The sequence below is a fragment of the Strongylocentrotus purpuratus genome, unplaced genomic scaffold (genome assembly GCF_000002235.5).
Source record: "Strongylocentrotus purpuratus isolate Spur 01 unplaced genomic scaffold, Spur_5.0 spur5_scaffold_13, whole genome shotgun sequence".
NCBI lineage: Eukaryota > Metazoa > Echinodermata > Echinoidea > Camarodonta > Strongylocentrotidae > Strongylocentrotus > Strongylocentrotus purpuratus.
This window is the reverse complement of record NW_022145598.1, coordinates 36,445,207-36,517,295: the sequence shown is the minus strand read 5'-3', so window position 1 is coordinate 36,517,295 and position 72,089 is coordinate 36,445,207. Positions and strand designations below refer to the sequence as shown.

The following is a 72,089-nucleotide window of genomic DNA, read 5'->3' as shown; positions in this document are numbered from 1 at the left end:
AATATGAGCAAAACTGAATATATGCTTATTGGATCCCATAAACGAGTAAAGCAGTTTCATAATGTAAATATTAATATACACATCGGTAACAATGCACTGAAAGAAGTATATAGTTGTAAATATCTTGGCGTAATTCTTGATCCTAGTTTGAATTGGAAACTGCACATAGACCATGTACGCAAAAAAGTTGTCCGAGGCTTATTTCTCTTTCGTAAAGTCAGACCTATTGTTGACTTGTGTACTGCTAGAATGCTATACTTTAGTATTATTCAAACACACTTTGATTACTGCTCTATAATTTGGAATAATGCTACTCAAGTCGTATTAAATAAGCTACGTGTTCTACAGAATAGAGCTGTACGGATTATGGTTAAGGCACCTTTTGAGCAAAGAACTCGAGAAATCTACCAACAAGCAAAGATAATCCCAATCGTTGATAGATGGACAAGAGGAAATTTAATCATGCTATTCAAGATAATGCATGACTTAACTCCAACGTACTTATCTTCACGAGTTGAATTACGACATAATCCACACAATTTAAGAAATAGCGATCATAAAATTCAGCTTCCAAAGCCTAAGACCGAGTTTTTGAGAAGAAGTTTCTTTTATCATAGCTCCAAATTATTCAATTGCCTCTCTTTTGAAACGCGAACCTTAGACACACTGGCTACCTTTGTTCGCACCATTGATTTGAATGAACTCATGTAGACTGAACATTATCTTGCCCTTTTTACAATTTTTACCTTCAATTTAATATTCTATTGGTTATGTTTTAAATAGATATATATATATATATTTATTTATTTTTGATAAAATATTTTTTTATAGTTTTTTTTATTGTTTTTTTTTTAAATAGTTTTTTAAACACGATAAATATTATACCCATCCTCTTACTTCTGTCTTGTGTTTTTTTTTCTTCTTATGTTTACCTTGATGATTTTTGTGTTATGTTATCGGTTTTACAGTTTTACTCGTATGCTTGTTGTCGTCCTAGTTGAATATCTGCAATCAACTGTCTTATTGCTTGTTTGTTTTGTACTTTAATCTGTTAGATATTTATTTGTTTGACTATACATGTACATATTCATTGCCTTACTTCTTGCATTTGCAACGTTTTACATATAATTGTATAATTCACTGTATATTTATTGTTATTTTTATGTTTGTGGACCCCTTTGAAAATCAGCTGTGCTGAAAGGGCCATCCACCCTATGAGAGGAAATGAATAAATAAATAAATAAATACTACATAATCACACACGTTTGATTCAGTCAATCTGGAGAAAAGACTGTAATATGTTTATCCTAGTAGTATAATTAAAGTATGTTTATACACAATATCTTCTATTCTACTTTAATATAGAAGCATTGCATCAAGTACAATATCAAGACATCAAAAATATAAGTTTATAAGTAAACCACTGAGTTATTTTCTTGTTAACAGTATATATACATTAATATCAAAATAAAGTTCTAAACTAATGCTCCACTTCCACTGGTTTCATTCACTTACTCTCAGGGGCGGCCGAGCGACTTCCAAAGTGGGGGGTCACCAACAAAAAAGGGCACTTTCTGAAAAAAAAGGGCACCTACAGTGGGAAATCTCAAAGCGAAAATATACAATTTTTTTAGACATTGGTATATACCCCTACATTGTAATTACATTATCAGGGATGATTTCAATATTTGTTTCTCTTCATACATCATACAAGATATCGCTTAAGCATCATACTTTACAGTTGGGTGTGATGTCTGAATATGCCTTTACGAGCGAGCGAAGTGAGCGAGAAAAATTTAAAGATCTGTGAGGTCGCAGTGCGAAAAATTACATCTTATAAAGAGGAAAAAACCCAATCGTGATGGGGTTATAAGCACATTCTCATAATGGAAGGCTGAAAAGACCTTTGATAAGTAACATAATTATATCCTCTTTAAATGCGAGCGAGCGCAGCGAGCGAACTTTGGGGAAAATTGCTTTTAGTCGCTTTAAATAAGGGGCGCGTTTTAAAAATGATTACATGAAAAGGGGAAAATTATCGAAAGGGATATAATAGAAAAGGAGCACGTGTCAAAGTACAAAGGATAATTATATGAGGTAAAAATGAGGCATTTTTTCACCTGAAAAGAGGCACTCACTTGAAAAAGAGACGTTTAAGAAAATGGGAAATAGGCATTTGTTGACGGAAAAGGGGCACCCATCAGATTTTGATAGGGGCATTTATAAGAGGTGAAAAGGGGATAGGTCCCCTATTAGAAAGGAAAAGGGGCACGTATCATTATTAAAAGGGGCACTAACCAGATATGAAAAGAGGCACTTATGAAAATATAAAAGGGGCACTTATAATAAAGGAAAATATGCATTTGTTGAAGGAAAGGGGTACTTATTAGAAAGGGAAAGGGTTAGTTATGAGAAGGGGAAGGAGCTCTCTCTTTTTAATGGGGGCACTTATTAGAAAATAAAAGGGGCACATGTTAAAATGAAAGGTGTGCTCATCCGAGTTTAAAAAAGGGGTAGTTATTAAAAGGAGAAGGGGCACTTCTTACAAAGGAAAACATGGACAGTTGTCAAAGTAAAAGGAGCACCTCTCAGTTTTGAATAGGGCAATTATCAAAGGTGAAAAGGGGCACTTCTCGTACCTGAAAAGAGGCACTTACTAGAGATTAAAAAGGGCACTTATTCAAGATAATTTCAAGATTTATGAGAATGGAAATTGGACACTTATTGCAAAGGCATATGGGAACATGTCAAAGGAAAAGGGTCACGTGTCAAAAATAAAAAGGGCACTTGTCAGAGGTGAAAAGGGGGAAGGGGCACTTTTACTAAGTAATAGGGGCACTTGTCAAAGTAAAAGGGGCACTTTTCCTATGTAAAAGGAGCACTTCTTAAAAAATAAAAGGGGCACTTTCCCTATGTAAAAGTTGCACTTTTGGGGTATCTGAAAAAGTGGGGGCACTGTGCTCCCCCCCCCCCCTGCCCCCCGGGAGGGCCGCCTCTGCTTACTCTTCCTTTGTTTCTGAAAAAAGGCAAACATATAGCGTTTGTTTATTCGTCTTTATTCAAGAAACCACATATAACATAGTAATAAAGATGTTACATAAAACCCAGGACCGAGATTTGAATAGCATTGGATGCATCTCATGCAGGTTTAAGCAATTACAATACATAATAACAAAACGGAAAAGAGAACATCATAACGCCAGTTTTTTTAAAATGAAAACATTTAATAATTCCTAACAAAAAAAAACAAAAAAAAAATAAATTATTTTCTCACTACCTCACTTTACATTTATATACCGTGGTCATATCGATCAATCTCTTCTTAATGAGTGATCGACCACGGGAACCTATCTCCAGAGAGAGAGAGAGAGAGAGAGAGAGCGAAATAGAGAAAGAAAGAGAGAGAGAGAGAGAGAGAGAGTGTGAGACAGAGACACACAGAGTGACAAAAACACACAGAGTGACAGAGACACACAGAGTGAGAGAGAGAGTGAGAGCGAGAGAGTGAGACAGAGAACTGAGAGAGCGAGAGACAGAGTAAGAGATACACACAGTGAGAGTTAGAGAGAAATAGAGAAAGAAAGAGACAGAGAGAAAGAGAAAGAAAGAGAGACAGACACAGAGAGAGTGAGACAGAGAAACTGAGAGAGAGAGAGAGAGAGAGACACACACACACACACACACACACACACACACACACAGAGGCAGAGAGAGTGAGAGAGAAAGAGAAAGAAAGAGAGAGAGAGAGAGAGAGAGAGAGATGGGGTTTGTCCCAAACATGCAATCTTACAACTTGGATGCAGCCTGTCCTGTAGCCCTGAGGCCTAGAGCACTGTGTTAGAAATAGAGGTTTGGTTCTAGACTGTAGGCATGAAGTTCTCTTGTCCTTCTTGAAAGAAGATGAAAGCCAGATCTCATAGGCTGATGCTGTAATCCAATATCAAGAAGAGGTTTATTTTAACAAACCTTAATTGCATTAATACCAATAAACAACAAACAGGAATACCCAAGATATTCATTAAGTTCTGTGTCCCGTATATGCACTTTTGTGAAACTGTGCCATGTGTATCCATATTTTCTATGTAATAGATTATTTGCCAACATCATTGTACTAATTATATTATTAAGGGAAACTAATGACTAAAATATGAAATTAGTGTTGAATTGATTGTAACCGATCCATTTCAGGTTGGAATGATACTTAGACAAGATTTTGTTTCTTTATTTCAAGTCGTAGGTGTGCAGATAAAGCACCCCCTTACACACACACGCACACACACGCACACACACACACACACGCGCACACGCACACACACACACCCATCCTGTGGCTGAAGAATCAAGGATTTAAGATTATTTAACCGTTTCCAGTGGATCTATGCCAATGTTAAAAGGGTTGTAGAGGTGTTGAAGTCCAGTGGATGAGTCACTGGACTGTGAACCACAAGGTACGGGGTTCAAATCCCGATCCACGTCTCAGCATTAATGTCTTTTGGCTCTCTCTTTCTTTTCGCTCTTCTCTCTCTCTCTCTCTCCCTCTCTCTCTCTTTCTCTCAATATCTAACTTGACAAACAAAGTGATGAGAAACGTTGGAGGCAGTTCATAGAATCCAAGATAAATTAATAGGCAAAATAAGTAAGGATCAGTATATCACGGAGACGAAGAAAGAGAAGGAGGAAAAGATAGAATGGACAAAGTAAGAAGGAACCAGTATACCACGGAGACGAAGAAAGAGAAGGAGAAAAGATAGAATAGACAAAGTAAGTAAGAACCCGTACACCACGGAGACGAAGAAAGAGAAGTAGGAAAATATAGAATGGACAAAGTAAATAAGAACCCGTACACCACGGAGACGAAGAAAGATAAGGAGGAAAAGATAGAATGGACAAAGTAAATAAGAACCCGTACACCACGGAGACGAAGAAAGAGAAGGAGGAAAAGATAGAATGGACAAAGTAAGTAAGAACCAGTATACCACGGAGACGAAGAAAGAGAAGGAGAAAAGATAGAATGGACAAAGTAAATAAGAACCCGTACACCACGGAGACGAAGAAAGAGAAAGAGGAAAATATAGAATGGACAAAGTAAATAAGAACCCGTACACCACGGAGACGAAGAAAGATAAGGAGGAAAAGATAGAATGGACAAAGTAAATAAGAACCAGTACACCACGGAGACGAAGAAAGAGAAGGAGGAAAAGATAGAATGGACAAAATAAGTAAGAACCAGTATACCACGGAGACGAAGAAAGAGAAGGAGAAAAAGATAGAATGGACAAAGTAAGTAAGAACCAGTATACCACGGAGACGAAGAAAGAGAAGGAGAAAAAGATAGAATGGACAAAATAAGTAAGAATCAGTACACCACGGAGACGAAGAAAGATAGAATGAACAAAGTAAGTAAGAACCAGTACACCACGGAGACGAAGAAAGATAGAATGAACAAAGTAAGTAAGAACCAGTACACCACGGAGACGAAGAAAGATAGAATGGACAAAGTAAGTAAGAACCAGTACACCACGGAGACGAAGAAAGATAGAATGGACAAAGTAAGTAAGAACCAGTACACCACGGAGACGAAGAAAGATAGAATGAACAAAGTAAGTAAGAACCAGCACACCACGGAGACGAAGAAAGAGAAGGAGAAAAAGATAGAATGGACAAAATAAGTAAGAATCAGTACACCACGGAGACGAAGAAAGAGAAGGAGAAAAAGATAGAATGGACAAAATAAGTAAGAATCAGTATACCACGGAGACGAAGAAAGATAGAATGAACAAAGTAAGTAAGAACCAGTACACCACGGAGACGAAGAAAGATAGAATGGACAAAGTAAGTAAGAACAAGTATACCACGGAGACGAAGAAAGATAGAATGAACAAAGTAAGTAAGAACCAGTACACCACGGAGACGAAGAAAGATAGAATGGACAAAATAAGTAAGAATCAGTACACCACGGAGACGAAGAAAGAGAAGGAGAAAAGATAGAATGGACAAAATAAGTAAGAACCAGCACACCACGGAGACGAAGAAAGATAGAATGGACAAAGTAAGTAAGAACCAGTACACCACGGAGACGAAGAAAGATAGAATGGACAAAATAAGTAAGAATCAGTATACCACGGAGACGAAGAAAGATAGAATGGACAAAGTAAGTAAGAACCAGTACACCACGGAGACGAAGAAAGATAGAATGGACAAAATAAGTAAGAATCAGTATACCACGGAGACGAAGAAAGATAGAATGAACAAAGTAAGTAAGAACCAGTACACCACGGAGACGAAGAAAGATAGAATGGACAAAATAAGTAAGAATCAGTACACCACGGAGACGAAGAAAGAGAAGGAGAAAAGATAGAATGGACAAAATAAGTAAGAACCAGCACACCACGGAGACGAAGAAAGATAGAATGGACAAAGTAAGTAAGAACCAGTACACCACGGAGACGAAGAAAGATAGAATGGACAAAATAAGTAAGAATCAGTATACCACGGAGACGAAGAAAGATAGAATGGACAAAGTAAGTAAGAACCAGTACACCACGGAGACGAAGAAAGATAGAATGGACAAAATAAGTAAGAATCAGTACACCACGGAGACGAAGAAAGATAGAATGAACAAAATAAGTAAGAATCAGTACACCACGGAGACGAAGAAAGATAGAATGAACAAAGTAAGTAAGAACCAGTACACCACGGAGACGAAGAAAGATAGAATGGACAAAATAAGTAAGAACCAGTACACCACGGAGACGAAGAAAGATAGAATGAACAAAATAAGTAAGAATCAGTACACCACGGAGACGAAGAAAGATAGAATGGACAAAGTAAGTAAGAACCAGTACACCACGGAGACGAAGAAAGATAGAATGGACAAAATAAGTAAGAATCAGTACACCACGGAGACGAAGAAAGATAGAATGGACAAAGTAAGTAAGAACCAGTACACCACGGAGACGAAGAAAGATAGAATGAACAAAGTAAGTAAGAACCAGTATACCACGGAGACGAAGAAAGATAGAATGAACAAAGTAAGTAAGAACCAGTACACCACGGAGACGAAGAAAGATAGAATGGACAAAGTAAGTAAGAACCAGTACACCACGGAGACGAAGAAAGATAGAATGAACAAAGTAAGTAAGAACCAGTACACCACGGAGACGAAGAAAGATAGAATGGACAAAATAAGTAAGAATCAGTACACCACGGAGACGAAGAAAGATAGAATGGACAAAATAAGTAAGAATCAGTACACCACGGAGACGAAGAAAGAGAAGGAGAAAAAGATAGAATGGACAAAATAAGTAAGAATCAGTACACCACGGAGACGAAGAAAGAGAAGGAGAAAAAGATAGAATGGACAAAATAAGTAAGAATCAGTACACCACGGAGACGAAGAAAGATAGAATGGACAAAGTAAGTAAGAACCAGTACACCACGGAGACGAAGAAAGATAGAATGAACAAAGTAAGTAAGAACCAGTACACCACGGAGACGAAGAAAGATAGAATGGACAAAATAAGTAAGAATCAGTACACCACGGAGACGAAGAAAGATAGAATGGACAAAATAAGTAAGAATCAGTACACCACGGAGACGAAGAAAGAGAAGGAGAAAAAGATAGAATGGACAAAATAAGTAAGAATCAGTACACCACGGAGACGAAGAAAGAGAAGGAGAAAAAGATAGAATGGACAAAATAAGTAAGAATCAGTACACCACGGAGACGAAGAAAGAGAAGGAGAAAAAGATAGAATGGACAAAATAAGTAAGAATCAGTATACCACGGAGACGAAGAAAGATAGAATGGACAAAATAAGTAAGAATCAGTACACCACGGAGACGAAGAAAGAGAAGGAGAAAAAGATAGAATGGACAAAATAAGTAAGAATCAGTACACCACGGAGACGAAGAAAGAGAAGGAGAAAAAGATAGAATGGACAAAATAAGTAAGAATCAGTACACCACGGAGACGAAGAAAGAGAAGGAGGAAAAGATAGAATGGACAAAATAAGTAAGAACCAGTACACCACGGAGACGAAGAAAGATAGAATGGACAAAATAAGTAAGAATCAGTACACCACGGAGACGAAGAAAGATAGAATGGACAAAGTAAGTAAGAACCAGTACACCACGGAGACGAAGAAAGATAGAATGAACAAAGTAAGTAAGAACCAGTACACCACGGAGACGAAGAAAGATAGAATGGACAAAGTAAGTAAGAACCAGTACACCACGGAGACGAAGAAAGATAGAATGAACAAAGTAAGTAAGAACCAGTACACCACGGAGACGAAGAAAGATAGAATGAACAAAGTAAGTAAGAACCAGTACACCACGGAGACGAAGAAAGATAGAATGAACAAAGTAAGTAAGAACCAGTATACCACGGAGACGAAGAAAGAGAAGGAGAAAAGATAGAATGGACAAAATAAGTAAGAATCAGTACACCACGGAGACGAAGAAAGAGAAGGAGAAAAAGATAGAATGGACAAAATAAGTAAGAATCAGTACACCACGGAGACGAAGAAAGAGAAGGAGAAAAAGATAGAATGGACAAAATAAGTAAGAATCAGTACACCACGGAGACGAAGAAAGAGAAGGAGAAAAAGATAGAATGGACAAAATAAGTAAGAATCAGTATACCACGGAGACGAAGAAAGATAGAATGGACAAAATAAGTAAGAATCAGTACACCACGGAGACGAAGAAAGAGAAGGAGAAAAGATAGAATGGACAAAATAAGTAAGAACCAGCACACCACGGAGACGAAGAAAGATAGAATGGACAAAGTAAGTAAGAACCAGCACACCACGGAGACGAAGAAAGAGAAGGAGAAAAGATAGAATGGACAAAGTAAGTAAGAACCAGCACACCACGGAGACGAAGAAAGATAGAATGAACAAAGTAAGTAAGAACCAGTACACCACGGAGACGAAGAAAGAGAAGGAGAAAAGATAGAATGGACAAAGTAAGTAAGAACCCGTACACCACGGAGACGAAGAAAGATAGAATGGACAAAGTAAGTAAGAACCAGTACACCACGGAGACGAAGAAAGATAGAATGGACAAAGTAAGTAAGAACAAGTACACCACGGCGACGAAGAAAGAGAAGGAGAAAAGATAGAATGGACAAAGTAAGAAGGAACCAGTATACCACGGAGACGAAGAAAGAGAAGGAGAAAAGATAGAATGGACAAAGTAAGTAAGAACCAGTACACCACGGAGACGAAGAAAGATAGAATGGACAAAGTAAGTAAGAACCAGTACACCACGGAGACGAAGAAAGAGAAGGAGAAAAGATAGAATGAACAAAGTAAGTAAGAACCAGTACACCACGGAGACGAAGAAAGATAGAATGGACAAAGTAAGTAAGAACCAGTACACCACGGAGACGAAGAAAGAGAAGTAGGAAAAGATAGAATGGACAAAGTAAGTAAGAACCAGTACACCACGGAGACGAAGAAAGAGAAGGAGAAAAGATAGAATGGACAAAGTAAGTTAGAACCAGTACACCACGGAGACGAAGAAAGAGAAGGAGAAAAGATAGAATGAACAAAGTAAGTAAGAACCAGTATACCACGGAGACGAAGAAAGATAGAATGGACAAAGTAAGTAAGAACCAGTACACCACGGAGACGAAGAAAGATAGAATGAACAAAGTAAGTAAGAACCAGTATACCACGGAGACGAAGAAAGATAGAATGAACAAAGTAAGTAAGAACCAGTATACCACGGAGACGAAGAAAGATAGAATGAACAAAGTAAGTAAGAACCAGTATACCACGGAGACGAAGAAAGATAGAATGAACAAAGTAAGTAAGAACCAGTATACCACGGAGACGAAGAAAGATAGAATGAACAAAGTAAGTAAGAATCAGTACACCACGGAGACGAAGAAAGATAGAATGGACAAAGTAAGTAAGAACCAGTACACCACGGAGACGAAGAAAGATAGAATGAACAAAGTAAGTAAGAACCAGTACACCACGGAGACGAAGAAAGATAGAATGAACAAAGTAAGTAAGAACCAGTATACCACGGAGACGAAGAAAGATAGAATGAACAAAGTAAGTAAGAACCAGTACACCACGGAGACGAAGAAAGATAGAATGGACAAAGTAAGTAAGAACCAGTATACCACGGAGACGAAGAAAGAGAAGGAGAAAAGATAGAATGGACAAAGTAAGTAAGAACCAGTACACCACGGAGACGAAGAAAGATAGAATGAACAAAGTAAGTAAGAACCAGTATACCACGGAGACGAAGAAAGAGAAGGAGAAAAGATAAAATGGACAAAGTAAGTAAGAACCAGTACACCACGGAGACGAAGAAAGATAGAATGGACAAAGTAAGTAAGAACCAGTATACCACGGAGACGAAGAAAGAGAAGGAGAAAAGATAGAATGGACAAAGTAAGTAAGAACCAGTATACCACGGAGACGAAGAAAGAGAAGGAGGAAAATATAGAATGGACAAAGTAAGTAAGAATCAGTACACCACGGAGACGAAGAAAGAGAAGGAGGAAAATATAGAATGAACAAAGTAAGTAAGAACCAGCACACCACGGAGACGAAGAAAGAGAAGGAGAAAAGATAGAATGGACAAAGTAAGTAAGAACCAGTATACCACGGAGACGAAGAAAGAGAAGGAGAAAAGATAGAATGGACAAAGTAAGTAAGAACCAGTACACCACGGAGACGAAGAAAGAGAAGTAGGAAAAGATAGAATGGACAAAGTAAGTAAGAACCAGTACACCACGGAGACGAAGAAAGAGAAGGAGAAAAGATAGAATGGACAAAGTAAGTAAGAACCAGTATACCACGGAGACGAAGAAAGAGAAGGAGAAAAGATAGAATGGACAAAGTAAGTAAGAACCAGTATACCACGGAGACGAAGAAAGAGAAGGAGAAAAGATAGAATGGACAAAGTAAGTAAGAACCAGTACACCACGGAGACGAAGAAAGAGAAGTAGGAAAAGATAGAATGGACAAAGTAAGTAAGAACCAGTACACCACGGAGACGAAGAAAGAGAAGGAGAAAAGATAGAATGGACAAAGTAAGTAAGAACCAGTATACCACGGAGACGAAGAAAGAGAAGGAGAAAAGATAGAATGAACAAAGTAAATAAGAACCAGTACACCACGGAGACGAAGAAAGAGAAGGAGAAAAGATAGAATGAACAAAGTAAGTAAGAATCAGTACACCACGGAGACGAAGAAAGAGAAGGAGAAAAGATAGAATGGACAAAGTAAGTAAGAACCAGTACACCACGGAGACGAAGAAAGATAGAATGAACAAAGTAATTAAGAACCAGTACACCACGGAGACGAAGAAAGAGAAGGAGAAAAGATAGAATGAACAAAGTAAGTAAGAACCAGTACACCACGGAGACGAAGAAAGATAGAATGAACAAAGTAAGTAAGAACCAGTACACCACGGAGACGAAGAAAGATAGAATGAACAAAGTAAGTAAGAACCAGTACACCACGGAGACGAAGAAAGATAGAATGAACAAAGTAAGTAAGAATCAGTACACCACGGAGACGAAGAAAGAGAAGGAGAAAAGATAGAATGAACAAAGTAAGTAAGAACCAGTACACCACGGAGACGAAGAAAGATAGAATGAACAAAGTAAGTAAGAACCAGTACACCACGGAGACGAAGAAAGATAGAATGAACAAAGTAAGTAAGAACCAGTACACCACGGAGACGAAGAAAGAGAAGGAGAAAAGATAGAATGAACAAAGTAAGTAAGAACCAGTACACCACGGAGACGAAGAAAGAGAAGTAGGAAAAGATAGAATGGACAAAGTAAGTAAGAACCAGCACACCACGGAGACGAAGAAAGATAGAATGAACAAAGTAAGTAAGAACCAGTACACCACGGAGACGAAGAAAGATAGAATGGACAAAGTAAGTAAGAACCAGTACACCACGGAGACGAAGAAAGAGAAGGAGAAAAGATAGAATGAACAAAGTAAGTAAGAACCAGTACACCACGGAGACGAAGAAAGAGAAGTAGGAAAAGATAGAATGGACAAAGTAAGTAAGAACCAGCACACCACGGAGACGAAGAAAGATAGAATGAACAAAGTAAGTAAGAACCAGTACACCACGGAGACGAAGAAAGAGAAGGAGAAAAGATAGAATGGACAAAGTAAGTAAGAACCCGTACACCACGGAGACGAAGAAAGATAGAATGGACAAAGTAAGTAAGAACCAGTACACCACGGAGACGAAGAAAGATAGAATGGACAAAGTAAGTAAGAACAAGTACACCACGGCGACGAAGAAAGAGAAGGAGAAAAGATAGAATGGACAAAGTAAGAAGGAACCAGTATACCACGGAGACGAAGAAAGAGAAGGAGAAAAGATAGAATGGACAAAGTAAGTAAGAACCAGTACACCACGGAGACGAAGAAAGATAGAATGGACAAAGTAAGTAAGAACCAGTACACCACGGAGACGAAGAAAGATAGAATGGACAAAATAAGTAAGAATCAGTACACCACGGAGACGAAGAAAGAGAAGGAGAAAAAGATAGAATGGACAAAATAAGTAAGAATCAGTACACCACGGAGACGAAGAAAGAGAAGGAGAAAAAGATAGAATGGACAAAATAAGTAAGAATCAGTATACCACGGAGACGAAGAAAGATAGAATGGACAAAATAAGTAAGAATCAGTACACCACGGAGACGAAGAAAGAGAAGGAGAAAAGATAGAATGGACAAAATAAGTAAGAACCAGCACACCACGGAGACGAAGAAAGATAGAATGGACAAAGTAAGTAAGAACCAGCACACCACGGAGACGAAGAAAGAGAAGGAGAAAAGATAGAATGGACAAAGTAAGTAAGAACCAGCACACCACGGAGACGAAGAAAGATAGAATGAACAAAGTAAGTAAGAACCAGTACACCACGGAGACGAAGAAAGAGAAGGAGAAAAGATAGAATGGACAAAGTAAGTAAGAACCCGTACACCACGGAGACGAAGAAAGATAGAATGGACAAAGTAAGTAAGAACCAGTACACCACGGAGACGAAGAAAGATAGAATGGACAAAGTAAGTAAGAACAAGTACACCACGGCGACGAAGAAAGAGAAGGAGAAAAGATAGAATGGACAAAGTAAGAAGGAACCAGTATACCACGGAGACGAAGAAAGAGAAGTAGGAAAAGATAGAATGGACAAAGTAAGTAAGAACCAGCACACCACGGAGACGAAGAAAGATAGAATGAACAAAGTAAGTAAGAACCAGTATACCACGGAGACGAAGAAAGAAAAGGAGAAAAGATAGAATGGACAAAGTAAGTAAGAACCAGTACACCACGGAGACGAAGAAAGATAGAATGGACAAAGTAAGTAAGAACCAGTACACCACGGAGACGAAGAAAGAGAAGGAGAAAAGATAGAATGAACAAAGTAAGTAAGAACCAGTACACCACGGAGACGAAGAAAGATAGAATGGACAAAGTAAGTAAGAACCAGTACACCACGGAGACGAAGAAAGAGAAGTAGGAAAAGATAGAATGGACAAAGTAAGTAAGAACCAGTACACCACGGAGACGAAGAAAGAGAAGGAGAAAAGATAGAATGGACAAAGTAAGTAAGAACCAGTACACCACGGAGACGAAGAAAGAGAAGGAGAAAAGATAGAATGAACAAAGTAAGTAAGAACCAGTATACCACGGAGACGAAGAAAGATAGAATGGACAAAGTAAGTAAGAACCAGTACACCACGGAGACGAAGAAAGATAGAATGAACAAAGTAAGTAAGAACCAGTATACCACGGAGACGAAGAAAGATAGAATGAACAAAGTAAGTAAGAATCAGTACACCACGGAGACGAAGAAAGATAGAATGAACAAAGTAAGTAAGAATCAGTATACCACGGAGACGAAGAAAGATAGAATGGACAAAGTAAGTAAGAACCAGTATACCACGGAGACGAAGAAAGAGAAGGAGAAAAGATAGAATGGACAAAGTAAGTAAGAACCAGTACACCACGGAGACGAAGAAAGATAGAATGAACAAAGTAAGTAAGAACCAGTATACCACGGAGACGAAGAAAGAGAAGGAGAAAAGATAAAATGGACAAAGTAAGTAAGAACCAGTACACCACGGAGACGAAGAAAGATAGAATGGACAAAGTAAGTAAGAACCAGTATACCACGGAGACGAAGAAAGAGAAGGAGAAAAGATAGAATGGACAAAGTAAGTAAGAACCAGTACACCACGGAGACGAAGAAAGATAGAATGAACAAAGTAAGTAAGAACCAGTACACCACGGAGACGAAGAAAGATAGAATGGACAAAGTAAGTAAGAACCAGTACACCACGGAGACGAAGAAAGAGAAGGAGGAAAATATAGAATGGACAAAGTAAGTAAGAATCAGTACACCACGGAGACGAAGAAAGAGAAGGAGGAAAATATAGAATGAACAAAGTAAGTAAGAACCAGCACACCACGGAGACGAAGAAAGAGAAGGAGAAAAGATAGAATGGACAAAGTAAGTAAGAACCAGTATACCACGGAGACGAAGAAAGAGAAGGAGAAAAGATAGAATGGACAAAGTAAGTAAGAACCAGTACACCACGGAGACGAAGAAAGAGAAGTAGGAAAAGATAGAATGGACAAAGTAAGTAAGAACCAGTACACCACGGAGACGAAGAAAGAGAAGGAGAAAAGATAGAATGGACAAAGTAAGTAAGAACCAGTATACCACGGAGACGAAGAAAGAGAAGGAGAAAAGATAGAATGGACAAAGTAAGTAAGAACCAGTATACCACGGAGACGAAGAAAGAGAAGGAGAAAAGATAGAATGGACAAAGTAAGTAAGAACCAGTACACCACGGAGACGAAGAAAGAGAAGTAGGAAAAGATAGAATGGACAAAGTAAGTAAGAACCAGTACACCACGGAGACGAAGAAAGAGAAGGAGAAAAGATAGAATGGACAAAGTAAGTAAGAACCAGTATACCACGGAGACGAAGAAAGAGAAGGAGAAAAGATAGAATGAACAAAGTAAATAAGAACCAGTACACCACGGAGACGAAGAAAGAGAAGGAGAAAAGATAGAATGAACAAAGTAAGTAAGAATCAGTACACCACGGAGACGAAGAAAGAGAAGGAGAAAAGATAGAATGGACAAAGTAAGTAAGAACCAGTACACCACGGAGACGAAGAAAGATAGAATGAACAAAGTAATTAAGAACCAGTACACCACGGAGACGAAGAAAGAGAAGGAGAAAAGATAGAATGAACAAAGTAAGTAAGAACCAGTACACCACGGAGACGAAGAAAGATAGAATGAACAAAGTAAGTAAGAACCAGTACACCACGGAGACGAAGAAAGATAGAATGAACAAAGTAAGTAAGAACCAGTACACCACGGAGACGAAGAAAGATAGAATGAACAAAGTAAGTAAGAATCAGTACACCACGGAGACGAAGAAAGAGAAGGAGAAAAGATAGAATGAACAAAGTAAGTAAGAACCAGTACACCACGGAGACGAAGAAAGATAGAATGAACAAAGTAAGTAAGAACCAGTACACCACGGAGACGAAGAAAGATAGAATGAACAAAGTAAGTAAGAACCAGTACACCACGGAGACGAAGAAAGAGAAGGAGAAAAGATAGAATGAACAAAGTAAGTAAGAACCAGTACACCACGGAGACGAAGAAAGAGAAGTAGGAAAAGATAGAATGGACAAAGTAAGTAAGAACCAGCACACCACGGAGACGAAGAAAGATAGAATGAACAAAGTAAGTAAGAACCAGTACACCACGGAGACGAAGAAAGATAGAATGGACAAAGTAAGTAAGAACCAGTACACCACGGAGACGAAGAAAGAGAAGGAGAAAAGATAGAATGAACAAAGTAAGTAAGAACCAGTACACCACGGAGACGAAGAAAGAGAAGTAGGAAAAGATAGAATGGACAAAGTAAGTAAGAACCAGCACACCACGGAGACGAAGAAAGATAGAATGAACAAAGTAAGTAAGAACCAGTACACCACGGAGACGAAGAAAGAGAAGGAGAAAAGATAGAATGGACAAAGTAAGTAAGAACCCGTACACCACGGAGACGAAGAAAGATAGAATGGACAAAGTAAGTAAGAACCAGTACACCACGGAGACGAAGAAAGATAGAATGGACAAAGTAAGTAAGAACAAGTACACCACGGCGACGAAGAAAGAGAAGGAGAAAAGATAGAATGGACAAAGTAAGAAGGAACCAGTATACCACGGAGACGAAGAAAGAGAAGGAGAAAAGATAGAATGGACAAAGTAAGTAAGAACCAGCACACCACGGAGACGAAGAAAGATAGAATGGACAAAGTAAGTAAGAACCAGTACACCACGGAGACGAAGAAAGATAGAATGGACAAAATAAGTAAGAATCAGTACACCACGGAGACGAAGAAAGAGAAGGAGAAAAAGATAGAATGGACAAAATAAGTAAGAATCAGTACACCACGGAGACGAAGAAAGAGAAGGAGAAAAAGATAGAATGGACAAAATAAGTAAGAATCAGTATACCACGGAGACGAAGAAAGATAGAATGGACAAAATAAGTAAGAATCAGTACACCACGGAGACGAAGAAAGAGAAGGAGAAAAGATAGAATGGACAAAATAAGTAAGAACCAGCACACCACGGAGACGAAGAAAGATAGAATGGACAAAGTAAGTAAGAACCAGCACACCACGGAGACGAAGAAAGAGAAGGAGAAAAGATAGAATGGACAAAGTAAGTAAGAACCAGCACACCACGGAGACGAAGAAAGATAGAATGAACAAAATAAGTAAGAACCAGTACACCACGGAGACGAAGAAAGAGAAGGAGAAAAGATAGAATGGACAAAGTAAGTAAGAACCCGTACACCACGGAGACGAAGAAAGATAGAATGGACAAAGTAAGTAAGAACCAGTACACCACGGAGACGAAGAAAGATAGAATGGACAAAGTAAGTAAGAACAAGTACACCACGGCGACGAAGAAAGAGAAGGAGAAAAGATAGAATGGACAAAGTAAGAAGGAACCAGTATACCACGGAGACGAAGAAAGAGAAGTAGGAAAAGATAGAATGGACAAAGTAAGTAAGAACCAGCACACCACGGAGACGAAGAAAGATAGAATGAACAAAGTAAGTAAGAACCAGTATACCACGGAGACGAAGAAAGAAAAGGAGAAAAGATAGAATGGACAAAGTAAGTAAGAACCAGTACACCACGGAGACGAAGAAAGATAGAATGGACAAAGTAAGTAAGAACCAGTACACCACGGAGACGAAGAAAGAGAAGGAGAAAAGATAGAATGAACAAAGTAAGTAAGAACCAGTACACCACGGAGACGAAGAAAGATAGAATGGACAAAGTAAGTAAGAACCAGTACACCACGGAGACGAAGAAAGAGAAGTAGGAAAAGATAGAATGGACAAAGTAAGTAAGAACCAGTACACCACGGAGACGAAGAAAGAGAAGGAGAAAAGATAGAATGGACAAAGTAAGTAAGAACCAGTACACCACGGAGACGAAGAAAGAGAAGGAGAAAAGATAGAATGAACAAAGTAAGTAAGAACCAGTATACCACGGAGACGAAGAAAGATAGAATGGACAAAGTAAGTAAGAACCAGTACACCACGGAGACGAAGAAAGATAGAATGAACAAAGTAAGTAAGAACCAGTATACCACGGAGACGAAGAAAGATAGAATGAACAAAGTAAGTAAGAATCAGTACACCACGGAGACGAAGAAAGATAGAATGAACAAAGTAAGTAAGAATCAGTATACCACGGAGACGAAGAAAGATAGAATGGACAAAGTAAGTAAGAACCAGTACACCACGGAGACGAAGAAAGATAGAATGAACAAAGTAAGTAAGAATCAGTATACCACGGAGACGAAGAAAGATAGAATGGACAAAGTAAGTAAGAACCAGTACACCACGGAGACGAAGAAAGATAGAATGAACAAAGTAAGTAAGAACCAGCACACCACGGAGACGAAGAAAGATAGAATGGACAAAGTAAGTAAGAACCAGTACACCACGGAGACGAAGAAAGATAGAATGAACAAAGTAAGTAAGAACCAGTACACCACGGAGACGAAGAAAGATAGAATGAACAAAGTAAGTAAGAACCAGTATACCACGGAGACGAAGAAAGATAGAATGAACAAAGTAAGTAAGAACCAGTACACCACGGAGACGAAGAAAGATAGAATGGACAAAGTAAGTAAGAACCAGTATACCACGGAGACGAAGAAAGAGAAGGAGAAAAGATAGAATGGACAAAGTAAGTAAGAACCAGTACACCACGGAGACGAAGAAAGATAGAATGAACAAAGTAAGTAAGAACCAGTACACCACGGAGACGAAGAAAGATAGAATGAACAAAGTAAGTAAGAATCAGTACACCACGGAGACGAAGAAAGATAGAATGAACAAAGTAAGTAAGAACCAGTACACCACGGAGACGAAGAAAGATAGAATGAACAAAGTAAGTAAGAATCAGTACACCACGGAGACGAAGAAAGATAGAATGAACAAAGTAAGTAAGAATCAGTACACCACGGAGACGAAGAAAGATAGAATGGACAAAGTAAGTAAGAACCAGTACACCACGGAGACGAAGAAAGATAGAATGAACAAAGTAAGTAAGAACCAGTATACCACGGAGACGAAGAAAGATAGAATGAACAAAGTAAGTAAGAACCAGCACACCACGGAGACGAAGAAAGATAGAATGGACAAAGTAAGTAAGAACCAGTACACCACGGAGACGAAGAAAGATAGAATGAACAAAGTAAGTAAGAACCAGCACACCACGGAGACGAAGAAAGATAGAATGGACAAAGTAAGTAAGAACCAGTACACCACGGAGACGAAGAAAGATAGAATGAACAAAGTAAGTAAGAACCAGTATACCACGGAGACGAAGAAAGATAGAATGAACAAAGTAAGTAAGAACCAGTACACCACGGAGACGAAGAAAGATAGAATGGACAAAGTAAGTAAGAACCAGTATACCACGGAGACGAAGAAAGAGAAGGAGAAAAGATAGAATGGACAAAGTAAGTAAGAACCAGTACACCACGGAGACGAAGAAAGATAGAATGAACAAAGTAAGTAAGAACCAGTATACCACGGAGACGAAGAAAGAGAAGGAGAAAAGATAAAATGGACAAAGTAAGTAAGAACCAGTACACCACGGAGACGAAGAAAGATAGAATGGACAAAGTAAGTAAGAACCAGTACACCACGGAGACGAAGAAAGAGAAGGAGGAAAATATAGAATGGACAAAGTAAGTAAGAACCAGTACACCACGGAGACGAAGAAAGAGAAGGAGGAAAGATAGAATGGACAAAGTAAGTAAGAACCAGCACACCACGGAGACGAAGAAAGATAGAATGGACAAAGTAAGTAAGAACCAGTATACCACGGAGACGAAGAAAGAGAAGGAGGAAAATATAGAATGGACAAAGTAAGTAAGAACCAGCACACCACGGAGACGAAGAAAGATAGAATGGACAAAGTAAGTAAGAACCAGTACACCACGGAGACGAGGAAAGATAGAATGGACAAAGTAAGTAAGAATCAGTACACCACGGAGACGAAGAAAGAGAAGGAGAAAAGATAGAATGGACAAAGTAAGTAAGAACCAGTACACCACGGAGACGAAGAAAGAGAACGAGAAAAGATAGAATGGACAAAGTAAGTAAGAATCAGTACACCACGGAGACGAAGAAAGAGAAGGAGAAAAGATAGAATGGACAAAGTAAGTAAGAACCAGTACACCACGGAGACGAAGAAAGAGAAGGAGAAAAGATAGAATGGACAAAGTAAGTAAGAACCAGTACACCACGGAGACGAAGAAAGAGAAGGAGAAAAGATAGAATGGACAAAGTAAGTAAGAATCAGTACACCACGGAGACGAAGAAAGAGAAGGAGAAAAGATAGAATGGACAAAGTAAGTAAGAACCAGTACACCACGGAGACGAAGAAAGAGAAGGAGAAAAGATAGAATGGACAAAGTAAGTAAGAACCAGTACACCACGGAGACGAAGAAAGAGAAGGAGAAAAGATAGAATGGACAAAGTAAGTAAGAACCAGTACACCACGGAGACGAAGAAAGAGAAGGAGAAAAGATAGAATGGACAAAGTAAGTAAGAACCAGTACACCACGGAGACGAAGAAAGATAGAATGAACAAAGTAAGTAAGAACAAGTACACCACGGCGACGAAGAAAGAGAAGTAGAAAAGATAAAATGGACAAAATAAGTAAGAATCAGTACACCACGGAGACGAAGAAAGAGAAGGAGAAAAAGATAGAATGAACAAAGTAAGTAAGAACCAGTACACCACGGAGACGAAGAAAGATAGAATGAACAAAGTAAGTAAGAACCAGTACACCACGGAGACGAAGAAAGATAGAATGGACAAAGTAAGTAAGAACCAGTACACCACGGAGACGAAGAAAGAGAAGGAGAAAAGATAGAATGGACAAAGTAAGTAAGAACCAGTACACCACGGAGACGAAGAAAGAGAAGGAGAAAAGATAGAATGGACAAAGTAAGTAAGAACCAGTATACCACGGAGACGAAGAAAGAGAAGGAGAAAAGATAGAATGGACAAAGTAAGTAAGAATCAGTACACCACGGAGACGAAGAAAGAGAAGGAGGAAAATATAGAATGAACAAAGTAAGTAAGAACCAGCACACCACGGAGACGAAGAAAGAGAAGGAGAAAAGATAGAATGGACAAAGTAAGTAAGAACCAGTATACCACGGAGACGAAGAAAGAGAAGGAGAAAAGATAGAATGGACAAAGTAAGTAAGAACCAGTACACCACGGAGACGAAGAAAGAGAAGTAGGAAAAGATAGAATGGACAAAGTAAGTAAGAACCAGTACACCACGGAGACGAAGAAAGAGAAGGAGAAAAGATAGAATGGACAAAGTAAGTAAGAACCAGTATACCACGGAGACGAAGAAAGAGAAGGAGAAAAGATAGAATGGACAAAGTAAGTAAGAACCAGTATACCACGGAGACGAAGAAAGAGAAGGAGAAAAGATAGAATGGACAAAGTAAGTAAGAACCAGTACACCACGGAGACGAAGAAAGAGAAGTAGGAAAAGATAGAATGGACAAAGTAAGTAAGAACCAGTACACCACGGAGACGAAGAAAGAGAAGGAGAAAAGATAGAATGGACAAAGTAAGTAAGAACCAGTATACCACGGAGACGAAGAAAGAGAAGGAGAAAAGATAGAATGAACAAAGTAAATAAGAACCAGTACACCACGGAGACGAAGAAAGAGAAGGAGAAAAGATAGAATGAACAAAGTAAGTAAGAATCAGTACACCACGGAGACGAAGAAAGAGAAGGAGAAAAGATAGAATGGACAAAGTAAGTAAGAACCAGTACACCACGGAGACGAAGAAAGATAGAATGAACAAAGTAAGTAAGAACCAGTACACCACGGAGACGAAGAAAGAGAAGGAGAAAAGATAGAATGAACAAAGTAAGTAAGAACCAGTACACCACGGAGACGAAGAAAGATAGAATGAACAAAGTAAGTAAGAACCAGTACACCACGGAGACGAAGAAAGATAGAATGAACAAAGTAAGTAAGAACCAGTACACCACGGAGACGAAGAAAGATAGAATGAACAAAGTAAGTAAGAATCAGTACACCACGGAGACGAAGAAAGAGAAGGAGAAAAGATAGAATGAACAAAGTAAGTAAGAACCAGTACACCACGGAGACGAAGAAAGATAGAATGAACAAAGTAAGTAAGAACCAGTACACCACGGAGACGAAGAAAGATAGAATGGACAAAGTAAGTAAGAACCAGTACACCACGGAGACGAAGAAAGAGAAGGAGAAAAGATAGAATGAACAAAGTAAGTAAGAACCAGTACACCACGGAGACGAAGAAAGAGAAGTAGGAAAAGATAGAATGGACAAAGTAAGTAAGAACCAGCACACCACGGAGACGAAGAAAGATAGAATGAACAAAGTAAGTAAGAACCAGTACACCACGGAGACGAAGAAAGATAGAATGGACAAAGTAAGTAAGAACCAGTACACCACGGAGACGAAGAAAGAGAAGGAGAAAAGATAGAATGAACAAAGTAAGTAAGAACCAGTACACCACGGAGACGAAGAAAGAGAAGTAGGAAAAGATAGAATGGACAAAGTAAGTAAGAACCAGCACACCACGGAGACGAAGAAAGATAGAATGAACAAAGTAAGTAAGAACCAGTACACCACGGAGACGAAGATATAGAGAAAAAGAAAATAAGCAAGAAAATCAAATAATTGAATGTGATTAAAAGATCATGAATGAAGATGTGAATGTTTGAATAAGAAAATGAAGATAGGCAAAATAATAGTAATAAAGAGGAGGTAATAGTATAGTATTAATGACTGCTTTGAGAGAAATAGTTGTTTTATTACGCTCAAGGGAAGGTTAGAATTGTGCTATTCCCCGAGGCTTGCCGAGGGGAATAGCCCAATTCTAACCTTCCCGAGAGCGTATGAAAACAACTATTTCTCGAATATGAAAGCAGTCATTAATACTTTTATATGCCGAAAAAAAATAGACTAAAAAATGAAAAATTAAAAATATTTATTAATTTTGTCGAAGACGGGATTCGAACTCTTGCGTACAACAAGAGGTATACTGAAAACCAATGCTTAGACCACTCGGCTATGGCCCGCCGTTAACATGCTTGGCAGTTTTCTCCAATATATACATTAAAATGGATTGAAACCGGCTTCGCGTGTGATGAATGCTTCGCAAAAGCTCCATATACGGACTCTTCTTTTACTTTTGCAATGCATATTGGCACGAACTTAGATCAAGATCTATCGGCAGATGTTGTTTTTAATACTAGCAGTCATTAATACTTTTATATGCCGAAAAAAATAGACTAAAAAATGAAAAATTAAAAATATTTATCATTTTTGTCGAAGACGGGATTCGAACTCTTGCGTACAACAAAAGGTGTACCGAAAACCAACGCTTAGACCACTCGGCTATGGCCCGCCGTTAACATGCTTGGCAGTTTTCTCCAATATATACATTAAAATGGATTGAAACCGGCTTCGCGTGTGATGAATGCTTCGCAAAAGCTCCATATACGGACTCTTCTTTTACTTTTGCAATGCATATTGGCACGAACTTAGATCAAGATCTATCGGCAGATGTTGTTTTTTTGTTTTTGGAAGTTTATTTTCGTCTTCATGTCAACAATGCAAGATAAAATTGTCGGTAAGATCGATCGAGATTCAATTGTATTGAAATTACCGACCAATCCTTCGCACACATACGGCATCCTCCATCGCTCAAACCATTTTTTAACATGTAAACCTATGGGGTAACCATGGACGCTGACCAACTTTTTTTAATAACCATGGTTATTAAAAATATTGAAATGTTTTATGCATGGTTACCGAGAATTTTACAGGAACAGTTGAAGTTTATGAATGCAATTCGACCAATCAGATGGCTGGATTTCTTAAGTGAGGTATATAATAATAGATAACAAGCCTGACTCGCTCTCACTATAAATACCACTCTGTAAGAAAGCAATAATAAATCATCTTGATATCATGTGTCAAAACATGATTATTATATTTAATGTATTGCAGGAACTTCATTTTCTCGAATCATATAAATAATAAAATTATGCTATAACGTGAAATATCAAATATCATCATTTTTACATCTTGTATTTTTAAAAACATAGTTGCATTGTTTACAGCATTATATCAAACGCACACGTACAAATTTACAATCTTTTTTTCTTTAGAGAGCTATAAACATCATTTTGTGTGCATTTACTGCATAATTGCAATTGTTATTAAAAAGAGATTAGCATACAAACAAAATTAAAACTAGTGTCAAACACACATTAATGGAACAAAGTTCACTCCGTTTGTTTTGTCAAATATTGCTTACAAATACATCAATTTATAGTCATGTCGGGGAAATAGAACTTCCCCCTGGTAATAACACATCACATAATACGCTCACTTCTTATATTCGTCTGTAAGAAAATTACGAAATAGAACAGTTATTTCTATTTAAGCTTTACTATGTAATGAAAAGGACTAATAACAATAATTACAGCAATATGGAATGTGTACCAGAGACAGTTTTACGAACCAATAAGTGCAGAATTATATTTAACAAATTCGAGTGTTTCTTTATTGAAGGATCTGCCGAAACATTAAATCATCTTATGTACAACAAATATGAATCGTTCAGATAACATTCTATAATTCAACTAGATTACCAGAATGAAGGAAGGTCGCGTTACCAGTATATATTTGTATCGTCTTCCAGGGACTTATGAAGAATATCCGCCATGAGACGACCCGCACTTTTGTTCAAGATCTAATGTTAAAGGGATAGTTGAGTTCTGTTGTAGAGGGCGCTACACAAAATAACTTTTTTTTGTGAGATAATGAAAAACTGAGTGTCAAAATTGAAAGAACACAATATTTATTAGACAAAATCATCTTTGTTTGATAAAAATCGGTTCAGAGACGGCTGAAATATAACGATTTTTAATACTTGTGTACCACCACAAATAATAGACATTTGACAAATTTGGAAAAAACGTTGAAAAAAACAAAATAACGCCTTTTACGTCGTATTTCGGCCGATGCCAATGTTGGCTTTTTTGTTGGCATTTTCGTGTTGCTTATATTACGCACAACCAGCCGGCCCATGTATTGTTATTTTAAATTTAATAATCAATTAACGGTCACTGTGTTTTTTTTAAGTGGAGCTGAATTGGTGTGCTCGTATGGGCTAAATTTCACACATTTTGGGGTCTAAAATTACCTTTATAGCAATTTTAGGTTCTAAAAGGGCACTAGAAATGTCATAGATAAGAATAAGAGCAATAACCATGCACTTTAAAGGCATTTGCGGTCTGAAAACAGAACTCAACTATCCCTTTAACCATCGACTACCATCGGTTACCACTGACTACCACTGCTTAACTTTGATTACAATTTATTACCACATCTAAAGAAAATGATTTTATAAGCCAAATATGGGATCATTTGTTAATTTAAATACCAAACCTGTGACACAAGGAAGCTTACGAAAATCAAGAGAGGTATTTCAGGGCGTTCACTCCAGAATAATATGGGAGGGGGTGGCAGTTGCCTCAAATAGTAAAACAAAAAAAATGCATTAACAGCTCGTGAAAATTATACATTTTAAAAGAAAATGAGAGAATATTTGTGGAAAGATAAGGCAGATATATTCAAATTCCAATTCAAACTTTGTAGATTTCAATCCAATGGCTTTTCCTTAGAGTGACTCGGTAACATCGTTAAAGGTTGATGAAAAAACGGTGTAAGTTTTGCATGAAATTGTAGACAAGCTCTCATCCTTACCTGGGAGTAGAAATAGACAGTAAACTGACGTGGGCGAACCATGTTGACAACACAGCCATGAAAGCCAACCGCACGTTAGGATTCAATCCTGAGGAAAATTCTCAAAACACAAAGATATTTATGGTTTTCTTTGAAGGCTTCACTGTGCAACACCCTCATACAGTGATTAACAGTAAATTCACACACCCATTCTTTATTTTTTACAACCGTTTTCCCTTGAAAATAAGACATAAGACAGGCTTTTGAAAATCTGTCAACATTTAAATATCTGAAATGGTAAATAGAGCCAAGCAATTGCTTTGTGATGATTCACATTCACCTAAAATTCAATCAAATTGTATAACAATATGTATAACTAGGATTATTTTTACATATTATTTACCTTTTCTGTTTTTGTTTTGTTGTAATGGATTTGTCTGGTTTAATTCTATATGTTGATGTTGTGTGTCGTTTTAATCTTTGTATTTATATTTAGTTTGTAAAATATTTAAGAAACTTGTCATGCAAATTTTGTTATCTTTGGGAATAACCGTGATAGGCCATTGGCCTCTGTTTTTGCCACCACATTATGATTTAAATTGAAGATTTTTCATTTTAACGTTTGATATTGTATATATGCATACAAATTGTACTTGTGTTTCTTTAAAATCAGATGTGGAAATAAAACTTGAACTTGAACTTGAACTTAATAATATAGTTGGGAGAATTAAGTACTCGATCAGATCATTTTCCCCCAAATTTGTATCACTAATAATGGTCCGTTTGCACTCAAATTTTCAGATTATCTTTAATTGTACATCTAGCATTGAAGTCACTACCTTATTACCATTTTTTCTCATGTGAACAATGTTCCTATTAAGTCCCTTTAACAGTCCTCAGAAAAAATTGCAAAGATTGAAAAACGACCTCTGCAGGGAATTGAACGTGGGTCTCTGGATTATATAGGTCACTCATAGAAAACACTTTGTTAAAAATAAAGATCAGTTCTGGTCATGCGATTGCATTGTGAAAGAAACGTTGTGGAATCGATCAGAAGAGGTTGATCATTTAGCATATAAGTATTGGTGTGTACTGCAAGGTTCTGGAATCATCAAAATGATAAGAAATTTGGCCCAGTCTTGGTAAAGTTACAAGCTCTGTACACAGAAAGATGTATAGGGGACTACGCACACGTGCGCGACACGTGTGTTATATCTATCACGTCCCAATGGATAAACTAATTTACCAAATATATCAATAAGTAGGAGGCTTCCAGGCAAAATTTGTATCACAACGTATTAGTCAAAACATATTCTTTCACATGATTGGTAATAAGAGCTTCCATTTCATTTTTTGAGAGGGGGCGTTTCCAAAACTAGTCTTTACCTTTAACGGGTAATGCGATAGACAATCTTTCAATTCGTGTAATAACCAATTGCTCTCTTGGGTTCGGAGGATGTTTTTGAATGGCCACATAAGAACCTTCAGGGAGTAGCCTTCATTTCAGCTCTTCACCACATTGTCTTATTACAACGTATACATACACATAGAAGGGGGAGGGGCGAGGTGATTAGTCCTCATCAAGATATCACATCCCATTCTTACGATTTTATCCTAACCCCCTTTCACATTCTTTGGTGTATATCTATTATTGCTCTCTCCTTGCTTTTCACATATATAGGGCCAGATGACATTGATTCGGACCTGCTTTAGTAGCTTTATATGAACCACAGACGGCTACCCTTTACTCTCGTTACCATACTCTCCGGAACACTGCGAGCTAAAAATACAAATAATTACACTCATACTTCCGCTTCCGCTTCGAGGTTGTTTATTGTGATCATGTTTTGCGATTCAATTGGTTCACACTGATTGTACTGAGAAGTTAGATTTTTGTGTAAATTATTATAATAATAATAATATTCCGCTTTTATATAGCGCTTAATACAATGTAGCCCCACTGTCCTACTTATAGCTACTTGCTCAGTCTATAGGGAAAACTTCCCCAATCGGTGACCATTGGTCCCCCATGATCCTCTATTTCTTATGTTATCTGAGAGCTGAGTTGATGAGATAGCCACACTAGTGTTGATAAGCTTTAAAGCGCTTTACAGATCTACTATTGCCCCGGACATTGGATTCAGTGCGTGCCCGCGCACACTCCCTGGGGAGCATTCCAACCAGGCGTTACTTGACGCTCAAAAATTGTTTGACTAACAATGACGGTCGTTTCCTACCAGGTACCCATTTAACACCTGGGTGGAGAGTAGCAAATGCAGGTTAATATCTTGCCAGAGGATGCCAAATGATATTTACCTATTGGGTATCTTGAAAAGAAATAAACTGAACTCATGTTTCTTTTTAGTATTATATTTTACGATTAATTCAATTATAAATTCACACACCATAAATATGTATACCTCATATCCATTTAAGTACTCAACTTTCAAACTGCGCGATGTGTGCCAGTATTTTCAAAATTATATTTCACATCATATTGTTGGGTCCAACACTTTAATGTCTGTATCTAGCATTTTTGTTGCAGGTCGTTTATTTCCATGGGTAATTTTACGAGTTATCCATTATTTGACAATGGTTAGTATCTCCCTAATTTGACTCCCACGTGATCGTTTTCATAAATTAACTAACACGCTTTTACATCTAAATGGTATGTTGATCTCAATGAGAAATTGTACCTGTCTATAAAGTGTTGAAAAACGTAATGATGTTAACGGAAAATTCAAATTATATTTTGTACAGCAAATCAGTTGTACATCAAGTAATCAATACAGAACGATTTGTAATCGTTATGCTTCATCAAAATGATCAGAAAGAATGTACTCGAAAGTGAACGAAAATTTAAAACAAATGCTAACTAAACTACATTTTCTCTAAATCTACTAAACATAGAAAGATAATAATGGTAATGTAGCAAATTATTGAGAAAGAGGAATCAGAGAAATTGACAGGAAATTTGAAGAAAAATTGTGTTTGTGGATGAGGATCTTTGGAAAAAGAGATATATAGAGAGAGAGAGAGAGAGAGAGAGAGAGAGAGAAGGAGAGAGTGAGAGAAGTTTGTTAAGAAAGAGATAAGCAGGAAAAAAGGGAAGGGTGAGAGAGACAGACAGCCCGAGATATACAGAGAGAGAGAGAGAGAAAGGGAGACGATGAAACAATTACAACATGGCAACGCAGAGTACAAGTTTGTCATTCGCTTTGTTATATAGTTTGAAAAACTGAATGGTATACTGCTTCCAGGAATAAACGTGCATGGAAAATACAAAATAACGCTATTTTAAAGTACTTAGCATTTGGTTTAACAACGACCAAGCGTGCTAAAAGCTCTTATTGCAATAACAATGAATATGAATACTGAGAAACTAACAAAAAGGTACATGTAATAATAGGCCTATACAAGTGATGCTTGTGTATTAGTGCATTATACGATCTATCCGCACTCAAGTTAAAGCTAAACTTGAGTTCTGGTAAAAAAAGAAAATGAATTCTCACAGAATCTAACGAAACTTACACTGAATGTTCAAGATTAAAAATAAATGTCATGTGCCAAACAATTTTGGAAGAAAATGTATACTGGCTGAGTAATGAGCATAAAAAGATAAGAAAATCAGGGTAGTACTAGCCCCGACATCATGTGTGTTGTCCCATATACATCTTTCTGTGTAAGTGATTGTTACTTTACCAAAACTCTGCCAAATTTATGATGATTTTGATGACTCCAGAACCTTGCATTACACACCATTACTTACATGCTTTATGATCAACTTTTCTGATCCATTCCACACCTTTTCTTTCACAATTCAATAGCATTACCAGAACTCAAGTTTATCTTTAAGGCTGTATGCATCAATCGTACGAAGCCGTCACGATAGGAAACAGCCTCAACAGGAGTGGATAGATCCTGTATTGAACGAATGGAAACATGCATCATCTGTTTTATACAACGAAACTCCTGAATCCTTATTGAGTGATGTTAACAAATATTAATTTCGAGGTTGTTTAGTGTCATTTCCACTGAAAAATATACCCTAATTACTTTAATAAGATTACAATAGCGTGCACACGTGCGCACATAAGCGCACTTACTATATATGCGCATTTACCTCTACACGCACTGCTGCGCATCGCGTTTTGAAAAATCGTTGGATAGTAATGGAACTATTGCACACTTTTTTCACGAATCACACGTGACCGCGTTTGACCAATCATTTAATTAGGATCTAGGAGTTTGTTGTATAAAAACCTTTAACCAATAACTATTGATAAGCAACGCCTTGGATGCGATTTCGCGCGGGCAGTAACGCACCTTAAAAAACTCTGGAGATAGGTATATAGAAAAGTTTTTTTGTTTGTTTTCATATTGGATTCGTCTCATAGTTAAATGCAAACACTAGAACTGATATCGATATTCGTCAGGTGATGAAGTTGCTGGACCGACAAAACTTTATTCAAAATAAGAAAACTGTTTAAAAGACAATACAATGAAAATAAAAAAGAAGGATATTCATGTTGGCTAGTGGACATGAATAGAGGATCATAATAAGTCGGATTCGTCGTTCCTAACGTTTACGCTAATTTTACAAGCTACTAATAGTTGTTATTCAAAATCGTTTGGCACATGTTATCTATCTACAATTTGAATGTTTAGTGTAGATCTTGAAAATTAGGATTTTTTCTTCTTTTTTTTTTTTGGGGGGGGGGGGGGGGGGGACAACTACATGAAATTACAAGAGGACTATGACAAGGGCTATCCTGAAAAATGCGGCATTGCATGAACGATGTGTATTTATTGAATACTGTGATGTAGCCTATATTATGTTCCTACGGTCAACATTGAAACACAAGTATGTAAGGATTCCAAAGCCTAAAGGAACAGACAGGCAGGCAATTCACATCCTAAGATGGATTTACCTTCAGATGAAAATGGGATGGAATTAAAAATACGTATTCAATTACAATATCAATTATAATTACCGAATGCAATAGAATGGAGAATTCAATTGAGCATTATGATTGTCCTTTCGATAATCACACCCTACACAATAATTACTTTTTCATTGCAGCTACGGAATGTATAGTGGATCAGGATTTCGTTTTCCTCATATTTAAAATGTGCAACAAAAAAAAGGAAAGAAATCTTCACGTTCGACAGTAATTATTACATTCACACTTTTGGCTGAATTATAATTTTATTATCTACATTGTGAGCGTCTCAAAGAACACTCATAAAACAACTTCACTTTGTGACGAATGTGCATGCGGTGACTTAGCATGTATGACGTCATACATAGCATTGGAGGGCGTGACTTTAGGTGAGAGTTGGATGGAAGACATAGAAGGTACATTGGAGTTGCTATCACACGCTGTTTCGTTGATGTTAGTCACTGTGTCCGAAACGGGATTGCATAAAGCGCCACCTACGTCTGTTTGAGATGAGTTCTTGTCGCTGTCACTCACGTCATTATTATTATTTGGCAGTTCATATGTCGGTTGCTTGACCCAAACACAACCTGGGTCATGCCCTGGGTTTATATGGACTTGACTTTTGCCTGATTTAGAGCTTGTCAACCGATCTTCCAGCGGTATTTCGACCGGTACTAAGGATGCCGTAGCACTAGATCGATCACCTGTAGATGTGATACCTGTCGTTTTAGGTCTATGCTTGTCCAAGGTCTGTGTCCGATGTGGTGACTTCTGGCTCCCAGAAAAACCTTCTACTGGAACATCATGCAAAGGATTAATATGTGTAACTAGATCTGTGTTTTGCGTAGCTACACTTTTACTATATCTTGGCACACATTTCACTGACCCCGAGTCTGACCCTGTAGTCTTGTTTTCAAGACGTTTGTCTTTCTTTCGTCCAGTCCCTCGTTTACCTTTTTTTGATTTACCTCCTTTAGATGGCGTCCTAGTTGGTTCTTCTCCACAAAGACACACACCAGGTGCGGGTGGTCCGCCATGAAATGAAATAGGACCGTTGACACTTTTTGTCTTGATAGGAGGAAGGTTGGACGGCCTTTCAGGTTTAGCGTTTTTGGGATGTAATGGGGGTGATGCTGAAATAATGCCCTTTCGTGTCGTCCTGGGACTCGCAGTGAAGGACGTTTCTACTTCTGTTTCCGGTCCTAAGTAGTTTGAACATGTTGGTATACTAGTCACGTCCGTAGTCTCTATTCGAGGAGTTTCACGTAGTAGGGTAACCTTAGCTGCTTCGCTCTCATTAGAGTCCTGTGAGTCGTTTCTTCGCTTCTCTTCTGCTAAACTTAGTCCGTGCACCAGAACTACGGGTGAGCTATGCGAAGATTCGTCTGCGTAGGCTACTTCTTCGTGATGCTTCAAGTGTTGATTAACCAGCGTCTCGCGATATAAAGGACAACTCTTATGTCTCGCTTCACACTCCATAACCTCACGCTGCAAGGCATACATGTGTTCCTGTCGGGTCATGTAGTCCAGGTCTTCTTCATCCTCCGCCAGCTGTTTCCTGGTCTCGCGTTTCTTCTCGTCACGTGCCTCGCACATTAACACGCATGCGCACATGGAGATGAACGAACCCAGGCCTATGAGCACAGGACCGAACGTCCTGAACTTCTCAATCTCTCCTTGTAACTCGTCATCAATCGTTGTTATCGTCTCGTTCCCTAAATTGACTGTGCGTAAGGCAATTTGGTAGGACATGTATCCGCACACTGTCATGGCTACACTTCCTATGGCTACTGCCAACCCCAAAACTAGGCAGACATGGATAGGATTACACCATGTACATCGCCGAGGTTTAGACTCATCTTTACCCGGTCCAGTTTTCTGGGAGTGAGGACTTCCTTCGGCTTTCTGCGATTTTGGAAATGCCTCCAGCGACACGTTTCCGTAAGGTGATGAATGAGTTGGACTACTGTCTTGTGGTTTGCTCTCATCTGTTGGTGATGTCTTAGTGCTGCTCTGCGGGGATGCGTCAAACAAATCACCTGGACTTGGTGGTTGGTTTTCTGAAGACGGACTAGGTATATCAGGTCCACTGTCCTTGACAGGCGCTGAGAAAGGTAGCTTGTCATCTGCATGTTGGCGCTCCATCGCCGCAGAGGGCGCTGTTGAAGTCTCTTGAGATTGCAGGACATAAATACAAAGTGTCGTTACCTGAAAGATATAAGTTTGAGAGCACACTATGAGTTGGAATGATAATAAATTTCCATCAAATGACATTATTTGCGAGAAGGAGCTACGTTATGACAAAGCAGAAGGACAAAGACTCTCACGTTCGTTCTCTCATGATGAACTTGTTTAGTCTCGAAAGAGAACATCGGATATTATCATTTAAGATGACTCAAGTTCACCATCAGAGAACAAGCGTGATCTTTCATCACCGCTCCTTGCTTCCCTACTACCTACTCAACTTTGGTAGCTTCTATTTAAATCCGTAACCTCTTTGATCTTAAAAATGTTCACAGTAAAGAATATTTTGACCAGATAACATATCATGATTTTGGGGGTTCCAATCACATTTAAAAGTGCAAATGTTTACATGTCTTATGAATAGGCGGATAATATGAAAACAATACTTTTGATATTGGATGCACTACCCATACAACACTATGTGATTCCTATATATGGAATAAACGTATTATAATGATGAACGTGATATTACGCCTAATAGGTATATGAAATGACCCACCCCCCCCCCCCCCTCCAGTCTAATAAGTAGCCTTTCCACGAAAGACGTCATAGTGTGCTGTCTGACGCCACTACGGCCTAGGAAGCCTTCACAAATATATATATGGAAAAATCCAGAATAATGGAAAATAAAGCAAGCCCCTCTGTATGTAAAGAGTTTCTAAAATAACATTAACTACGAATATTCACCTTGCAAATATTTGACAGGGATAAAACAAACATTACAATCTACTTGATAAGAAGGCCATGTTTCTTATATCACGTTTACTTATGTCAGTTTTGTGTAGGAATGAGATCGTCAGTTTTATAGTAAATTAAAAAAATAAACTCATTTTTCGTTTATTAAAACCTGTCAAATAATTTCTTCTAGGGTCATTAATGATGTCCACGTGAGTTAAAAGACCTTTACAGACCAGCTTGAGTGGATACAGAAGATTCAGATAAACAAAATTTCCAATACAAATATATGAGTATATGAAAGTTGAAAGATAAACAAAATTGCCAATATAAATATATGAGTATATGAAAGTTAAAAGATATTCCACAAAGCCACTAATTAAACCAGTTTGCCTTTCATTCCTGAGTTACAGAAAAAAAGAAAAAAAAAAGAAAACAGAAAGAATTTTTTTTTTTTTTTACAAGGGGTATGAATAGTTTAGTTGTAAACTGTATTCTACACATTTGTTTCTTAATTTTGCTAGTGAGCGAACAAGGAGAAGCAGACAATTTTTTAAAATCACAAACGCACTGGTATAGATACATGTAAAATATAGCAATATGTATGTGGGCAAGTTAAAGATAAAGACCAGTTATGGTCATGCGATTGCATTGTGAAAGAAACGTTGTGGGATCGATCAGAAAAGGTTGATCATCTAGCATATACGTATGTGTGTACTGCAAGGTTCTGGAATCATCAAAATGATAAGAAATTTGGCCAAGTCTTCGTAAAGTTACAAGCACTGTACACAGAAAGATCCATATGGGACTACGCACACGTGCGCGACACGTGCGTTTATCTCTCACACACCAATGGATAAACTAATTTACCAAATATATCAATTTGTGCAGTGGGCCTTTAAAAAACGCCTCTCTGGGCTGTAATATGAAAAGTGTCTTTTACGTGCACTGTGACGTCTTCTATAGCAGCATTTTCGACCATTATTTTAGTCATAGGGCACAGGGCACATGTGCATGACTAGAGGTAGGGGGTAGACGCCTATTAATCTTGTTTATGTCACCTTTAAAATGGTGAAATAAAAATACATGAGATAAGGTACCGAACTGTTAAAGCCACACTGCACTAGCTACTTGCTCCCTCTATATAACAAACAATGCATAATCGGTGACCATTGGTCCCCCATGATCCTCTTTTTCTTATGTTAATTGAGAGCTGATTTGATGAGATAACCACCTGTTCAGTGACCTTGCAGGGTTGTCTAGTCCCTTTAAAGGACCATGCTGCCTGAACATATTGAATATATTTTGACAAAAGTGTAAATATATTCGAGCACTCGATATCCGAATACACTGGGTAAAATATATTCGGGCACTCGATATCCGAATACACTGTGTAAAATATATTCGGGCACTCGATATCCGAATACACTGGGTAAAATATATTCGGGCACTCGATATCCGAATACACTGGGTAAAATATATTCGCGCAGCAAGGTGACCGAATATGGGGTATTCAGGCACCTTGCTGCCTGGAAGTAACTATCTCTAGTATACCTTTTCAGAAGGAGTGATTGAGTAATAAGACGCAATAAGTTCTGAAATGTATGTACAGTCAATCAAGTTGTACGAAACAAAGTACATTTGTATGTACACATTTAAGTGTAATGCATGTATGCGATTTGTAATAATTTGTTTTCATAAAATTAACGTTATTGCCAAATTATGTTGAATACAATGTATAACGAAAAAATCGGGGTCGTCATCCTAGGTTTAACATGCTAAACAGAGTTTTCCAGTAGAGGCCTCTACAATCAATATTCATATCAATAGTGGTAGTAAATCGAGACATTGTTAATACACCTATGAGCGGAATACTTGGCAGTCAGGTGCCTATATGGGGCCGGAAGGGCGTAGTTTATTTCGAAAGCCCTACCTGTCAATAAATCCACTGGATGCTATTTTTATTTTAAGGGGCACGCTGGCTCCATTCACCATGTATGCGTGTTACGCCAATGAGCTTTAGGGGACCAGGTTTTATTGACAGACTTAGTATTATGAGGCTCAGCTAATAACATCTAGTCTATAAAGATGATACCATGATAACTTGGGTTTGGTTGTTACATCGTATTCCACCCACGTACATCTCGTTTAGATAATATCATTCGACCTGCTTTCAATGGGCATGCTCGAATCGAAATTAGCATAATGAAACAATCATCTGGGGGGCGTTTCACAAAACTTGTCATCAGTGACAAATGACAGTCTTTGTTATAAGCTACTGAAATCCTTGCTTCTGATTGGTTGTCAGCAGATTTGTCACTGTTTTTTAGTCATTTGACATTGAAAAAAGACTTTGTGAAACAGGTCTCTGGTGTGACCATTTCAACCAATCTGATGATGAACTTTAATGTTGTCAGTTTAAGGAATGTATACACAATCACGAATATTTTGTGAATTACTATTTTTAAGGTTTATCTTTATCTTACACATTATTATTTTTCTATCACTGAAATCTAGCCTTTTGATCAAGTGATCCTTACAAATGTCAAGAAGTGACAGGGTTACAATCTGACCTCGTGTTATGCTAATTATATTGTTGTAAGATGTACATGTACATTAATACTAACCATACACTTTTGTCTCAGTACATTATGAATGTTAAACTCCACGATCATGAGTACTTATAGCACGGTGTCATTATATTTTTGTTCCACCATATTTTCTTTCCATGATAGCATATTATTTTGTTTCCATGCTCTTTCTCTTTTTACAAAGTTCATCTTCCTGTTTTATAGAAAACTTGCCATTGCGCCCTGTTATGTTCATTATATTACCATCACCCCCACTCACCCGACGTCCTCACTTCTATTTTCAATAAACTGTCAGTAGCCCATCATATATATCCTACATAAGCTCTAGATAATGTTGCTTTGTGGTTTGAAAAGGGAGATAATATCTTTTCTAGATATCATCAGCCCTGCATATCCTTTTATATACTGCATGTAAAGATTCTAGGTCTCTGATTGGTCAAACTTTAGGCATGCAGTTCACTACTGAGTGCTGGGCAGTTTAGCAACAAATATCGACCGGGCATAATCTAACTTGGTATACACGCACAATACAAGGGCGATAACCTTAGACGGCTATTTACTTTCTTAGACTCGACAAATAACTACATTTCACGTGAATATTTTGTATATCTTTTTGAGAATTGACATGGGGATACATTATGTAAAGCAAACTTCGTCTTGTACAGTTTCGACATTACCTTGGGCAATAGTTTTAACCAAGCCCTTTAATGCATTCAATGTTTGTATATTGTTCTACTTTCCCACTGAATATACCTTTCTTCACACTAGACAACCCTTGCAATAGACAGCATAACAGTTGGGAAACGGGCCTGCCGAACGTTCATGTTATATAGATATGTCTCGCGGGCCTTGGTTTATTTTGACTCGATTGGGAAATATGAAGAGAGAAAATAGCACGCCGAAAACACACAGGTACCACTCTCCTACGTAAATAATCACGTCATAACAACATGAGTCTGCGTCATAAACGCGCGAATACCAATTAACATGAGACCGCCATCGTCTGCATGGTTGGTAGTTGCCATAGCAACGAACGTATGTCCGGACTGGGGCATCACTGGTGGCTGTAAAGGGTAGGAAACCGATTCATAACAGCTTTATTAAACAATTACAATCATCTTAGTAAAAGAAGGATGCGAGTGGATGTAAATAGATTTAATATGCTCTTCCTACCAGCTTAACTTCATTGCTTGTTAAAAAGGTTTTAATGCTTTTACGGGCGATTATCTTCTAGAGCGTTTTCAAAACATACTGCGGAGGGTAAGTGGTGGGTTGGGAGGATTTTCCTTTGAAAGCCGCCAGTGATACTCTTTTTATTATGTTACATTGAAGTAAAGGTAGAATCAGCGCCAACTTTGATTCATAACACAATTTTCATTTGTGTTTATTCTTTATTTAATTTTCATCGCACAATTTGTACTCCTCTCCAACAACATCCGTACAGCATAGGAATTGTTTAATTTTAGCTCATGATTAACAATTACAATTTTTGTTCTTGTCAAATTTCAACGCATTACTGCACATTACCTTTTAACTTCTTTTTCGTTCCTAATTCTCGTCACTCATGGCGCGCCAAAACCAATACAAAATTGGTACAGGTTCTGGAGGGTGTTTCACAAAGATCCTTAGTCGAACTTAACTCTAAGTGTGACTTAAAAATTATGAAGAGCCATTTGTAGCCTTAAAATAAAATATATTCAAAATCGAAAATTCAAGTATTTTAGAATTTTTATAACTTCCACATCAAGAACATGAAATCTCTTTGATAATAGAAAATATGAATGATTTAAAATAACTTTTACAAAATATTTTTTGAGATGCTAACGGCTTTTCATAATGTTTAAGTCCAATAAATAGATAAGTTCAACTTAGGATCTTTGTGAAACACCCCCCAGGAAACGCATAATCAATTGTAACCGGAGGCCAGACTGAATAAAACATGAAACCGTTGTAGCCTTCAATTATTCGCGTGTGTCGTTTGCTTTCTCGATCTGCCTCCAAAGAGACAACAAACAAGTTCTAAACCGAATGATGAAAATATAGTAGAGCTACGGTGCTTGCATATGTGACGACATTTTGAACAAGAATCACGTTTAATTCTATGGCATTAATCAATGTTTGTGGCTCAATGTAAATTGTCTAAAGACAATCTGGCGTCAACATTTAGCCCACCCCCAACGTAAAATCATAATTGCAAATACACATAATAAACATGGCAAACGCGATGATTTCTACGGGTAACACTTCACTGCATATCCCACAATATAACCTATTGCTATCTTCGTGACCATAAAAGGTAATCATAACTGTACACTGATAAATAATTGACGGCTGAATTAACAATACCGTATTTATTTTGTAAAGAAGTACTTGAGTGATACTAAGGAAATAAAGAAACCTCTATACCGTGATGAACTAAAAACCACGGCTATGTATTACATGTAGCAGAGCTAGAGCAGACTATTTGATGCTAACACCTATACACTTTGCGGGAAGTGGTGACAAATGTGGCTCTACTATCTCGATGATCAGATTGTGCATAATACATGAACGCCTGCTGCGTTAGGCTCAATCAATGTCACAACCAATATGGTTCACTACAAGTACCAATGGGAAATAATGGCTTTAACCTGCGTTTTTCAACCCTTCTTTTAGTTACGACATCTTAGTGTTAAAGAGAAGGTTAAGTTTTGGGAAGGGGGGGGGATGATTTGTGAGCGTTATCATTGTTTTATGCAAGTGTGGAATAACATCAAATGAAAAATGTTTCCTGAAAAACATGGCTCTTCAAATGCCTTAATATTCTAAATATGCCATGTAACATCATACAAATCGGAACGAATTTTTTTATGCCACATGTTCGTGTACTCCCATATGGATCTTTCTGTGTACATTGCTTGTAACTTTACCAAGACTGGGCCAAATTTCTTATCATTTTGATGATTCCAGAACCTTGCAGTACACACCAGTACTTAAATGCTAGATGATCGACCTTTTCTGATCGATTCCACACTGTTTCTTTCACAATGCATTCGCATGACCGAACTCAAATTTATTGTAAAGAATTGAACCATATGGCATCACCCCAGTCTCAAATTCATCCCTATATACAGATTTGTTTTACATCATTTATACATGTAAACATGTCAAATCCCTTGACCGAATATACACAATCCGGTTTCTAAATTTTGTGAGCGAGCAAGCACAAAATAGTGATTTTTTTCTTATCGTAATCATATTTTTCGTCCTAAATAAAGACTAGATGAAATATGACTAGATTTGAGCAACTCAATATCCAAAAATTAGGATATTTGGGCATCTCATTGCCAGGAACTATCCTGTCTGAATACTTTGTTTATGTAAATGAAAGTCTTGGAGAGAATAAAACGTGTGATGGTAAGTATGAATGTCTCTTGTTCACGCGGCTTAATTAGACATTTCAAATTTAAAAAATACGTCTTTTAATTGCCTTCCGTCATTACTTTTAATCTTTTAAGTAAAACACGAATGTATGAAACATATTAAAGGGACAATTGATATTATATTGGTTTTAATCAATGAAGATAAAATAGAGAACGAATTAGTGAAAGTTTGAGCTAAAAACCGATTAGAAATAGGAATTAATGTTTGAAGCCGTCATCAGTGAAACACAAATAGGCAACACTTATCAACAAAGTAACATGCGATCTCTTCTCCATTTGCTCTGTAGAAAAAAAAAAAATCATAAACTTTCATTTCTTAGTTATTGATGACGAAATACATTTGTTTCATACAGGGGTAATTTAAAAACGCATTTCATTATATTTAGGGTGAATGTATGATTGAAAATTTTCTTAAGGGAAAATATAGTTTGTTGAAGTTTTTTGTACGAATGGGAGGGGAGCTCGCGGCAAGATACGTCACATTATTGCCAACTTGTGTTTGTTTGATTGCACCTTCAGAAATTCATAACGTTCTTATTTTTGATCAATTTGCGCTCGAACTATCATTGCCCTGTTTCTCTAATTTTTCTGCTTCTATTTAAACCAAGTTAAAGGTAAAGACCAGTATTGGAAACGCCCCAATTTCAAAAAATGAAATGGAAGCTCTCATTACCAATCATGTGAAAGAATATGTTTTGACTAATACATGATGATAAAAAAATTGCCGGGAAACCGCCTACTAATTCATATATTTGGTAAATTTGTTTCTCTCATGGTCTGTGAGAGATATAGGGTAGTCCCATATACATCTTTCTGTGTATAGTGCTTGTAACTTTACGAAGAATGGGCCAAAATTCTTATCATTTTGATGATTCCAGAACCTTGCAGATGCTAGATGCTAGATGATCAACCTTTTCTGATCGATTCCACAACGTTTCTTTCACAATGCAATCGCATGACCATAACTGGTCTTTACCTTTAATATCAGGGTGGACTTTCACCTTAATGGTCCCATTATATGGCCCTGGCCGTGACTCGATTACAGAATACTTGTTATATAAAATAAATCGTGATGAACATATAAATTGTGGTTACGAATATTACGTGGCTGACATTTTATCTGGCTTAATACTACCATGACTACGTTCAAGCAAAGTGCTTTGCTTTATTATTACCTTCGACCGTTGACCAAGGTATGGACAAGGAAAGAGACACTTTGTATTTTAATGGGGCAAAAATCTTTGGTTTATTATTAAAAACTAGATTTACCTGAATTGTAGACCGATATGGCAATAAGGGATAAAGATCTATTTTAAGTTTACTATTCGTGACGGTTGCTTGAAAGTTGTGACTTTAATAGTTCCGCTCTCGATTGTAAAAATCTATATTAAATAGGTTATTTCACTTTACATGCAATATTTAAATTGTCATTTGAATATATTCATTACCCCAGTTGTAATGACAACAATACAAATCGGCTATTTCCCTTCCTCATGAATCAGAATCAGTTGATTAATTGCTATCAACCTCCGTTCCACGGAGATCCATTCTCACTGCTTGCTATCAACCTCCGTTCCACGGAGATCCATTCTCACGAGTTTTAGATTTCCGTGCTCACATAAAAATCTGGATCCACTCTCATAGCAAAAGAAAAAGAATCTCTAGGCTGCGAGACCTAAATACTCTTCAAATCGCCCTCCTGCTTACTGCAGTGTGTTCGAGATTATTGGGCTCCGGATCTTTTCAAACATTTTATTCTGAGTGGACGATGAGGATTAAAGATCGACGTAACACGTCTTTGTTATCAGGATCATGTTTATCTCGGTAATGCCTTTTTTCCTCTTTCATTTTTTGCTCTAGGAATGTTGTCTTTTATAAATATAATTTGGTTGAATTTACTTACGGTCTTAAGGTTGCCACATGCGATTAAGCGCAACGCGTCCCCAACGACATCCAAAAATGAAAATTCTTTCGATGCTAGTCCATTGTCTAATGGTTATTCGTGGTATCCCTAACGTTGTTGGAATGTTCAAATCAGAATATTTCTCATATTTGGACGAACTGAAAAAAAGAATAAGATGTTTCGTAAGAGACACATTGCAGGAAATTGTCCATTGCCCATCTTGCAGGCCCAGCAATACGTTTCCCAGCATTGCAAGTTAGCCATGACGTGTGGGTCAAGAGGGTGAACATTTGTTGGGACCAACGATATTTCAATGACAATAAACGAAAGTCCCTCTCCATTTTCATCCCAAGTTCAATATTTGTAAAAGATTTTCTCAAAATTTTGATTTTTGTGACAACCTGAGGAGACCGAGGTGAAAACTTGTAACATCACATGCATAAGAAAGCAATGATTTAGAGGATTTCGAAGTGAAGAATACAATAGAGATCAATACCCCCCCCCCCCCCCCCCCTCCAACACCTATATACCAACTTTGCTAAGAACAGAAATAATACAAGTTGGATTTCGATGATTTCAAATTTTCAAATCGTTTGTTTGATTCTTTTAGCATCAGTCTGGTGATGGCCATGACACTGCCATGTTCTTTGATGACACAACTGATACACTTTACTGGACGGATTTGGTTAATGGAACCATATCAAAAACATACGAACCTATGGAGTTGGACGTTAGGATGCATAAGATGGGATGGGCGAACTGGACGGTACTATCTGCTGATATTGTAGGTATGATACTCCAAATATTTTGTTATATGTACAAACATAATTATGGTAGGTAAATTAACATCTGCCACCGAATCAATATATTTTCTTTCAGTATTGACATTATTTTGATATTATAACTCTTTATGGGGGGGGGGGGGGGAACCAAACTGTAGGTTTGCATAATTTTTCTTTATAGACGAAAAACGACCTGTTTGCGTATACCCGACACTGTATACAACATCTACCCTACGTGTAAATTATGAATGTCACAGAAAGTCCAAATTGCCTCTGATTTTATTCACTACCATGCGAGAGCTTTTATAAAAGACTCTGTCTACACGCTATTGGGAATGGTTGAATACAAACTAGGTGGGAATGTTTACCCTGGAAAGCCCTGTCAGGTTTTGATACCTTGATCTGTTGCGGACTTGGCTAGTTGAAACGTGTCTCGGCAAACTAAATGTGCTGTCCTATTGTCATGATTGTAACAGAGCCTTTTTGAAGAAGCGATGTAAACGTGGAATACAATGACCAGGAAGAACTATCGACCCGTTGTCAACTTGTACAACGAAAGTCTTAGAGAGAGCCGTCTCAGAGCATCAGTTTCTATACATGATTACAATAGGACCATAGGTGCGATATGGAAGCAGACTTTGTCAGTTTGCTTATCGAGGCCATCATGCAACGGAGACTGCACTCATAAGCGTATTGGGTAATCTCCTCGTCTTGTACAGAGGATATGAAGCGATTCCAATAATGCTTCACTACTGGGCAGCATTTGAGACGATAGACCAAGCCGACTCAGGTACACCTCACAAAACCCATATGCCACTTGAAGACTTACTTTGAAGGGGCTGATATCCTACCTTGAGGGTCGCCAGAGGAGGATATTTATCAACGGACTTGCTCTTGATTCTTTGCTGTCACATGGGGTGTCCCTCAAGGGTCTGGCCTAGGCCCGCTGGTATTCATCTCATACAGAGTTTCACTGAATGCTATTATTAAGGCTTATCAAAGAGTTTGATGTGCAGTTTACGCTGTTGTCACACAGCTAGATTTTGTTTGGCAAGCCAGTGAGCGTATGGATTCCTTTGACACACTACTAAATAGCCTAGTTCATGTTTAACGCTGGTGATCGAACGCTCTGCTAATACTCAGCGGATCTAATACTAAAGTCCTTCATACTACTTCTAGGTAGAGGAAAACCACACCCCTCTCTGTTGTCGATGACTGTATTTGTCTTTGTAGTGCAATAGGACGTGTGTATACGTGTCGGAGGGGGGGGCAGATAGGAAAGAGTCCCAAGCGACACATGCAGGGGCAAACAAAAAGGAAAACAAAAATGATTATCGTTTCCTGTCTAAAAAATCGGGGCAGATAATCTAAAAAAGTCTTTTTTCAAACAAAATAGAATTCGGAATTAAAAGTAAAAATCAAATTTTATGGATAATGGTTGTTCAGAGTTTAAAAAATCCATCTGTTCATCAATGATTATCATGACTATTTGTTGTGATCTTGAGATCTTAAGTTTTTAGCCTTCGCCTTCTCTGTCTCGTTAATAACAGTGTCAGGACTGTACGAGTGTTTAACTTTGGACATCAAGAAACAGCAACTTCACTGGATGACATACCCAGATGGACATAGCCAACGAGCAGTACGACAAGAAGGAGCCGTTTCCAATCCAGGATCTGTAGAATTATCGGGAGTCCCGATTAGCGAAAGCTATGTCATTGATCAGCGACGAAGGTGACCAATAATCTCGCCAAAAATCTCACTTGCATTATTCTCTTCCCTGTTCTTATTTCTTTTGCGAAAGTTAATGTGGTTGGATTTGCAAGTGGCGCTTGTAAAATGGCGACTGGCTGGAATGCTCCCCAGGGAGTGGAAAATGTGCATACATTGTGTTGCGGGTAAGCCTGAATCCGATGACCGGGGTAATAATATGTTCCGCGCCTAGAAACAAAGTATTAGGCGAATTATAAAAGTGAGCTATTATTATTATTATTATTATTTGGATGTATCATCTCACTTCTTTAGTATTATCTAGTATCGTTTCCAAATTGTTAATTGTAACTGTAAGCCATTCTAACCTTTAACGTTCCAACTTTAGATACGTAGCCGTTCTGTGCCCTACATGTAGCCCTCTTCATTTACACCCATTAACCGCATTTTAAGTAGTAGCTACACGTAATGATAATAACCGTTGTTATAATTTATGGTAACGGTACTATCGTTAAACATTGTTTAATCATGCTAATGGAATATTTGACAGGACCATCTTTCCTTATTTGATCTTAATTAGCATAGGTGTTTTCATCAATTGCCAGTGTTTGCACATTTTCAAGATATTATCTATATCACGTTTTTCGGTGAATAGACCTCCTGCTCTCATTTTGTCAAATGCTCTTGCTCGTAGTACACGAACATCGCAAACAGTTCATTATTGCAGGACAAGAAAGATTATCATAAAGAGAATAATGTATACGCTGTTCACATCTCCCTCAAAGTGCTCTACATAATAGTTTCGAATGATTTGACCCTCGGCAGATATCTCTACACTCTCCATCGAGCCAATGGGGTTCATCGAATCAATCTTGATGACGGGGATACTACAGAGCTTACAGGACCACTAGAAGGAAGAAGGTTTAAGGGAATGACCATAGATGAAGAAGGTGGTTAATATATTGTTTATTGCGGTACATAGATGTAGATTGGGTTCGAGGTGGATAGGTTTGGAAGGGCTCCCTTCCCCTCCCTTTCAGAGCCTTTCCAACTCCCATTATTAGGGTAATAAGATAATCGAAATAATCTTGTACGGGTCGCATCAGTTTCGTTTGCAGATGCCTGCATTAAATACATGTCTGGGCTTAAAGGTTAAACATGGATATGGCATCATTAAAACGACCATATTTTTTAAAAATTCGATGCAGAATCTTTTTCCGATGAAAAGACATTTCACGTATCGTTTTTTCACAAATAATATTAAGACAGATTGAAGGAATGTTTTTCCGAGGATATTTTAGCTGGTAGTCGATCATGCCGAATCAGGGGAATTTTCGTTCAGGGCAAATGAGATTATATCTTTTAAAGTATATCTTAATTTACTATTATTTGGCTTAATTTTGTTTTCTTTAAGGAGAACGATTGTTTTGGACGCAAGCCTCTCTGACCAAAATTGCATGGTTTGACCTGAGGAAAATACAAGGCCCGTTCACGCTCATCAACTTTGAAAGCACGGATATGAGGCTGGGGCTGGGGAGTATTCTCTTCGTGCCCTCTGGATGGCTCGTATGGCTAAACCTGATGGAAGATGAAGTCTGTATCGCAAGGGCTGAAGTCGATGCTGAAACAAGGTTGTGTGTGTCTACCAGTGTAGATGGTTAACCCCATTACTAACCAGGGCACAAAAACAAAGCATTAGCTCTTCGAAGGATATAAGATGGAGGTTTTTTCTTTATTTATTTTTGAAGGGAAATCCAACCTTACATCTACTCTCAAAGAAGGCAGAAAACCACTTAAAAGCAAGACACCGACACCGACACCAGACCGACACTAGACCGACATTATACCGACATCAAACCGACACTAGACCGACACCAGACCGACACCCGACCGACATCAGACCAATACTAGACCGACACTTGACCGACACCAGACCGACACCAGACTGAAATCAGAATGACACCAGACCGACACCAGACCGACACTTGACCGACACCAGACCGACACCAGACTGACATCAGACCGACATCAGACCGACACCAGACCGACACCAGACCGACACTTGACTGACACCAGACCGACACCAGACTGACATCAGAATGACACCAGCCTGACACCAGACCGACATCAGACCGACACTCGACCGACACCAGACCGACACCAGACCGACATCAGACCGACACTAGACCGGTATCAGACCGACACTAGACTGACACCAGACCGATCGTAATAATTACACGCGTCTTTGGCTAAGAATCGATCGGGTTGGAGTCGGTCTAAAGTCGATTTAGGGATGTGGCTGAGGTATACAGGTAAAATATTATACGTCCAACGGGACTGTTTTGGAACAGTCTACAAGACTAACCTGTATAATTTGTAAAATTAAAAACCGTATAAAAATACGAATTTTAGCTGTTATTTATATCGATTTTTAAAACGAAATCGACGTCTCATCATTTCGTGCTATAGGAGATTTCTAATCCCGTAAACTAGGTCTGTAATCCGGGTCCTATTAATGGTAATCCGTAACCTGTATCCATGGCGACCAGTTTCCCGACCTCTCAAATCGTACAGTTAAAGAGAAAATTAAGATGGGGTTTGTGAATTGCTAATGTAATCATTCCTGTTGGGTTCCGGTGTGAAGAAGCATGTGATTAAAGTAACTCAATTTTAAGCAGTAATCTTGGATGGATATAATTCATTTACTTTTAACGAAGAGCCCGTGGTTACAAAAAAAGAAAGTGTGGGTGCAGATCGTTAGAAACACCGGTTGAAGCACCCTGGTTGAAGGTAGTTTTGAGTTATGTTCGAACCCCGGACGCGTCATACCAAAAGACGTTTAAAGACGGGAGTTACTGCTACCTTGTTTGGCGTTCAACAATAAGGGGATAGAGCAACGTCGATCTGGCGCTGCTCAGTGGCTGTCGGGCTCACGATCAATTGGGCAAAAAGAATTTCCATTTTCGGTTTAATAAAGTTTGGAGTAGATTAACGGATTAATATTATGATTATTATTAATACCAATTCGCACAGTATCAAACAAAGCTTACACTGAATGTCCAAGACTGCACAAATACAACACCATTATAATGACTTAAAACTCATACATAAAGATACTTTTTACTTATCTGACATAGTTTTTAAAGTCGTTTATTCAACTTTATTTTTGATGTCCAAACATTTACAAAACTCCGTGGTTGGGCATGTTGGGCAAGGTGAAAATGTCCAGTTTCACTTTTGCCAACGATTAATATTTTCGATAAAGAATTGGTGTACATGTAAAAAGCATCGTTAAGCGTCGTATTTTGATAAATCCGGCATTTATGATTTCAACCACCAACATCGTCTATCAGGAATATCTGCAAGGGATTCAACATATCCAGGTTACCATGACAACGGCATCAAAGAATCATATGAATCCTTCATCCAGCTATTATCTCGTAACGTGTATGTTTTACGTGTATACACACTGTTACAGTATTCAGTGGTAGTATGCACCACTAACAGTCAAATGCCTTTCTGCGTTGCCATGCGGCAGCATGCATGATGCACCGAAAAAATACTATTTACAAAATCTATCTTACAAATATGCCATTTCATCACAAAAAGTCATGAATAAATTGCATGCTTTGGGCTACTAAAAAACAGAGAGCTACACTGTATGATAAAGGGGAGTGTACATAATAAATAAAGAAATCAAGAGAATAAAAAGATACGTTCATTGTCATGTGTCAATGAATCGCACATGTTTTTTAAGCTTGCCTTTGCCTATTATGCAGATACTGGTGAATATATAACATTATATAAATATTATATATTTTAAGCTTAGTAAAGATCTTGACATCGTTAATGAAACAAGAACAGTGTGTGTTACTTACATTCAGTTTTTGGTATTTTTGATCGGCTAGCTGTTTTAACTTTAATGCCGACTTTTTGTCAATAACAAAAATATCATTGTTTAACATTTTTGTATAAAAACATCGATTTTGTAATGATTATAATGCGAAAACATTATTTTTGGACTTTGATTCTAACTCTGTTACTTCGGTGTCAACTCTTTCTTTTGGCCATCGCTCTTTCTTATGGTCATCGCTCTTTTTGCAAAGCTTCTGCTGAACTTTGGAACAGACTATCTTTGAATGTCAAAAACTGTCAAACGTTTAACCAATTTAAAACTTGTCTTAAACACATTTATTCAAAATTGCTTTTGATGATTAACCTACTCTGTTCACATTGATGTGTATTTTCTTATGTATCGTGATTTGTAGGTTAATTTGCACTTTTTGATATGTAATTGTTTATCAGTCTATTTTGTTTGTTATAGCGCTTAGAGACTTCGGTGGTAAGCGCTTTATAAGTAACTTTTTATTACTGTTGTTATTATTAAAGTGTGCCATTGAATTTATACATAATTGTGTACTCTTCCTACACTGGCTACAGTGTTCGGTTACTAATAATTGTTTGCCTATAACGTACCCTTGTCATAGATTACGCCGTACTTAAAGGTAAAGACCAGTTCTGGTCATCCGATTGCCTTGTGAAAGAAAATGTGTACAATGGATCAGAAAAAGTTGATCGTGTAGCATGTAAGTATTGGTGTGTACTGCAAAGTTCTGGAGTCATCAAAATCATAATAAATTTGGCCCAGTCTTGGTAAAGTAACAAGCTCTGTACACAGATAGATGTATATGGGACTACACAAATGGTGTCGGGGGCTACTAACCTTGATTTCCTAATCTTTCTATGCTCATTACTCAGCCAGTATACATTTTCTACCCAAATTGTTTGGCAAATGACATTTATTTGTAATCTTGAACATTCAGGGTATTTTTTGTTTGATTCTGTGCGAATTCATTTTTTTTTTTTTTTTACCAGAACTCACCTTTATCTTTAAATAATATAATCATACACCTTGCTTTCTGGGCTTCTTTTTCTTGTATTTCATACGAGATGGACGGTGAGGGCAGGCTACCAATCCCAATAATTTATAAACGTTCAATATATTGGGGATCTGTCACCCCATGTTTAACCAGGGGAGAAGTCCCCAAGTCGTAGATTCTGGCCAGAGACGTCAGTTACTTACAATATTTGGAGAAAAAAACAGTGTATCCTAACATATCCACAGCGTACAATCAGTGAAAATTAAATGCTAAGTCATTGTGAAAATGACATGGTTTGTATTAACACGATGAAAACTTGTGTTTTTAATCCGCTCTGCAGTAAAAGTGATAAGCGTTTACACTGTGCTATTTCTCTATTTTGTTGCAAGAGGGAGCCTCACAGTAAGAAAACAAATTGAATACAAAACTATGAATTTGGTTCAAATCATCTTTAGATCTGCGAGCAGTGCTACTAGAGTTGAGAGTTTTTTTAAAATGGTAGAGGCATGGACCTAGAGGCCAGGTATATTGTCTTACTTGGGGGAAGGCTAAGAGTGCTGTAAAAACTGTCTAGGAAGGCTATGCATGCACTTGTAATTATCCCCTCTTTTACCCACTGGATGGCCGTCATTAACAGGGTAGACTGCATTTTTTGAATAAAATTAGCTCGACGTTCATTGTCCGAAAACGCCCTGTCCTCAAATGCAAGATAACCCATCAAGCTCGCTCGAATATCGCCTGCCTGACATGCTTAAAGGGAGAGCAAGCACAATCTGTGGTTATTTCATTTCTAAGTATGTTTTAGCATATCACTGATAGTTGTCTATTTGATGCAGGTTGGAGTCTGCCGATCGACATCTTATGGCTGTCTACACTTCGCTATCCATGGAATAATAAATGTTGTGGTCGCACCATCTTGTCTGTGTTGGCGTAGAAGATACATGTATGTATTGATTATTCATGGTGTTTATGTTCAATTTATCTAGTGCATTTTCCCGGAAATTGTGAGGAGGAAGAAAAAAAATGTAGGCCGGCGGAAAGAAATGAAACACGGAGAAGAAGATGATATCGGAAAAGATAGAGAGAACGAAACTAAAAGATTACGAGATGGAGAAAGGACAAAATAATATGAGGATAAGATGGCTAAAGAAAATAAGAGCAAGGGAGATTGCAGTCGTATAGAGAAGAAAGTGGATAAAATGATTAAACGAAAGAAAGAAGAGAGACAGGTGGACTAAAGGTGAAGTGAGAGGAAAAGGCAAACAATTCGAAATAGAATAAACAAGAATGGAGAGAAGATTTAAAGGAAGAAGGGAGTTCAGATCGTTATCCTTAGGTATGTTTAGATGTATTTCATCCATTGCCACACGCTACCTTATATCTTTCTCAAATAGACACGCAAAATGCTCTAACCTTCGCCGACCCCCTAAAATGTGTCATTTATTAAAAAAATGGTTTATATTAAATTTAGAATAGCAACGAAAATGAAATATGACAACAGCTTGGGAGAAGAAATACAGAGTGCTTCCGGATGTCCCTTAAAGGTACTATGTCCCTTTTGCAGCCAACCTCGAATTCTGTAGAACTTTGCAGGAATTATGAATATGTCATGTATGTCCTATCTGTGAAATTTAAACGTTAGCAGTGTCCTCATATTCAAATTATGCAAGGAAACCCGTTTTCTTGCTAGACTTCACTGTCAGACACTATTGAGTGACTGACTGGCTTTTTTTTCTTCTTTGGTAATAACATACATGAAAAGAGTTGTAAAGGGTACATGAGCATTTGTCTACATCAATAACCCACTTCTTGTGATGGCCAAGATTAAACTGATTGAATCTTTGCGCAGCATAAAACGTATGACCATTCGGTACAATTGTCTGAAATCAAGACTATTACTTTTGGGCTCTATAGCCCTAAAGTGGATTTGACAAATAATAGTCATTATTTTCCCACTTGAAGACATTTTCAAGCCCCACCTTTTTTAGGGAAGTTCTAAATAAGTATTATCTTTCAAATGCAGTTTGAATTTAACTTTTTCATTTTTTGGCCTGCAAATGGGACATAGTACCTTTAAAGATAAAGTTGAGTTCTGGTCATGCGATTGCATTATGAAAGAAACGTTGTGGAATCGATCAGAAAAGGTTGATCATCTAGCATATAAGTATTGGTGCGTAATGCAAGGTTCTGGAACCATCAAAATGATAAGAAATTTGGCCAAGTCTTAGTAAAGTTACACGAACTATACACAGAATAATGTATATGGGACTACACGGACATCTGGCGTAAAAGTCCGTCCCGATTTGTATGAGGTTACTTGCCATATTTTGAATATTAAGGCATTTGAAGAGCCATGCTTTTCAGGGAACATTTTTCTCTGATGTTCTTCCACATTTGCATAATACAATGATAACGCTCACAAATTATTTTTCACCTCTTCCCAGAACTGAACTTCTCTTTAAAGATGAAGTTGAGTTATGGTCATGCGATTGCATTGTGAAAGAAACGGTGTGGAATCGACCAGAAAAGGTTGGTCATCTAGCATATAAGAATCTGTATGTATTGCAAGGTTCTGGAATCATCAAAATGATAAGAAATTTGGCCAAGTCTTGGTAAAGTTACAAACACTGTACACAGAAAGATGTATATGGGACTACACGAACACGTGGCGTAAACATCCTACCCCCGAGTCTTACGATGTTACATGACATATTTAGAATATGAAGGCATTTGAAGAGCCATGCTTTTCAGGGAACATGACTTATCTGATGATCTTCCACACTTGCATAATTAGAATGATAACGCTCACAAATTATATGTCACCTCTTCCCAGAACTAAACCTTATCTTTAAGCTATCCCCATATCTTACCTTTGAGCTGCGATATGTAAAATGTTCTCCCAGACGAGTACGTCATCGAGCATCGTGTGTTCACACTAGAGCACCTGAGCTCGACCGCTACACACCTCACCCGCCTTGGTCTGACTGACCTTGCACGAAAGCAGCTACAAAGAGATACAATCATATCATAAACCATTACAACACTATGCAATGCACCAAGGAATTTGCATCTATAATAAGATTTGTTAAAGTCCATACACTGGTATTCTAAGACTATAACGCTGACTGTTTTAAAAAGCAGTGTCGGAAGTGAGCATGATACTAGGCCAAGTCGTTATACATGGCCTGAAAACCAACGCAAATAACCGCCGATTAAAAGTTTTTCCACAAAAAATAATATGTAGTTAAAATAGTTTGTATAGTTATAATTTACCTCTTCGCTTTTCGTAATTACGTGTGCAAAGCAAACAAAAATAAGTTAATTTATCCTTAATTTTGAAACTAAGGATAAAAAAAAGATTCATCACAGATTATGAACTTATTGTGAGGGAAGATAGATGGGTGATAAAATATTCACATACTGTTTTGCCCTAAATTCGATACAACAAAGAGAAAGCCTTAACAATAAATTATGTATAGCATACCCTAATTTTGCTTATTTCAATGCAGAAGAAGATTATGTATTCATAATTAAATTAGATAACGGACACGTTGAATAGAGACATCCCAGCTTCAAGAGGAATGTGCCAGTGAATACAAGACTTCAATCATTAAACTCTCATCTTTCTGATGACATTTCTAGCCATAAATCACTTGCATTCTTAAAACAAAATCAAAACATACGAATATGCAAATATAAATAAGAAGTCGTACTCTATAAAGCCTACTCGGTGTGTGACACCAAGCACCGTCTGAATTCATACATGACCCCTAATCGGTCTACATGTTCGACCTTTAAAGGGATCCGGTAACTTTGTCTTAGATCCTTTTAAAAAAATCCCTGATTTAGCTCATGCTGCAATGATAACCTTCAGGTAAGTCAGGAACCCCATGACTTTTACAAGCCGATCGCATGTCTGATTGTCAAGATATTTATGATTGAAAATCGAAATCAAATTTTGCGTTTGCCAAACGGTTTTCATAACACTGCAGTCTATTGGGGAAAACGAGTATGGTAAAACTGGTCACTCAAAGGTTTTCTACTTTTTCGAGGCACTTCTTGATCTTTTTGTAGCGCAATTTGTTTAGGACTTCAATATAACACCATATCACAGACACTGATAACACGTAGGGCCGTGTATCTCAGATTAAAAATTGTTAAACGATCCCTTTAATGCTAAGTTCACATTGAATGGCGCCATACCTTATCAGAATGCGTGCAATCAGTCACAGTGAACACTCACTATCATCTGCAATGTAATCTCAAATCCAAGCAAATAATCGTTTATGATGAGGCCTATATTCTAGCGATATAAACCAAGATATGGCACACAACTCAATGTGGTTTCCTGAGTATAGCGTAGTAGCCTCGGGCAGTATTTTTGTTCTCGTTGCCAAAGGCAATGATAACAAGCCAAAAAGAAAATCAACATGTCACCTTTTGTTAAAGTGCGTCATGTTTGTCTTTCTTTCTTCAGAAGGACAATGTTTACCCGTTTATGTTGTTCCTTCTCAATCTCTCTATTTACTGCATACAAGTGTTCTTCTTGTTATCTCTCGTCCTCTCTAAAACCGCTATGTCACTTTACTTCTGTTTAACAGTCATTACGCTTCTTTACACGATTCACTTTACTGCTCTTCAAATAAGTATCACTATTCTTTACAAGAGTTCGTGAGCTGTGAATAGAAGCCAAGTTACGTCATAGTTACTTCATTTCGGTGAAGTAAACGTCATGCATTATAATAAAATCACTTTTTTTAATTTATTTTTTTACAAATAGTCATTAATAAGGTAACTGTAGGTTGTGAGGTCGGTTAAGAGAATATATCGATGTTGTGGAAAATGATTTTATCAAAAACGAAACAAGATAACTGACTAATATTTAACAATTATGCATACAAGTTATATGTATCAGTATTTGCAGATCGTCTATGAAAGACACGCAAACATGAAAGTTGTAAAAAGGCAACGTTTATCAACAAACCAATGTCTAGTAGTCTATAATGACGACATTAAATATATATCAATCCAAATATATGTACCAAATACTGTTAAATTCTTTTTTCCTTCAAATAAAGCTGGTACAAACCTCTTTTCACAAATTTTACTTAGTGAACAAAATTAATTGCTTTTAGTAGAATAAAATAAAATCGAATTTACCTCTCTATGTTAAACCCCTTGCCTGTATCGTCACTTAGCATGTGAAGACTAGGAAAAGAGATTTTTACTAGTTCTCATCTTTTGGGAGTTATCTTCCAATGCAGAAAGTCATTTAAAAGGAGATATAATCTTGTACTTCTGTATGGATGTGTGCATTAATTTAGACATGTTCTATATTAAAGTTTAAATGAAATTCACATACTAGTCTATTAAGATTAGACAACTGTGAAATTATTGTTTAATGTTAGTGTAGTAGGTTCCTTTAGAAATACCGCGAGTAAGCCTAAGCCACAAAGACCACTTTAACACTATTCTAGAAAGTACTCTTGCATGAAGTACTTCACACGTTCATACTAATGGCTACGTTCATTGTAAATGGTTAGCTGCGTCTATACTCATTCATATAGACATTGCTATACGCTCACATCTATTCAAGCAAGATGGAAATACCGACAAAATTTGTTATTGACTAAAATAATTGTAAGTGTTTCTCTTTTCATTTGGTGCGGGAAAAAAACATTTGACAAGAAGTAGTATATACATATTGAGTGGCATTTGCTTGTCTGCGAATCAGGGATTTCTTATACCTCATCAAGCCTTTCGAAAAATAACCGTTCTTTGCGTGTCAGATTTCACCACAGACTTTCGGTTCGCCCCTACCCATACATAATCATTTGCGGCCAACAATATCTTTCTGATACATATGACGTCATATGGACATGTCGTAGACATTGTTATAAAAACAACATAGCACACATACACATTAGTGAATAACAATGCTTGTTCGTACATCAAAAACAGAAAGAATTAATGAACATCACATAAGCCTGTGTGCATGTGTATCCCCCACTCTCTCCCTCTCTCTCTCTCTCGCTCTCTCACCCTCTTTGTCTCTCTCTCTCATTGTCTCTATCAGTAATTCTTTCTCTCTCATTTCTTCTCACACTCTTATTACTACGCCTTCCCCGTCTCCTGGCCCCTCTCTCTCTCTCTCTCTCTCTCCCTATATCTCTCCCTATATCTCAGGTTTTCTTGATTTTTTAAAATCTAAATAAATGTAACTATGTTAACTTTATTTCCACTATATTTTATTGTAACACATTATATTTATATCACATTTCAGCATCTTTAAACATATTTGTTTCGAGGTTAAAATTCCTTGAATATGTGTTTTAAAACCAACTTATAAGTATAACAAACGTTATATGTTTACGTATACATGCATATACGAACTCATATAATTTATCTCTACTCGGTGTGTCATCCGGTAGGATGCGAAAGCTAATGTGGTTAGATTAGCAAGTATGCGCTTGTAAAAAAGACGCCTGGCTGGAATGCTCCCCAGGGAGTGGAGAATGTGCATACATTGTGTGCGGGTAAGCCTGAATCCTATGACCGGGGTAATAATATATACATCTGTAAAGCGCTTTGAGAGGGCCTCCGGTCCTGAAAAGCGCTATATAAGAACTATAGCTATTATTATTATTATTATTATCAGTAATTCTACTATTTTGACATTCTTTATATGTTATATGTTTTCTCGTGTTTACTTTATATTTTTGTTGTATATACACGGCCTCATTGTAAACCAGCTGAACAGCTGAACTGGGCTTTTACCGTCAATAAATAAATGAATCAAATCAAATTTTAAAAAATATTTATGAAAAAAATTCACCTATTTGTTTATATCTGCTTTACGTAACCTCGTCTCGTTTCTTATGATGTCTCTTCAAACGTCCATTTTTTAATGATCACAGTGCATTTAGAGTATGTATCCTTTGGCTGTAGCGATTTGAGGTCATGGGGGGGGGGGGCTTATGTTGCTTGCAGCCCGGAAAGAGATTTATGGTCGTGGTGAAGATGAGGGGGGGGGGGGGGGTTCGAGGGAAACGTAGCAACTTAGTGAAGTAGGATTTATAGAGGCACATACTTCAAAAGAGAAATATTTTGAAGAGTTACATCGTCACACTCTACTATTTCCCTTTAACAAATTTATATAACACGTTTTACGAAATACTTTAACCGCATTTTAAAGCGCCCCATTTACTTTTACAGTAACCTGTTTTTTTTTGTTTTACTTCTTCGTACTGTTCAATTTTTGCAATTTATTTATTCTTCTGGGGAACGTAAGCCCCCCCCCCCCCCCCCTCTCCCGCCTGTCCAAGTGCGCAAATGTCAACCTTAAGGGGTGCAAGATGGTAAGTGTGATCCTTATTACTTATACAAGGATTTCACCTACAGTGTGATTCCAAGAGCACGATATCTAAATAAGGGAAACTTCCAACACCCCTTGCAATTAGCCTACACATTTAGGTGTCCTAATGATCATTCCAACTAGACCGTCTCCACCGTATCTGATTAGTCTTGTAGGACACCTTGGAGCTACGTTCAGAGCTATTGGGTTACTTGGGGTATACGGTATACTATGGACCTACTCCATGGGTATACTATGCATGAATCGTGCTATGGAAATAAATATCAGATCGTCTTAAAGACCGTCAATACTACTGGGCCAGAGGGGATTAGACTACACAGCGAGGTCACTGACAGGTGGCTATCTCATTAACTCAGCTCTCAACTAACATAATAAAAAGAGGTTCATGGGGGATCAACAGGCACCGATTGGGAAAGTTTTCTATATAGAGGGAGCAAATAGCTACAAGTAGGACAGTGGGGCTTTAACAGATATAAGCACGCCACCGAAAACACAACGTATAACTGCATTAAAAACTCAAGACAAATCAAGAGAAGATTGTAAGAATGTAAGCCGTGTAGCCCTACCACCATGCCACGTCTACCAAGATGAATAATGTCATTGGGGACCATTTATCGGGGAATCCCTGGAGAGAGAATCTCCAAGCTCTTCGATCGGTTAGCCCCACACGCTGCTCAAATTAAGGTCATGCTTCCCAAATTATCTCCGATTGAATGCCGCAATGCCACAATGCCATTGAATAATACACAGACGAGCCATATGGTAGTAAAAGAAAACGAAATGAACTTGAATTATCGCCGTGTGATTACATTCTGAAATAAAATAGGAAATTGTTGCGATGTATAACAGGGTACGAAGCCTAGTTTGGGAGGTTGTGCAATCACCGAAAGAATTGAAAATTAACTCAGTCTCATTGGAAATCTGTTGCAGTGATAACGCACTGCACATGCATCCTTACAGACACACATGTGGTATTAGAATGTCATCAATAGTTTGACACATTTCTAGCTATAGTTGAAATAAGACAGCATTTCAAAAGGAATCCTTCTCACATGACATTTCTATTATGATCTTCAACATAGAAGGAAAAATAACTAGTTAACTTCAAAATTATTATCTCCTATCTCCATGCATTTAAACTCTACTTTAATCTCTATTTTACTTTAAACAAGTAGGCTTAAGTGTCGCAGCTTGAATCTATTTAAATTAGGCAAATATCTTATAGCTCAAACAGTGTCATTTAAACTCAATTGAAAGAAGTTAAAGCTAAACTAATATTGCAAATTAAAGATAAACTTGAGTTCTGGTAATGCGATTGCATTGTGAAAGAAAAGGTGTGGAATGAATCAGAAAAGTTGATCATATAGCATGTAAGTATTGGTGTGTAATGCAAGGTTCTGGAGTCATCAAAATCATCATAAATTTGGCAGAGTCTTGGTAAAGTAACAATCACTTACACAGAAAGATGTATATGGGACAACACACATGGTGTTGGGGCTAGTACTACCCTGATTTCCTTATCTTTCTATGCTCATTACTCAGCCAGTATACATTTTCTTCCAAAATTGTTTGGCACATGACATTTATTTGTAATCTTGAACATTCAGTGTAAGTTTCGTTTGATTCTGTGAGAATTCTTTTTCTTTTTTTACCAGAACTCAAGTTTATTTTTAAACAAGTTCTTATCTCAGTTGATTCCTGATTAGGGGAGACCGGGTCTAGTTGTTACACACATTTCATTATGATCCATGGAAAATGATAAACATTACCATCTTCATACACTATCCTTTATTTAATAATGATGGCAATGGTAGTAGTAGTAGTAGTAGTAGTAGTAGTAGTAGTAGTAGTAGAAGTAGAAGTAGTAGTAGTAGTAGTAGTAGTGGTAGTAGTAGTAGTAGTAGTAGTAGTAGTATTAATAGTAGTGTAGTAGTAGTAGTAGTAGTAGTAGTAGTAGTAGTAGTAGTAGTAGTGGTGGTGGTGGTGGTAGTAGTAGTAATAGTAGTAGTAGTAGTAGTAGTAGTAGTAGTAGTAGTAGTAGTAGTAGTAGAAGTAGTAGTAGTAGTAGTAGTAGTAGTAGTAGAAGTAGTAGTAGTAGTAGTAGTAGTAGTAGTAGTAGTAGTAGTAGTAGTAACAGCAGCAACAGTCTGTCGCCCGCATATATTACTTTAATCTTGTTAATAGCACTCTCCATGATGAAAATCAAAATATCAGAAAATGTCTATGGTTTAAACAGATGGATAGCTAAAGTATGGGGGAAATGAGCGGGGAAATTTAGAAAAGCATGGAGTCTTTTGTGCCCCCCCCCCCCGCATATTTCTCGAGAAAACACTCTTTGTTAAACTAGTATTCAAACGATTGAGTTACGAAGGTAATTATTAGAGGTATAATTGTTTTCTATTTACATTTCATTCACAATTTCACAATTTTACACCTATTTGAAGTTCTATTTCACATCTATTAATCTTGAGGTCTACTATGGGAATTGTATTTTAAGAGAAAGATTTTATGATTTATTTTGGATTTTTTATACTTCAATGGATTGGTTAGTCACCAGCGAAATAACAACAAACGCGCACAAACTTACTAGGCATCATCTTCGATAAAAACCACAACTCCAATTTGCACATAGTGACATGTGTTAAGCACACGGTGTCGGACTTCAGTACCCGGATTTCTTTATCGTGCTGTGCTCATTATTCAGCCACTATACATTTTCTACCAACATTATTTGGCACATGTAATTTATTTGTAATCTTGAACAGTCAGTGTAAAATTCGTTGGATTCTGTGAGAATTTATTTTCTATGGTGACCAGAACTCGTTTTTATCTTTAAGCCATGTCTTATGGTAGTAACAGTTTACTTTTCACTTTCATGCAATTGCGATTAGAATTCAGGAGTTAATGGCATTGATGAAAGAAAACTGTGCGCCGTTTGAGTAAATTGACGCCCTGCGTATTTTGTGGTTATTCAATTTGCATTTCCATTGATGATGCATGGTAATCTTTGTGATAGCACAACACAATCCTATGATATATATTATGTGTGTGTTCGGCAAAACATAAAAGAGGTACATATTACAATGAGAATTATAAAACAAACATGCCCATGCACGGATGACGGTTATAATAGCACGACTCACCGACCATTCATAATACCATGTAGGGCAGACATAGCAAGTGGTGATTTTAATTAAATGTCATCTCCCGAAGCGATCGAGACGAGATGAGATTAGTAACCCAATACCCAACCTACATTCAATCACACATTATTGTCGATTTAGAAATTGAAAGCTTTCGGGAGGAAAACTACCAGCTCATAGATCTCATCGTTTTCTTTGTGTGTGTGCGTGTGAGTGTGTGTGTGTGTGTGCGTGCGTGCGCATGCGTGTGTGTTTGTGCGTGTGTGTGCGTGTGCGTGTGTGTGTGATTTTCATGTTTGTGTTAAATATATCCATCATGTGCATGAATTAAGGCGTCCCTTATCCAACTTACGGTATAATAAATCTTTGTTAAGCGTTATTTCATTAACCACTTGTATCGAATCAATTCTGCAAATGTATTTAAATTAAATATACTCGGACGTCTTGAGTTTTCTACATGCATATACTTGAGAGAGGCAGAGAGGCAGAAACAGAGAGAGAGAGAGAGAGAGAGAGAGACACACACACACACACACACACACACACATAAAGAGATAGAAACTGAGCATAATAACTACACCTAAAATCTAATTGAATCTCGAGTGAAGTGCCACTTTCTCCATCGATGGTTTTAACTGTTTCAGAAGGGAAAGTCATAATCAAGCAAGGATATCAATTGAATCCAGGCGTTTGAACTATTTGACATGGTAATCCATTCATTTACTTCCAAAATAATACTAAACATAGAACCCCGGATTATTACTCAAAACAGATGAAAATGATGAAAGTGCTATAGGATGAGAATTAAATGCGTCCGATTTCTTGTCATCAAACTTTTACTATGTCGCCTAGGTATGTATTGATTTGGATCACCATGGTGGTAGGCAGTTGGTAACCACCCTCTAGGACAACTACCCCCTAGTACAACTTACTACCCCAGACAACTACACCCTAGGGCACCCACCCTCCAGGACAACTACCCCCAGACAACTACCCCCTATGATAGTTGTCCGGGGTAGTTAACGTAGAGGATGGTCCTAGGGGGCTAGTCTTCCTAGAGGGTAGTTGCCCTAGGGGGTAGTTGTCCTAGGGGTAGTTGTCCTAGAGGGTGGTTATCCTAGGGGTGGTTATCCGGGGGTGGTTGTCCAGGGGGATGTGTCCTAGAACCGTATTTAAGATATGCCAGATATGTTAACCTAGGGGTTCGTGACCTCAAGCCCCCCACCCACCGGATTCCTCACTGGAATTCATCAATATTTTGACTCAAACATTCCAAAGAAAATTATGTAAAATAATGCCGGACGTTCTATACGGCAAGTTACTTCCTACACGATACTATTGCATACCAAGTTGAACAAATATGTTCAATAAGCAAAATCAAATAAATATATATTTGACATGACTGAAGGTTTGAAAATCAAACAAGGTAGACATCAAGCGACTTCTTTAACAACGATAAACCGCTGCACGAAGACAATACATCGATTAAAAAACACAATATCATAACCCCCTTATCTGAACCAATACGACCCTCTTCCTGCGAGGAGCTATACATAGACGAGCCATCTTCCTTGGCAGCTGCTCTGTTTCGGATGATAACACTCTGTTATTTATAGCTCTCTCTGATCTAACTGTTTGTCTGCCATGCACTCATAATACATCGCTATAATATTATGACTTTATACAATATGGCGTCGGTGTAACTAAATATTCCAAGCATGCTTATCGTTATGATAGTGATTACCAGTAACGTATTTGGATTCGAAATTCAATCAATTAACAACTTGACGACAAAAAGTCCACGTCAGTTCTATAAACTGATGCTATAGGTTGATGATTCCACGCTGATCGTTGTTACACTTGACATACTCCATATTGAATTGGTTTCATGATGGTGAAATACCGTCATGCTTCATTTGTGAAATAAAGAGACGAGAAGGCTGGAAGCGATAATCATTTTAGTTTGGAAAAATGGACAGTAGCAGTATAAGGACTAATCAAAGTGTGCTGTAAGCAATACGGCTTTAGAGCATTTTGTAAAACAGAAGAACAAAATCGTATATGAAGATTATTTTGAAAAAGGAGGGGAAGGAGGAAATAACAATGTGAGCAGTTTCCAAAATCAACCCATACCTACATAAACATTCGAATTGTAATAATATCTAAGAAAAACATTTAATTAAGGGGTGGGGTTAACGTTTAATAATAATAACATTGTTGGATAGTTTTATATTGCACATATTCACCACGCGAGTGCTAGTGCTCACAGCATTCAAGGAATTCCTTCCTACCGGTACTCATGTATTAGACTCGTTGGTGGAGAGTGGCACATGTAGATTAATGTGCAGGAAAGTTACTAAGGGAGAGAGAGAGAGCCAGAAAGAAAAAAAGAGCCCGAAAGAAGAAAAGGCAAAATAGAGAGAAGACAGAAAAGAGCATGGATTAATAATGGACGATGAAAGAAAAAAACAGATTATGAGAGTGAGTGTGTGTTGTATGTGAGAAAGAGAGGGGGAGAAAGAGGGATATTGAGAGAAAGAGAGATAGAGAGAAGGAGAAAGAGGAAGAGAGAGAGGAAGAGAGAAAGAGAGGATGCTTTTTATAAGATTCTTTTTTCTTTCTTGAGAGCTACATAGTTGCTTAGTTTCCCATGGCAGCTATCTTAGTAAGATATTAATATATTTCACAATGCCTTCTCCCTCCCAGCCCAGTCTCTCTCTCTCTCTCTCTCTCTCTCTCTCTCTCTCTCTCTCTCTCTCTATGTGTGTGTGTCTCTCTCTTTCTCTCTGTCCCTCTCTCCCCCTCTCTGTCTGTCTATATCTGTCTCCCCCCACACATACACACACACACTCTCTCTCTCTCTCTATATATATATATTTCTCTCCTTCTTCTTCTTCTTCTTCTTCCATTGAAGTACATAAAAGTCTAAAAGAGTATTGTCGTACTTTAGAGTATTGTCGTATTATAGTAATCTCATCATCTGCTTTACTTGTTTTCAACCCCAAGCGCTCTGAATGTACCTTATGGTTATGTTTGCGCATTCTTTCTATTTTATTTTTTTCTCCTTTGCCATCGCTCTTTACCTCAACCCACACCAGAAACTGATATCACTGTATTATCAATACTCCACATAACTGAGGATCAGGACAAGTCCCTATATGCAATCTTCTGAGTCACCAGCAGTGTGTCGTGAAATGGAGAAATGGAGAAATGGGGGGGGGGGGGGTGGGGGTGAATGTATCTGTGAACGTTGATTTCTTAGTTTACATTTATATTTCAATCTGTAGCCCTATATATATGAAAAGGCAGAACATTAAGATGCGGTTTTAATTATTGTTATCAAAATCAAATGAACGGATAATCAGATGAATTAGATCAGTATTAAATAGAGTTTGCTTTTGGTACCTAACCACATTGAGTATCAAATGGATAGAATCTTATATGAACATCATGAAAAGTACACGTTCAGCTCCAGGTAATTTCTTTATCTATCCTGGGCTTTTTCCAACACTGTGCTGTTGCCTTTAAGTTCGACAAGTTAATATAATGGAGACGAGGTTGCTGCTCAGTGCACCATATTATTAATTCCGCCGCATTCAACCCCGATTTCGCCACATTAACCACGCATAAGAGATACCATGACACGTGACATGGCCTAAAGCTACTGAGGAGAAGTAATGTGGATTATTGGTACTTGCTTGCAAGATCACTACTGATACTCCGCTATCTCATATCATTATGTGTGATTGAATCCTGTGATCATATCGGAACAAAACTCTCTCTCTCGATAGAATCTGAAAGAGCATTTCACCCCCCCCCCCTTCCATGCATGCGTGTACATGTACTTTCTATTTCAGATTTGACTTGACGCGGGTAATGTTGCGCAGAACATGACAAAATAGTATATGACTAGTTTGAAGATGGCGTAATCCAAAAGCAATTTTTGCTATCGGTAGTGTCGTTTTTAGAAGAGAGAGAGAGAGAGAGAGAGAGAGATAAAGAGAGGCTTTTTTTATGGAGTAGAAAAAAATCGCATATTTTTACATTTCAATGTGTTAGAGTGTATAATGGCTTTGCTTGACAATCTAAGACTTATTATAATTTCATAGATTCTAGTTTGTTAAGCAAATAGGCCTAAAAACAACCAAAATTTTGCAACCTTTTTGTAAATCAAGATATGTGGAATGGTAGTTGATTGGTTATTTTACCTGACTGCTAAGAAAGCATGAATGCTTGTGAGTAAGCAACCGAAGGATCGACGGCTTAAAGTCCTCTCCGAGGGACCTGGTAATGAAGATTAATGCCTTACCAAATGGCCTTGGTTTCGAACCCGGGTCGCCGGATTACGAGACCACTGCTCTATTAACTGATCTATCGCCCCTCCTGTGTGAACACGAACAAACTTTCCGTTACCCCCCCCCCCCCCCTAATCGGCGCAGTCTCATTAATACCCTGTCACGTTCCTTCAGTTCATAATGTTAGTAAATCGATCCTAGTCGCAGCCATCTCTTCAGTTGCATCCATTTCTCCTTAATTTACTCAAGAGATGTCTCTATGATAACCCACGTAAAGTAGTCTGTTCGAGTCCGTTGCCCCCCTCCCCCCTCCCCTCCCTCCCCCTAAAAAAAAACCCAGCTCCTGCTCGTAATCCGGGCACAAGTTTACGTTTAATCAGACATGGTGCATTTACAGTACATGAAACCATGCAGATCAAGAGCTTCGCTTCGAGTAGACTGCATGCCTGTCGCAAGGCAGAAAGTTCATCGACCTACCACTGGGCTTAAACATACAAAGGGATCGTCTCAATTTGCTTGAGGATGCTGGAAAGTGCACCCGGTTTCACGTCTCCATGTCTGTGTCACATCTGCTTTGTGGCGTATTGATTTAAACCATGTTTTATTGACTAATCGTGTCGTTGTCATGGTGATGATGTAAGTTCAGACTAAAATCTCAGTCTCATTATCGGAGAAGTAAAGAAAGGAATATAAATTATGGACACAGCGGCAAAGTCAAGCAGTTGAGTTCATTTACCACTGTTTCCAGGAATCATCTTCTTTCTGACTTATTCTACTTTTTTTGATAATCTCTACCACATATCTCAATATAATAACAACATATTTATAATATTTATTTTTTATATAGCGCTCAATACAATGTATATAAGCGCTTTACAAAAATACTATTACCCTGTCATTGGAAAGCTGTAAACGATTCTCATTTCAAATGAAAGTTCAAATACCAATATTTGACCCTATACACAAACAATATTTTGTTTCGAAAATCAAGATTCTCGTACAAAGAATGCTATGTGGTGGTTAAAGGGAGACTCCTTCTGATGTACAGTGCATGCGGAAAGAAACAGTGGATTTCTTTAGTGCCACATATTACATGTATGTATATATATATCAAATAAGTTCGCTTGCAACAGTAAAATTTCTCATAGTGCAGTACTCATCAACGATACAAGAGACTGTTAAATGTTTATTTTGCAAGCTGCCTTAAACGTCAATTTGTGGCAAAACCTGAGACGAATATGAATACAAAGATTTCTTACAACGTAATTCGATCAATTATTCAGTGAGGTACAAATGGTCTGTTTGAAGCCAGAAGGGCATTAACTGCTGTTCAAGTGTATGAGGTAATGCCCATCAGGGAGGTGAAAGGAGGCGAAACTCTTGTAATTTATTCAAACACATTCGTGAGTTCTATAGCGTAACAATGGGATGTGTAACATTCCACTTGGCTTTGAAGTTCCATGCTCCGAGCTGCGCTTCCACTGCGGGGACATTCGGAAGCCAGGCACCAGTTTTACATTTATTACAAAATATTAAATTACCGGCAAAATGTCAGTGTAAATCAAAAACTTTATATGGGGACTGTATTGGGAATAGTGCATCAAACACATTTCCAAATTTAGAACTCCGTCCTTCCTATAATTTGTGTGCCAGAGTGTGCCTGACAAAAACTCAATAGTTTAGGGCAATGCGCTAATTTGTGCATGTTTTAATGTCCCGTTATTTGATCCATGATTTACAATCTTCAATAACGTTAAGCTTGCTAATGTGTGTTTTTGCGTGTTTTTTTGTATTTTTGAAGTTAAAAAAAAGGATGAAATTACACAAGTTTGTGTTCGCTCTTTACACATTCAACAATGGATGAAAAATCATTGAAAGGGACAGCGAACAGTTGCTGTGATACCATTTTCTAATGTAGGAATTCTAAATCCTGAAATTTATGCGCTCTTTTATCTCACCACCTGGTCAACAGTTGCAGATTAGCGCATAACTTTTCGGCGGCTTGGAGCATGGGGTCAAAGGAGAGCGACTTGATTCCAGTCCTTCTCTATCACGTCCCTGTGCCCATCAAGCTCCATATGGGCTGCCCGCATGCCTGCAAGAAGGCCGTTACCATTGACAATGCATAGCTGGTACGTACCACCTGCTTGCTCTAACCATGCATGAATACTCTTAAATATTAGTTGCAGAAGTCATCACGGTCATACAATCGGAAATGCTCTGTCGTTCCATTTAAAAAAAAAAGGATAAAGCATTTGGACTAACAATGAAAGATGGATTCATCATTGATCCTAGATCTATTTTGAACGAACATTGATGTATAATATGTGCGTATCAATTCACTACACATCAATACAGCTTGTATTTCCTGTACGATGAAAGGATGTCATGCCATTGAATGTTCTTGGAATCAATCATTTGCTTTATATAGAAATTACGTGAAGGATCGTTGCCTTTGTCAAAGTATCATACAGTAAATTTCCACCGACAGCTTAACATAAATTGGAAAACCAGAACAATGTAGATGAATCTCGTTATGGATCGTATATGGTAGTCAGGCGCGTACGCAGGGAGGGGGGGGGGAGAGGTTTGGGTGTAACCCCCCCCCCCCTTTAGTTTTTTTTATGTGTATGTTTTGTGTATGTTTTTTTAGTGAAACCCCCCCCCCCCTTTGAGTTTTTTTTTTTTTTTTTTTGTTTTTAATTATGCCAACGGAACAAAATGTCAAATTTTGAAATTTCGAGACCAACCCCCTCCCCCCCCCCCCCCCCCACTGAGCGACTTTTCGGCTGGCTGAGTCGTTGCGATTTTTTTTGGACGCCAAAAAAAAAAAGTGTCCTCTTACCCACACCCCCCCCCCCCCACCCCCACCCCCCCCCCTCCCCACCCCCCCCCCCCCCCTCCCCACTGAGCGACTTTTCGGCCGGCGCGATTTTCAAATTTTCGGGAGCAAAATAATAAAGTTGAGTCGTTGCGAAATTTTGGGGCCGATTTTAAACCCCCCCCCCCCCCTTGGAAAAATCCTGCGTACGCCACTGATGGTAGTAGCATTCAAGTAAATAGCATGAACTCTGGCCCCAAATAAATGAATGAATAAATGATAACAACATTTAATTGTTTATGTCCTGTACCCAACGCTATATCCCAACACCTAAAAAGGCACAAAAAACACTCCTAATCCTAACTCTTACCTCACAATAAATGAATCCAAATTATGTGATGAAATATAACCAAGAAGTATTATAGCTTAAACTAAACAGCAGTTTCAACCCGATGCCTCATCCAATCACCTGCTATATCTAAGGACCCATGTTTCATGATATCGGCCAATATTCCGTTACTCGCATTATACATTTCTCCTTCTTTTTTTCTCTCGTGTTCTCTCTCTCTCTCTATCATTTTCTCTCTATATCTTCTCTATTCCATAACTCTATCTTTACATGCTTCAGTATTATTGTCACACATCACCATCTTCTCTCGTACTCTCTCTCTCTCTCTCTCTCTCTCTCTCTCACTCTTTCTCCCCCTTTTATTCTCCCCTTTTCTGTCCCACTCAGCAATTACCTCTCTATTTTTTTTTTGAATAGACCTACACCTCTGTCTCTGTCCACGTCTACCAACCTTTCCTTCAATTCTTCTCCCTCTTTGAAATAGATAAATATTCAACTATGAGCCTAAAGTAACCAGCCCCCCAATATTGACAAACACACAAAAGTAAAATCGAATTCAGGCTAAGTGAAGGGGACAACTGTTTTAGTAGATGCGAACGGATGTAATGTATCTTGATTCACACATGCCAGCCTAACCACTCTTATAAAGAAGCAAAATGAAACCAGTTGCCCGTATTCACAAACAATCAGCAAACAATATATGCCAATAACGGAGCCATGGTTCAAGGTCCCGAAGCAAACAGAAACAAATTAAGGCTCCTCCTCCGCTTCTATGTCGACAATAAGTCGAAAATAGATGCATCGTTTTTACACCTGCGCTTTGCACTATTGGTGATGGCTTTAGCAGAACCTAAGGGTTATTAAAGAACGGGAGCAAGAGAGAAAGGGAGAGAGAGAGTGAGAGAGAGAGAGAGTGAGAGAGAGAGAGAGAGTGAGATAAAGAGAGTGAGATAGAGAGAGAGAGAGAGTGAGAGAGTGAGATAGTGAGAAAGAGAGAGTGAGATAGTGAGAAAGAGAGAGTGAGATAGAGAGGGATAGAGGACTGTCAAAATAAACACTATAAAATTGAAAGTGAAGAGACTCTGTCATTCATGAGACATAAATGTGTTTTCAAGATCTCGAAAAGGTTAATTTGTTATATATTTTTCAAAATGGAGAATGGATATCGTTTAATCGCATAAATAAAATCCCTGATAATTACAAGGTTCATTCATTTTTAAGCACGGTATTTAAGCTGCAGCGAAGGCACATATCTGATATCTCATTTATAATTCTGGGCATAAAACAATTATTGAGTGAGAGAGAGAGAGAGAGAGTACGTGTGCGCACGCGTGTTTGCGTGTGTGTGTGTGTTTGCGTGCGTGCGTGTGTGTGTGTGTGTGAGGGTGCGTGAGGGAGCGCGCTTTTGTGTGTGAGGGTGCGTGTGTTGGAGTTCAGACTGTGGAGGGGAGGGAGAGAGTTAGAATGACAGCGATGGAGAGGAGGGGGAAAGATCCCGCCCCCCCCCCCCCACTCCGGGGTCGGAATGACCCCATGCGTGTCACCAAAATGTCCGGTAAAGGGGTACTTTTCGTGCGACAAAGTCCGGCCCGAGAATTGTAAAAAAAGGGGTGTATTTACTTTTCACCCGGAGATGTCTTAAAAAAGGGGGTGTTTTTTCTTTTTTTCTCTCGTCTCTTTGGACTCCTGAGAAATTATTCCGAATTTAGGGGGGTACATTGAGAATTTTTCATGATTTAGGGGGGTCTCCAAGGCAGGAAAAGCCCGCAACAAGCCCGCGAAAGGGGGGTTCGGAATTGTTGGCAGTCCTCAGATAGGGGGTGCTTTCAAAAAGAGGGAACGAGCATATGTGTACCCTAAATAGCACTGAGTGGGGGGGGGGGGCGGGGGTAAGATAGATATTTCGATAGAGAGGGGGTGGAGGGAGAGATAACGAAAGTGAGAATGACAGAGAGGGTTGAGAGAGAAAGAGAGACAGACAGAATGAGGGAGAGAGAGAGATATAGATGAAGAGAGTGGGAGGAGTGAGAGGGGGAAGGTGGATATCGGATGCTGAAAGTAGACACATAAGGTTGAGGTAGCTAGGTGCCTATCGATCTCGCCACTGTCTATGAGCATACCTAAACTCTGTGCATATAACTGATCCTCTAGTCGCTGACTCCTAAGACGGGAGAGTCGCATCACATTATCCTGCATCAACCGTTCCGCTGAGAATCCTTTGACGGGAGGCGAACAGTACACAGTGAATCGAAGGTTAAACCACCATGTTACATTCAAGACTAATCTCATTATTGCCAGCATGACTGGGTGGTTAGGATACTTCATCGCTTCATTTTTTTTAACCACATCTTTTCAAAATTATCATCTTGCTTTCTTTAGAATGGATATCCCATGGGGAACATAATTACACAGAATATCGTTTGTATTGCGACTTTTCCCATCGCCCTTCAAGTATACTTATATGCTCAATGTTTGTTCGTGTAATGAAGATATGAAAATAGCATGTTTTCTTTCCTTAATGAATATTGTGCAACACAAGCGATAAGTGGGGTTTATGATGTGTCCCTTAAAATATAGCAATCATGAACACGCTATATAAAACCATGCCCTTCTCTCTCCCTCTCTCTCTCTCCCTCTCACTCTATCTATCTATCTATCTGTGTCTCTCTCAACCCTAAGCGCCAAGTTCTGATAAACACGCAATCTCAGCACCAGCTTTGCTCTCGATGACACTTCGAATCAATGCCATTGTTAGTGTTGATTACTCTCGCTGATTTTATTTTATTCCTGGAGACTAGATTATCGTTCACTGAGAAAACAGGATTGGTTGAAACTGCACACGTGATGAAAGATTGGAGTGGGCTAGATGCTCACGAGGAATATGCAATTTAACAATGCCCTCTTTCAATCGCATTCATTATCTAAAAGTGTTTTTTAAAAGGGACCATTTTGACGAACGATAGCGAATGTATAGTAGAGAATAAGAAAATGAACAAAGTATTGCAGCAGCTAAAAGGATATGAAAGAAAAAACAAGAGAAAGGCGAGGATCAGAAGGGAAAGTGGAACAAAACGAGGTAAACAATGAGCCAATAAAGAAAGTCAATGCGAACGATCTGGGCCGATGTTTTATAAAAAGTTGCTATTGATTCGAGTCTATTACAACTTGAAATTAATCTTAGGCTATCTCCTATTGTCTTTAGTACACAATTGCGGTTAATTTCAAGTTGCGATTGATTTGATTTAATTGCAACTTTTTATAATTTAAGGTCTTGAAATGTAATTAATGATAGCTTTAATAATTTGTTTTCCCTCTATAAGCCAAACAATGTTTCTCAACAATTTAATGTACGAAGAAATAAAACGACCTCATTTGAAATGACGTTATGTTTTTTTTCTTCTAAATCTAATGCCCATGTTATATCCTCATTTTAGTCATTGATAACGCCATTTCAAATATAAAAGAAATGATTTTGTTGGGTATGAAAGTCATTGAGTCATACAAGCGATCAGTACTCGTATCGCTGCTGACGATCAATCATGTCGTTTCCGATTAGAAGACGAGAAACCGCAGTCGATTGAAATGAATCACGTGACACGGTTGGTATTGAATCACGTGATGAGACCGATATTGTGTTAGATGATGGTATTATTAGAGCAGTATGATGTTTCCCTGGAGGTCCATATATACCTACGTCAGATGCTTTGTAAGTCAAATGAAAGGTGTGGTCTGTCAAGACAATCGGCTTGATAGGTAATACATTCTTTAGTTCTCACAACGATCAACTCTCACATTAACAAGCGTAATGTGCACGGATTTTAAAAACTACAAATTAAAATAATAATTCTGTCTGCCCAACAAAATCCAGAGCAATCAATTGTTCCAACAAGAGGCTTTTAAAGGTAACGGAGAGGAAGGAGTATAACATCTTATTGGTTAACTGGTATAGGAAGCAGGAATTAATAGAGGAAGAAAGATATATATATAGAGAGAGAGAGAAAAACAGACAAACAGAGTTGAAGAAAGAGAAGAGAAAGGGGGCGAGAGCGATAGCATTTTAAAAGAGTAGAGAACGAAGATACAACATTAAATTTTAAACGCTCTGTTGGCTTTTACAAGGAAGAAAGATTGTACCAATACACAATGTCTTTCTTATCGTCCTGTAACATGTACTTGGCTTATTTTGGTAGGTTCTCAGAATTTGCACAAGAAAATTTGAAAATACGTGCATTATCATAATAATAGAAAACCGTCGGAATCTAAACCTGAAGTGAGTACTATATGAGTAGTATATATATATATATATATATATTTATTTATTTATTTATTTCTGATATTTATACAGGCTGGCACATATAACCAATTTGGTGGTCTTCCATGAGGCCCTGTTTGGTAATATTAAAACAAATAACAGCATCAAAAACAAAATAGATAAATACACAAGCATATAAACAGGTAAAATACAAATTAATTGGTATTCCCATGAAATAGCTGATCTTTCAAGAATCATCCTTGATCATTTACAAGAAATAGGTGAATGGAATTTCCAAATTAAATACAATTTTTAAAAACGTTCATTTAATAATCTGATATAGTTTAACGCACGGGATACCAAATATATATATATATATATATATATATATATATATATATATATTAGCGTACAAAAAGGCAGAAAAAATGAAACAGGTTTGTGATAAAAATAACTGAAACCAGATAAGCAGGCAATATATCTATATGTGGAAACCATAATCCATTCATCATAAACATTCAAATCGGCTTAGTATAATCGCGTTCAACCTTTTAGTGTGAAGTCGATTATATAAATCCCATCTGCAAGCCATGCATGAGTTATGTATACACTTGGGGTAGAGTAATGGTCCCAACTAGTCTCTCTTCAATGCATTTATGGTGAGCATACAATCGCAAGCGAGTATTTTCTTTTGTCAAAAATCATTTCGGAAACTGTATCAATATCAGTTGAACGGTTTTCAGTATAATGATATGTTTGTTTTAATATATCTATCAATTTAATCGATTCGATTCGATCTAATTTATATTTTCAATTTATTTTGTATTTGGGTTGTTTTTTTCTTTTTTAACGTCGGATTTTAATACGATTTCAATACGTCACAAAGTGAGAATTCTGTTATCACCATTGTCATCGTTGTCATAACTTTTATTCTTGTTATCTTACGAGTCAACAGTCAACATCATGACAACATTTTACAATGGGGAGGGGGTTGTTAAGCCTATCACATTCATTAAATTCATAGCCAACCTACTTGCAAAAGCAAATGTTAAGTATTGAATAAATCTATGTATTTTTCTTTCACTCCCCCCTGCCTGTAATTCCGCGTTGCTCTTCCGTGTACTATTTATTTTTCTTTTACATGTCCATATTTACCCCATCCTACGGGAAAAAATTGAAAAACCCCTACTCCTTGTCAAATGTAGAGCTCGATCCTTTAGCAGCTGAGTTCTGGCTGCATGTAACCAGATATCTCTATGTCTACTCAACACTTCCATCTAAGCAAACTCTAAAA

General features: G+C 37.9%; 2 protein-coding genes across 3 annotated transcripts; one reads left to right on the top strand and one right to left on the bottom strand.

Moving 5' to 3' along the window:
- Window positions 1–30,142: 30,142 nt before the first annotated feature.
- Window positions 30,143–53,219, bottom strand: LOC100888271. Its single transcript, XM_003730285.3, has 3 exons — window positions 52,764–53,219; window positions 51,431–51,564; window positions 30,143–32,564 (listed from the first exon to the last, which is right to left on the bottom strand). The coding sequence occupies exon 3, from the start codon at window positions 32,499–32,501 to the stop codon at window positions 30,657–30,659; it is 1,845 nt and encodes a 614-aa protein (XP_003730333.2). The 5' UTR covers window positions 32,502–32,564; window positions 51,431–51,564; window positions 52,764–53,219; the 3' UTR covers window positions 30,143–30,656.
- LOC105440317 lies at window positions 41,813–45,528 on the top strand. Of its 2 annotated transcripts, none has more exons than XM_030983455.1 (4): window positions 41,813–41,979; window positions 43,524–43,704; window positions 44,506–44,630; window positions 45,095–45,528. In XM_030983455.1, the coding sequence occupies exons 1-4, from the start codon at window positions 41,832–41,834 to the stop codon at window positions 45,340–45,342; spliced, it is 702 nt and encodes a 233-aa protein (XP_030839315.1). In that variant the 5' UTR covers window positions 41,813–41,831; the 3' UTR covers window positions 45,343–45,528. The 2 variants fall into 2 exon arrangements, with proteins under 2 accessions (XP_030839315.1, XP_030839316.1); XM_030983456.1 differs by lacking the exon at window positions 41,813–41,979 and adding an exon at window positions 42,606–42,763.
- Window positions 53,220–72,089: the final 18,870 nt, after the last annotated feature.

Coding starts and splice junctions, on each gene's coding strand:
- LOC100888271 (XM_003730285.3), bottom strand. CDS start 32,501: ATGGAGCGCCAACATGCAGATGACAAGCTACCTTTCTCAGCGCCTGTC.
- LOC105440317 (XM_030983455.1), top strand. CDS start 41,832: ATGTTCTTTGATGACACAACTGATACACTTTACTGGACGGATTTGGTT. Junction 41,980..43,523: donor ACTATCTGCTGATATTGTAG/GTATGATACTCC, acceptor CGTTAATAACAG/TGTCAGGACTGTACGAGTGT. Junction 44,631..45,094: donor AATGACCATAGATGAAGAAG/GTGGTTAATATA, acceptor GTTTTCTTTAAG/GAGAACGATTGTTTTGGACG.